Here is a 51915-nt window from a genome sequence, read left to right on the forward strand (position 1 = left end):
CAATGCACGCTAGTGACTTGTCTTAATTTATGGACATACATTAGGAAGCTTGCCAGAGCATTAATTAAAAATGACATGAAATCAAAGCAGCTTATCTAATTGCTTCTTTTGTACATGTTACAAAGCTTACAGGAGAGCCGGTCATACAACAACGGGATCAATAGTGACCCCAGATGTCAAAGCTGCATCTAATCATTGATTCAACCCAACATTTGGTCTTGCCAATGTTAACATCTACTGTTGGTGGGTTTCTCCAGGCTATACAGAGGTCACACATGATTTTTGACAGTGAACTATTGAGTTATTTCATCACGCTATGACTTTTTCCCCTGTCAAAGAGTAGATCCCGGTTTTATCCAGTATCAAGCCAAAGGGGATTCAACAGAGTAGTTAAAGCAAACAAAATAAACATCCACGCAGTAGGTCTACTGAAGTTTTTATTTATTATTGCCTCTATATTTATTTGCTTAAAATATGTATAATTCACATTCCGAGGTGCAGATAGCTTATAATGCTCTAAGACCCGAGGAAACACAATTACCATTTTGTCATCGGTTTCAACATCATTACGACCTCAAACAACGTAATGATTATTTCATTTTAAAAAGGCAGCAGCTTGTGGATTTTACAATGCAAAACAACTCAGTAAGACAAAGACAGGAAAAAAATAAATAAATCTTCAGAGGTTGTTAGAAAAAAGAAGAGGAAAAGATGCTGATGAGGCAGTGTATCTTCCTGAAGTGTACTTTTCGAAGATGTGAGGCCAACACTAAAAAATCTTGAGAGGAAGCACAAAGAGAAAGCCAGCCAGCTACTTTAATGCATGCCTAGAAGGTCTACAAGTAACCTGTTAAAAATTCTTAACTAGTACCTGTGAGCTTGCATCTCTTTCAGGTCCCCCAAAGAAGGATGTCTGGCTTTGATCTTGATGCTTGGATGGTCATGTACAGGTCTAAGTGAACCATTCGGCATGGAAAAGTCAAAGGCAGCATCTTGAGTTGGCCTTCAACATACTGTACATAGGTGGACAGTGTAACTGGTAGACGACAAGCATAATACGACGCGATCAGCTGCATTCACAAGAACCAGCACATTCTCCTAGTAGCAGCTTCTGAATTGTCTTCCAGAGCTGACCCACACACAGTGCTTTATAGTAATCTAATGCTATGGATTCCCATCTAAGCTAAGTAACATTGCTGAATCCTTTTTCCCCCTTCATAGTGTGCCTTGCAATGGAATTGTCCAGTAGATAGGTACTAAAGCAGGCCAAACATTATAGGACAGATACATGGTTATATGTAGAAGTCCACCAAACAGTTCAAGCAAGAGATCCATCTTGCCAATGGCTAGAAGATCATGTTCTCTTTTTTAAGCCCATCTCTTTGTCAATGATTTTTACTGGGGATTTTTCTATTTGTATCAGTATTTATTGTCATTATTTGTAATTGTTGCATAATGACTTAGAATTTTGTTTCTGAAGGACCATATATAAATTTTTTATAACAGGACTAACTCAGTGTCTTGGAGAAGATTTTTTTAAAAAAAGCAAATCTGAAGCTCTGGAACGTACTTCTGTTCCTTTAGAGTGTCCCCCCCCCCCCCGAGACAGTGGCTATGATTTCATGCTGTAGAAAATCCTTCTACTACAGACTTTCCACCTCTTCCTACATGTGAGCCTGTAATACAGAAGGGTTTAATTATGAATGTGAACTCCTATTCCCACAGAGTCAGCCAGAAAGGAATATTGTGTGGATATCTTTAATGTTCATTATATTTTGCAAAACATAAATCTGTGCTATTTGAAGATTTGTTTACGACTGTCTGGGAACTCAATCCCCCCTTCAAAAAAAAATAAAAGACCTTAAAAGATCTTAAAACACATCAAGTCATCTTAAATCTGCATCCTAGGTAGAGGGATGACATTATATGTGTTCACAAGAAATTCATTTCAAGTACTACAAATGAGTCCTTCAGTAATACCCAGGAGTCATAATGTCTATGACATAACGAACCCTCTTAAATTACAGCCTACGCTAATTAGATCAGCTATTGCTACATTCCAGTCCCTGAAACAATTTGCTTAAAGTGGTAGTTACCTTTAATGAAAAGACGTATAACCGAAAATGTCAGCAACCTTTTCAATTCGAGATGACTTACGGGCAGGACTCGGCCGTATAAAGTACCTACACTCTTGGGCGACCGATGGGGCCTGATCTTCTCATGAAAGAGCTGGTTTATGAGATGGAGAGAGTACATTATTCCCATGGGGAGAGGCCGCTGGCTTCCACCTGCTCTGCTCTTCTCCACCCGCCCTCTACGTTTTACTGCAGCCTAAGTGTTCCCTAAAATTTAATCTTTACTTCCTCTTTAATGCATTTTGTGTTTTTTTTTAAAGAAAAGAAAAGAAAAAGACTTTACTGATGTTGTGAATGTCCTCTTCGTCCTCTTTACGTTTTGCTCAAGTCTTCCATTTTCTCTCTTTAGCAGTTTATCAATAGCGCTCAGGTTGGCTAGGAATCAGTCACTGGAATCGCCAATTGTAAAAGACAGGCATTGGAAATATATATATAGGAGTTTTCTTGTTGAGTCCTGACCCAGGCAGGTATTGATAAAAAAATATGCTGGGTTGCTATTAATTGGCTTTAACTGTGAACTAATAACTATCTAGCCCGCTGTCTGTTTCAGAGTGAATGTCACGTTATACTCAGATGGCCGCCTTCGAGGTATCTCACTGGGAGGAAACACGATTTCCTATATTTGCATCACTTATTTCTTTATTGTTTATTTATTTTGTTTTGTCACTTTGTTATTCAAGAGGGTCTGTGAAACATTGCCCAACCAAACAGAGAGAGAGAGAGAGAGGCGGGCGGGCGGACGGACGGACGGACGGATGGATAGATAGATAGATAGATAGATAGAGAGAGAGAGAGAGAGAGAGAGAGAGAGAGAGAGAGAGAGAGGGATGGTTGGATGGTTGGATGGTTGGATGGACAGACAGACAGGCAGGCAGATAGACAGATAAGACAGACAGACAGTCAGTCACTGCTTTAAAAAGAAAGAACATTTAAAATCCATTTTAAAACAGATTGTTTAAAAATAGATGAAGAACAAGTCTAAGAGCCAACTTTACAATGTGTTTTAAAGATTGAAGGCCATATGGAAAATATGTATATCATCTCATTCTTCCTCTGCATGTTCTTAGTACTTTAAGCCTGTGAGCAGCTGCCAATCAGCTTTTAACCTGCCTGTAGGCAGCGGTAGCTGACAGCTGTCCATTGTGTGGCCTCCTGTTGGGCCCAACCTTTAAAAGTCCACCCCTTGTGAGGTATGGGAACAAGATCTATTTGAGGCTATTTTCCATCTTTCTGATCCCAGGTGGTGCTACATCTTGACAGTTTCACCAAGATTCTCCCTCTGTAATCTCTTAAACTACCTTCCCTGTTTGCTCTCTCATGTACGCGCAGAACTAAGCACTTTACAAGTCTGGTCCATCAAGAAGGTCGTATCAGACTTCCCGTGATGTTCGGTTTTTTCCCTCATGAACTTCTTCATAAAGGGTATGTAAAGAATGCTTGAATGGGCACAGTTCTGTTGCCCTTTCAGAATACAAGTGTTGCTGAATTCGGCTTGCAATTGCATCTTTTTAAAAGCATGTATGTACACCCGTACACACAAGCCCTGAAGTGCTGAAGGCAGGGATTAAAATTCTACCCAAAAAGCCTTGACATGTTTCATAACTGTTGGAGAGCGATCTTCTGGATGGAATGTTTGTTCTTCTTAAATGTACTAGATTCTGCACTGACGTTTTCAGTATTTTTCCCACCATCCATACGACGTTAATTTTGTCTTGCTTAGTACAGTGCTTTTTTTCTCTCTGCATGGCCTTCCACTCCTTCTAGGCAAATTTTGTTCCGTGGTGGGGTAGAGTTTAGTGGTATGGTGCTTTAGTGCTATGAAACTTCCCACTGAACTTGATGTCCGCATGAGAACTTCCCAGCTGGAAACAGTCAATTTCCACTAAAAACAACAGCAGCAGCAAAGAAGATGGGGTCAATTTAGAAATTATTCTATAAGGATTGTGCTAAAAAAATTCTTTAAGAGAGATGGCTTCCTTAAAAAAAAAAAAAGTGGATTTTTAAAGAGAAGTTTGAACACGGCTTCTGAGTTGACTTTTTGCTCCACCCGCTTCTTTCTATCACACCCAGTAGGCACGCTGTCCATTCACCCTTCAAACATTTTGGGTTATTTAAGAGAGAATGGCATAAAACATACCGAAGCCACAATGCCCTTTAATATCTAAAAATTAGGTACAGTATATTATTCATCAGGCTGGCTGGCGCAGTGGCGCAGTGGTTAAAACGCTGTACTGCAGCTAAACTGTGCTCACGACCTGGGGTTCAAATCCCAGGTTAGCCGGCTCAAGGTTGACTCAGCCTTCCATCCTTCCGAGGTCGGTAAAATGAGTACCCAGCTTGCTGGGGGGGGGGCAATGTGTAGCCTGTATCATTAAAAATTGTAAACCGCCCGGAGAGTGCTTGTAGCGCTATGGGGCGGTATATAAGTCCAATAAATAAATAAATAAATATATAATAAATATGTCAGTGGTTTAGGTCTCTGGCTGCTGAGCCAGAGGTTGGGAGTTCAATTCCTCCACGGGGCCTCCTGGGAGTAGAGCCAGCCTGGGTGGCCTTGGCCAAGCTGCACAGTCTCAGGACGCCCCCTAGAGGAAGGGAATAGGAAGCGACCTCTCAGAGTTCTGTACCTGAAAAACTCTAAAAAGGGCCACCGTAAATCAGAATTGACTTGATGGCACAGGATGAAACACACACACACACACACACACACACACACACACACACACACACACACACACAGAGAGAGAGAGAGAGAGAGAGAGAGAGAGAGAGAGAGAGAGAGTACCTTTAACATTTGCTTTAAGCCCGGACAGAGTCCTAGCAGAGAATTCTCACACTTTGTTTTATGTTACACAGAGAATCTACCATCTGTTAATTTCCCTGGGTCACCCTGAGTATTTTGAATGGGAAAGAAATTACACCCACAGCTTTCTCTCCTGTTTGAGGCTGCTGTGCTCTCTAGGGACATTTGGCATCCTACATCTTTCATTCCTCTCTTTCCAAATATGTTTCGGAGGTTGTGCGGATTATTTATGCAGGCCGGCATAGATTAAGTGTGGCCATTATGAGCCTGTTTGGGCATTGTTGTCAAGACATTTTATGCAGTAAAAATTAGTGCATTTACTTATATGGGGGGGGGCATTTCTCCTCCATCACTGACCCCTCTCCCACATTTATTTTAAGAAAAGCATCTCTACCTGGGCTGTTTAGCTTCAAAATAAAGCTTAATTCTGAGATGGTAATGTGGCAGAAGCCTGAGCAAGAACAGAAAGCTCGTATCTAATTGTGTTTCCATTGTAGCGAGCCGGCCAAGTGACATGCATTTCCACCAGTGCTAAAAATAATGAGGGATTCAAGCGACACCCATTGATGACTCCGAATGCCATCTCTTTCCTTGACCTAATTGATTGTAGCTATGCACCTCAAGTGCTTTGCATAAACCGTTTAGACAGCAGGAACATTTCCCGCTCAATTGATTGACATATCTTATTTCCAACTTTAAGCTTAATCATGGCAAAGAAATAATTCATTTGCACCTTCTAGACTTGTGGAACTTGACACAGAAGGCAGCCGTGCCTACGAGCGCCTTGAAGACGCAACGCAACGCTTCCCCCAGCAAAGCTGTATATAGATATATATTATACCTAATATTAACTTAGTTTATGAACCTCCAGAAAGGGCTGCGGACAAATGCAATAAAACCAATTCATTAAGTGGCAGCAGGTGGTACTTTCTGTTTGAAAGGATATGACAAACCAGAGACTTTTAAAAAATGGTTTTACGGTGAAAAATATATATAATTGCTAAACACCCAGGACTTAATTTGAGCACGGGCTCAGGATAGAATTGTTCTTTCATTTCCTTCCACATTGCTACAATTGCGCTCACAGGTGGCGGAAATGTGACACTAGGGATGCCTATGGATCCTCAGGCGGGTTGTTTTTTTTGGCCCCTCAGCCTCCTCTAGCCACCCTTCTGCCATTAAAAGAACCATGAATTCCAGATCCTAAAACCAGCCAGAAACAGATTTCATTGTTATTGTTCCATGCGGTCAAGTTGCCTCTGATCCATGGTGAAGCGATGAAGGAGCCATCTCCAAACTATCCTGTGTTCAACAGCCCCGCTCAGCTCTTGCAGACTCAAGCCCATGGCATCCTTTAGAGAGACAGTCCATCTTGTATTTAGTCTTCCTCTTTTCCTGCTGCCTCCCATCCTGCCCAGCATGATGGTCTTTTCCAGAGAATTTCGCTTTCTTGTGATGTGCCCGGAGTCGGATAGCTTCAGTCCCAACACTGGGTCCTCTTACCGGGAGAAAAGCAGTCTATAAAACAAAGAGACAAGCAAGCAAACAAACAAAAGGTTGTTTGTGTGACACTCAGATGTAACGCAAGATTTTGACCCATGACGGATCCCCAGAAATCCTGGCCAGGGCAGTTTACGGTGAAGGCTTCTAGGCGTTTTAGACCAAGAATATCTGGGGATCCAAAGTTGGGAATCACTGCAATACATGTGTGTCTGTGTGCACATATAATATAAGGATAAGTGGAATAAATATATTTATTGCCCATTTCCTCAAGAATGCTGAAAACCACCAAACAAAAACAAAACTTTCCAGTAGGGCCGAACAGATGTGCCAACATTGGTGAAAACATTCCTTTGTCCTTTGAATTTCTACCTGTCTAGGATTGGAAAGGTCTGTGTTCCAAGGTGTGACCTCCTTGCTTGTTGCAGCTCCACAATTCTCTTTTTCTTTTAAGAAATTAAAACCTGGTTGGACATCTTTCTCACTTCCTGCCCTTGCACTGAGTTGCCTGCAATATTATGGGTCTACTCTGCACCATAACCTTTTGGACCAGGCTCTCCTCATTCTAACGACGGCTGTCTGCTTTCTTGCACGCCCTCCACCCATGTTCCCTCTGATCCTCAATGAAAAGCATTGGCCTCCAGGGGTCGCTGTATCTAAGGTGGGCAAGATGCCGAAAATCCGAATTTTGCCTAGACCTTACTGAGGTTTCTGTGCAACTCAACAGGTATTATTTTTATGTGCTTTGGATACAAGGGTCTAATAAAGGGGGAGTCGGAACCGGGTGAACTGTAGATGTTGCCATCCGCATCATCAGAGCATAGATCTACTGAGATGATAATGTGTTTTGTATTTCTTCTTTTTCTTTTTCAAACTACAGAGCTGAAAGGGGCCCTACTCTGTCAAGGAGGCACAGTAGGGAATTGAACCCCCCCCCCCAAGCTCAGACTCCACAGCCAGAGACCTCAACCACTGAGATACCCAGCCATTTTCAGAACATGAGCAGTGCCTCTGTTTGCCAGAGCAGTGATCCTCAACCTTGGGCCTCCAGATGTTCTTGGACTACAGCTCCCAGAAGCCTTCACCACCACCTCTGCTGGCCAGGATTTCTGGGAGTTGAAGTCCAAGAACATCTGGAGGCCCAAGGTTGGGGACCACTGAGCCAGAGAACCAAGGTCACCTATGGCTCCTCTTGTGCTGGCAATGAGGTGATAACAAGACTTTCAAGTGCCATTACTCTCTGTGCGGGACAAGGGCGAGTAATGAGGATGATGTTGGTGACTGTACATTGTCAGTGGTATGAAAGCAAAAGGGCGGCAAGTTTAGGGTCATGTCATGTTTTATTCTGCACTCCCTCATTTTTCTCTTACCTGCCCGTCCAACCCAGTGGGGCGCCCGAGAAAGGAGAGATAAATCTTATTAGAGATTTGAACACATTGCTTATAGAGGGGGTTGAAAATTAGACCAAAGATTACTTGCAGAGGGTTGCAGGCGGCCTTAGGGAATGCCAGCTGCCGACCTCTGATATGGGAGATCAGTCCAAGGAGATCTTGAGTAGCTCTTCCATTTTCCTTGATGGGCGTTCCTCCTTAGCTCTGGCATATGAGAAATAGTGCCCCTCCAGATGTTTGGAGAATAGAATTTCCACAATCCCTCACTGTTGACTTTGTTGATGAGAGTTGTAGGCGCTCTAAACATCTGGGTTGCCACATGTTGCACCCTGTCGCCCTTGCTGGAACAGCTGGAACAGTAACATTTCTTGGGTATATTATTTGTGTCTCCATTTAAAAGTAACTGGATGCATTTCACTTTGCTGGAGGAAACCTTCAATTGAAGTGTGTTGTGCTTTTACAGGCTGAACCTCCACTGTTTGTAGTAAGCCTCCTTAAGCGCAATAGAGCTTATCTCTAAGTAATCATGATTTGATCCTCATACACCAAGTGTGGTGCTACATAATGTTTCTCATATACTTGTGTGTATATATTGATGTATACACCAAGGACAGAAAAAGTTCATGTATATGGAATTGATGGGGACATGGATATTTTCCTTTAGCTCACACACTCCTTCAACTTTCTGCCTGCCCCATGTGCCACTACTTTTTCTGTTCCATTGGATACCCAGTGTGCTCTAGTGGATAGAGTGACAGACTAGGACTCAGGAGTCCTGGGTTCAAATCAGCCATGAAAGCTCACTAGAGGAGTGGAACTGGTAAAACCAGTCCTTAAATACCTCACTTACCTTGAAAGCCCTCTTAGGGACACAATGAATTGGTTCTGACTTGGTGGCACATAACAAAAAACAGTCTACAATTATACATTTTGATCCAAACTTGGAACAGTTACATTTCCAGACAACAATACCCAGAATCCTCTGACCAACATGGTTAGGCTAACTGGGGGATCTGGTAACTGTGGTCCAAAAAAAGAGTAATGTTTCTGATTTCTGGTGTGTTTGCTGTCACAATTAGATCTCCAATATTTATCACTACGTGGCTGCGTTAAAAATGGTCAGAGAGCAGTGGAATGGAAATGATTTACTGAAAGTTTAAAAGCGGGGAGGAGTTTTAAAAAATCAGTGGTGTTTTAAAATTGCTTTTAAATCAGTTGTGGTTTTGCATTATAATGAGTGGGCCCAAATCCTGCTGCATAGCTGCGCCTGCATAACTCAAAAATGTGCAAGCGGTTGCAAAATTCGCACTAAGGTGGAAGTTGTATCCAGCAGGCAGTTCCACAGGTACAATTGCAGAACTAAGCACACAACCAAATGTGCGACCCATTGTGCAACCACGCAGAGCGCCTGAGCGTCACTCCTTGCAAACTACGGCAGGCCTAACTTTGCCGAGCACAATAGGATATTCAGCCATTGTGCTTTTCCTGGCCCTTTTTCCAGATCTTTTTGGGAACGGACTTCAGCTCCAGGTTTTGATGATGGAAATCAAAGACCTCAGGAAACAGGAATCAGGGGGGCGTAAAGATGTATTTCTCAGGGGCTGGGGCCTATGGAAGAGGCTAGGTTGTCCATCGTTCCTAGACCTCAAAGAGGTTTTCATTACAACTTCCAGGACCCCTCAACCAGTCATGTAGGGGATTTTGGAAGTTGCACTCCCCAGGGGTGTTGGCAAATCTTTGGGTGCAAGTCCCAAGTCTTGAACCCCAAGTTTGGTAAAGGTAAAGGTAAAGGTTCCCCTTGACAATTTTTGTCCAGTCGTGTTCGACTCTAGGGGGCGGTGCTCATCCCTGTTTCCAAGCCATAGAGCCAGCGTTTTTGTCCAAAAACAATCTTCTGTAGACACGGAACGCTGTTACCTTCCCACCGAGGTGGTCCCTATTTATCTACTTGCATTTATATGCTTTCGAACCGCTAGGTTGGCGGGAGCTGGGACAAGCGGCAGGCACTCACTCCGTCGCGTGGATTCGATCTTACAACTGCTTGGTCTTCTGACCCTGCAGCACAGACTTCTGCAGTTTAGCCCACAGCGCCACCACGTCCCTTTCCTTTTAAAAACAAACCAAGAAAAAAGGGGTGGGTGGGTTGTGAGTTGAGTCAGATTTGTTGGGGGGGGAAGAACCTATGCTGAGTCTAAGTCAAGTGACAGGCGTGACTTAATTCCAACTTGACAGCAACTTCCGTGAGTCAAGTCCCAATTCCTGATAATAACAATAACATTATCCAGCATCAGGTCATTTCTAATGCCAGTTTCAACACAGCCTCTCTGTGCCTTTCTTATTTTCGTTCCCCAGCTGTTGAGAATGTCCTTTAGCACTACTTTTTAACCATATTTTCTTGTGTATGTGTGTGTATAAAAGAGCTATTGAAGGTCGATCAGAGTATTTAGCATGGCTGGGAGCAAAGGAATGAAGTGGAGTCGCTGTTGCTTATTAGTCATTAGCCACCAGGACATCCACTTAACAAGTGAGTAAATGAATGGCGCTGAGTCTTAATGGGAATGGCCCCAGTGTACCTTAAAGCAAAAATGTTGTTTAATATCCCATCATTTGCTGAATAGTTAAAGAGGCCTGTTAGACATACATGGTTCACAATCATCCTCTGTGGGCCTTGCACAGCCTTTTCGGGGTTAATAAAATAGATTTTATTTTTGTCCTGGCGATCTTTACCAAAGCCTTTTTATTCACAAAAATTAAATATTCCTTTTCCACCCAGCTGCAGAATGTGATTTATGAGCGATTTTCTTTTTCTCCAAAGGAAAGGGTTAATGCCTCCGTGAATTTGAAGGTGAGGAGAAAGATTCTGAGATAAAAGGTGCACATTCAGTGAATATTCTGCTTGGCATGCAACGCGTTGGGTATAACGAACCTCTGATGCCTTTATTGGTTTTTCTGAGATGAAAAAGCAATCAGACTATAAGCCTTAATTTTCTTATAGCTGTTTGTTAACAGGGAGAGATAAGGCTTTTGAAATCGCTTGATTAGCACTTATTTCCACGCTAATATCCTTGGTATGGTTGGAGATACACACACACACCCTTTATTAGATTTATACTAGTTCCTTTGTAACATCTCTTTCTTTTGTTTTTTTTCTCTCTAAAGCTCCAAATTTAAGCAAAACAATTCGGCAGAGAAACCTGCTGTTTAAATTGAATTCAAAATTCTTTATTGATTTTGGAAACATCCATGAAATTTGGCAGGAGTTCAAAATATACTCGTCTCTCAAATGTTAATGATGAGGAAAGGGGAGGAGCAATGTTAACTAATATGGTGATCGGATGAGGCTTTATGAGCCCTTTAATTCCAGAGTCATCCCGTTAAAACGAAGGGGTCTGCTTTTGAGTAAGCCACATCGTGAGCAGCAGGAGATACTTTAATGGATGCATTACGATTCTTGCTTGCGTGACTCAACTCTGTGCAATAACTTCAGTCTTGGGAAACAGCGTTACCATATTAAGGAATGCAGGAGAAATATATTATTTTCGAACCGTCAAACAGATCCTACGGAATTCTCATTTTCACCCTGCTCTTTCCAGGAATAAAATGTTATCAGTCAACACCCAAAGAGAAAGACAGTCAGCAAAAAAATAAGTTTCAGCACATTTTTAAAAATTGCTCTTACTGGGGAACGCATCTTTAAGCACTTTTCCAGTGCAGGTTTTGCCTTAGGAGTACAAGAAATTAAAACTAAAATGTGCAGAACAGTGAAAGAGAATGAAAAGAAGAACACAACATTGCTTCTCCAAAGTGGGAATTCCTGTATAACATCTGAAAGCATCCCGTGTATATTAGGGTTTTTTTTTAAATGGAGTTTTTTTGGGGGGGAGTGCAGTTGGGGAAAAAGTGTGCAGTTGGAAGAAAAAGTGCAGTTCAAGAAAAAAAATGTGTATTTGGAAACTCATAGATAAATCCTGATGCTCACTTTTAGAGCCATCCCATTTCTTCTGAGCTGATCTCTACCACTTTCCACCTGCACTTCCCCCCCCCCAAGTTCCACATTTTGAGTCCAACTGCATGCTAAACCAACCAACCAACCAACCTGAGATCTATTAATGGGGATGTTTTCTTCTACATAGAGTTCCTCTGGTGGACAAAACTGTCTCTTGCTTGCGCACTAGGGTGTCAGGATCTGGCCCATACTGCCCTAAGCAGCTGCAGGATCGGGGCCAGCCTGACCCAGGAATGGCCTGGTGTTTGCAGGATCGGGCCCCTGGCCTGTGTAACAGCTGCTGGGCCACTCATGAGGCTCACCTGGAAACATGGAGGGAAGTCCTGTTTAAGGAGTGGTTCTCCTTCCCACAACTGGCCTCAACAACAAAGGTTTTTGGCTGTGTTGTGCTGCTCCTGAGCCCCCTGGATTCCAGTTCCTCCCTTGATCCCTGCTCTTGTCGCTACTTGTCTCCTGCATCTCTGCCTCTGGATTCCAGTGTTCCTGTCTCTGCCTTGGTCCCTGCTTGCTTCTGCTGGTCTTCTGCATCTTGGCTCCTTGTTCTGGATCTGTGCTCCCGATTCTGTGACCTGCCTCCCAGCCCGGTGCTCCCACCTCTGCTTGGTCACTACCAACTGCGCAGTGAGTATCTTTGGACTTGATACCCTGCATGGCAGACTGGGTCCCGGAGCCTGTGTCCAGGGTGAGAGCCTGCCTGAGATATCTTGGACTTTGACATAGGGGAACATGAGTAAGACTGGAGAGTCCCAAAGTTTGGTAAAGGTTCCCCTTGACATTTAGTCCAGTTGTGTCTGACTCTAGGGTGCGGTGCTCATCCCCGTTTCCAAGCCATAGAGCCAGCGTTTTGTCTGAAGACAATCTTCCGTGGTCACATGGCCAGTGCGACTTAGACACCGAACGCTGTTACCTTCCCACCGAGGTGGTCCCTATTTATCTACAGTACTTGCATTTGCATGCTTTCGAACCGCTAGGTTGGCGGGAGCTGGGACAAGCGATGGGCGCTCACTCCGGCGCGTGGATTCGATCTTACAACTGCTGGTCTTCTGACCCTGCAGCATAGGCTTCTGCGGTTTAGCCCGCAGCGCCACCATGTCCCTTTTCCCAAAGTTTGCAGAATGAGGACCCCCCCAAACAGATCAGAAACGACTAAGTGTATGCAGGGCCCCCAAAAAGCTAACATGACATAGTGGTAAGATGGTTGGGCTAGGACCTATGAGATCTGGATGCAAATCACCTCTCAGTCCTGAAGCTCATGGGACAACTTTGGTGAGTCTTTCATCCCCCACTTTCTCTCCTTGGGCTTCACAGACAATTGATAACAGGAAAGAAATTAAGGGAAAAAAATAAGAAGTTGACTTCCACCTTTGAAGAGGTAAAGGTTCCCCTTGACAATTTGTCCAGTCGTGTCTGACTCTAGGGGGCGGTGCTCATCTCCGTTTCCAAGCCATAGAGCCAGCGCTTGTCCGCAGACAATCTTCTGTGGTCACAAGGCCAGCATGACTAGACATGGAACACCTTTGAAGAACCAGGTATTAAATGGTTTGGGGACCTTTGTGACCTGTTTGAAAAGGGTGTTGTTTTTTTCACAGAAAAGAACAGACATGAGAGAGCTGGGCAGTTGCCCAAACATCATAAAGGGGTGCGTTCAGGATCAAGGTTATACTTCCCCACTTCTTCCTTTTTAATAAAACAAGCAAGCAAGCAAATTGCCCAATCCATTATGGTAGGTGGACACTCGGTATTTTGTTTGCTGGTTTCTGACACCTTCCTGAAACTCCAACTCCACTTCCCCAAACTCATATGATGGGACTGAAACTCTGCCTTCACAGATGCCTGCTTCAAAAGCCGAAGAGGATGCTGGTTTGACAACTGGCGGGTCTCAATGTCTTGCTGCTCCTGGTACTGCCACCAACTCTCATTCCGGGCCTTGTAGACGAAAGGGAGATGATTACATCAATCAGTGTCAAGGCTGGGCACCGTGATTTATGAATATGCATAATGAGTTCTCACCTTTGAGAAGGACTAGCTAGGAATATAATTGATTAGACAGGAAAAGAACAGCCAAGAAAATGAAGTTGGGGAGGGGGGGAGCGGTGGCCTAGGCTAAAAGCTTTCTTTGAAGAGCAAGGGCTCAAGACAGACCAGCGCTCATCTAAAAGAGGGGAAAATGTACAACGGGTCTGAAAAATGGAGGCATAAATCATGAGGGTTTAATTCACAGCTTCCCTTAGGGGTGCCATAGGACTTCAATTAAGGAGTATTGGCATTGAGGTTTGCAGGCTTGTATTCCCTGCAACCACCAGAAGAGGGAGTCAGAGTCGTGGCGAGAGTTGGGCATTGCTCTTGGGCACCACAGGTGGCCAGAAGGTAGTATTGCAGCCACGATACATCGGGTGCCTGCCTTGTCCATAATTCTGATTCAGCAGAATCTCAGGCAGCCCTGGGGAACAAATGATATGTCATGTGGCTCTATAAATAATCCCCAGAACATGTGCCAGCTTGCCTGCAGTGTGCCTGTCTGGCCATGGTAACGCACCTGCTAAACAAAGGTATTTCTTTGGCTTCCTCTGCCCTCTGACCTCCCTTCACCTCTTGTAAGGCAAAGAGAGGTCGAAATGCTGCCATATTCCAGGACCAATGACTTTGTAGTCAACCCACCCCCACCCCAGTCCAAGCCAGCACAGCCCAAGAAATGAAACTGGGTGTGGGCAACCTGTTTTAATCCCCCCTCCCATTTTTGCTGACATTCTGGGATGTGATATAAAGTCAGTGGGGGAAAAGAAGGGTCCATGGGCTCCTGAAACCTGCTAATTCCTGTCCTATGGATCTGACTCTCTGGCTTAGACCTCAGTGGCTGTTTCATCTCACTGGAGCTCCATCTACCACCGGAGTTGACCAGCCCTGTTGAGGGAGAAAAGCCAGGGTAGTTGCTTTTCAAGCAGGTTGGGTTAGGAGAAAAATGCATATTCAGCCTTGATGCTCATCCGTTTCAACCCTGAAGCTCTCTGGCTCCTCAATTTAACTTACCTGGCTGGGGTTGGTAGGAGGATGAAATATGTGAATAAGGAGAATGTAGTGTGTGTGTGAGATAGAGGGAGGGAGAGAGATTCATTCATTGGGTCTCCATTTGACCTCCTAAGTCAAACAGTGGGACCAGTAAATGCAAAAAGCCTTAGATTAAAATGTAAGTAATTTACAAAAGAAAAGGGGCAGGAAGAGATAAAAACAAGCAGCTTCCCCATTCTCTCTCTCTATAGGATTCTATAACCAATCTCTTTCTCTCCTGGTCTTCATCTGACCACAGAAGCAGCCAGCTTACAGGGAGGGGAAAAAATCTAAGTACATACAGACTTTCAGGTATGTTAGTTTCACACCCATCTTTAAAAGACAGAAGAGGAAGGGGAGGGTTTTGGGGGGGAGAATAAGCACCTTCCAGCATCACAAAGCTTGCAGCTTTCAAATGCGGTCTATCGGCCCTCCTGCAATCCGAGCCTATAAATAATACATTCCTATCACCGTGACCTCAAAATGTCAATACCGCACACCCTCCTGCATCTGCATAACTTGTACTGTCTCAACTTGAAGGATGTCACCCTGGTTCCGCCTCTGTTGTTGGTACTTTTAACTCGGCGTTAACTCTTCACACTCGGCTGCCGGCTCGGCGCAGCAAGAGGCGGCGTGGTGGTGCCCCGGCATTAAGGAGCGCGGCGTGGTGGAATCGGCCTCGGCTGTTGTGAGGATGCATCTCGGTGAGATGCACAGCTGGCCCCCATCCTGGCTTATTCCAGATAGGAGTTGGCTTGCAATCTATCATTCCTCCACCGGCCAGGCTGGGTCCAAACATATGCCCAGATGCATGTATACAGATACAAAGTTCCAATTGGTGTAGTGGATGGAGTGATGGACTAGGACTCAGGAGATCTGGGTTTGAATCCCGGCTCATCCATGGAAACTCACTGGGGAGGTGGTAGAATCACTCTTCTAATATATCACACCCAACAAGTCTTGCTAGGGTTGCTGTACGCTGTACTTGAATTTTGAGACTCACAGTGAAGTTGGACTTAATTCACACTAACAATTCAACTCAGGCACTCAGACTTGGTACCAAAGATGTGGGATTTAGGGTTGATGACAAAAAGCACGCATATCTGCACGCACCTGGGGATGCAATGGCTTCCTCCTTTCTAGAAGGTATTGGCTGTTTCCCCCTTGAACACATTGATCTTGTCCACTTCTGGGAGTTCAGTGATGTTTGGTCTGGCTCCTATTTGGATGGGCTAGGAAAAAAATCTTGTCCGAACCAAAAGAAGATAGACACAGAAACAGAATTGGGGGGGGGGGCATTTGGACTCCATCTCCCATTCCACAGTTGACCTTGATGTGTCTGTCCGTCATAATTTCTACATGTGTCTTAATTAACTATGCCTACATACACTGCATCAGTCAAGCCCGCCCAAGACATTTTGATCCCTGAGTCTGCAAAGCCTGCTACCCTTGTGTTGCGTCCACTTCTCTCTCTCCCCTTTCTGTTCTGTACTAGCAGGGTTCACACATGCACTCAAACAACATCGCTTGCACAGGGTTGGCTTAGGCCTTCCAAGAAAAAAAAAAGAGAGTTATTGCTGAAAATAGCCACCACACAGCTGAGCAAAAGAATATATTCTTGGACTACAACTCCCAGCAACCTTCGCCACTAGTTGGGCTGGCCAGGATTTTTGGGAGTTGTAGTGGGGAACCACTGGTCTAATGTTGAGCAAGATTAATCAACCCCTTGATGCAACATCTTGATGCAATGCATTTCTGAATCCTTCTCTGCTTACTGTTGGATGCTGGTTGTCAGGATGAGAAAATGCTCAACGGACTGTCATCGAAGAAGACTGAGAGGAGATACGATAGCACTTTTCAAATACTCGGAAGATAATCGTACAGAGGAGGGACAAGATCTCTTCTCAATTATCTTAGAGTGCATGATACATAATAATGGAACCAATTGCTTCAGGAGGTGTTGAGGGCTCCAACACAGGAGGCATTCAGGAGAAAATTGGACAGCCATCTGTTCGATCTGCTTTGATTTGAATTCCTGCATTCCTGAGCAGGGGGGTTGGGCTTCCATCATAGGCCCCTTTCAACTCCATGAGCCTAGGATTCTGTGACACTGTGGTTTTATGAAAACATAGTTAATTGTTTGTCATAGAGGTGGAGACCTGGAATGAAGATTCCATTCTGAGGAGCAGTCCGACATTTTGGATGAGACCAAAAAAAATCCATCTCGCCATAAAATGTGAAACAATCTTTATAAGACTGTCATAAAGATTTATAAGATAGTTAAACAATCTTTATACGATTGTTTCACATTTTATGCCAAGTTGGGTTTTTGTTTCATTCAAAATGTATAAATGTATATATATATATATATATATATAAAAGGGGGTCATTCCTAAGGCCATTGGTTCCATTGTCATACTGCTCGAACAGTTAAGAAGTTTTTCCTGATATTCAGCCTAAAATTGGCTTCCTGTAACTTGAGCCCTTTATATATATTCTAATCCGTCTATATATGTAAAAGCATTAGAATTATGTAAAAGCATTAGAATTGGCCATTTAGTCTTGAAGTACATGTAGTCAAATACACCAGTCCAGTTATATATATTTGACTGTGTACACTGTACAGATATATATAAAGTATTCATGAATACATAGAATGGTGTATTCATGAATAAGATGGGGATGAGTCCAGGTACTGTAGAAGGGCTCACCTGAAAATTTTAGGGGATGTCTCTCCCCCCTGCCATACATACAGATACTGTGCCTGTCTTTCCATCATTCAAACGTCACTGTTTTGCACAGTCCTTGGGCACCCCAGCAAAACATTTTTGCTTTCAGAGACAGTTCAGTCTTGATTTGATCTAGGACCCACAGGTTGAACTAAAGCTAGAAGGGAGTAAAAATTATGGGAGAAGTACAGCAAAAATCCCACTGGCTTAAAAACACACACACCCAACAAGCCCCCCTTCCCTTTGTTTTCTAAAGCCACTGTTCCTTCCAGATTAAACTCTCTCTCTTTTTCTTTAGTCTTTTCAAATGGGTTGGTAGAACTGAAATCCCTTTAAGCAGTTTGAACCCTTGCAAAGTTAGCCAGTTTTCAACACTGCCAGGTAAATTAAGCTGGTTCCGGGAGGGTTGGAATACCTTGGCTTCTGATTCATATGCAAAACTTTGCAGATTTCCCTCCAATTCATAGTCCCCCTGAGGGAGAGGGAGGGAGAAGTTTACCTTGAACTGACATACTGGTCAATTTACCTCCCTCCTGTTTACCAGCATGAATCCCAGTCACCTTTGCAGGCTGGAGTCCTATCCATCCTTGCTGGAGAGCAAGCCCATAAACACACTGCAGGGCTTACTTCTAAGGAGACCTTTGAATTTCCTTTTCACAGGGCAACCAACCCCAGTCTCTGGCATACACAGAGGGCATCTACACTGCGCAGTTAACCAATCCTGCTTAACAGACGATGTCCCTCGGAAACGGTCCTCACCCCAAATAAACCTCCTTCTCCCCAACTTCTGAACCTTGGGATTTTAACTCATTTCCTCTCACCCGGGCAGGGGGACCTGCTTCCCAAAAGATTTGATTGCCTGCCTTTCATCACCAAGGGTGCAGCTTGAGCTTCTCTCTGTACTCACAAGTCAACATGATGAGTTCACTGACACCCATTTCGATGCCATTGCGTGTACCACTTAAGTATTCTAACAACAGACACAGGACAGATGCTGCCTAACATCTAACACTGGTGTCTTATTCCCTATTTAGCATTAAGATTTACAAAGCCTTTTAGATACTTCCTACACACTTATGTCTGGATGCTTCTATGAAAGACAGTAAAATCGGACCACAAAACCTGCAGCCCTCCAGATCTGGATGGACTACAAATCCAATCATGCTTTGCCAGTAGAGTCAACAGGGAGAAGAGTGATGGATGTTGCAGGTCAATCACGCCGGGAGAGCAATCAAAAGCTCCCTGTGCTGAAAGAACCCAGCATTTGGTATCCGTCTTTCTGGGCATCATTTGTGGATACTCGTATAGCTTACAAGGGTGTTGTTTAGAGATACGACAAATAGTTTAAAACTTTCTCATTCTCAGTGGGGGTTTTTGAGTATCACCCTACTGAGTGTTCCTCCTCTAACAGGGAGATTTCCCAGCTTCTCCATCTTATTTTCTCCTTCCCTCCCCTCTATCTCAACTGTCGCTCAGCCCAAGAAATGGCCACGTTCTGCCCGACTGAATGCCCTTTCTTCTGAACCCTGCGCAGGAAGGATGCCACACTGCGCAGGACTGGCAACCGTCCTGCACAGTGTACGGTTTCTTCCAGGAAAAAAAAAAGGATTACACAATGTCTGAGAAATCCGGTGAAATTTCTCAGAGGGGAGAGAGATTATTCACTTCCCCCTTGGAGAGCAAGAAGCAGGTGTCATAAATCTCCTTCCAAATAGCAAAGAAAAACTAGGACCTTTCGCAAAACGAAACTGCTTTTCCTTGGTTTTCCCGCTGTATCATTTGAGACAATTTCCCCCCTTCTTCGAACCCTGGAAGACCTTCTGTCATCCAGGCTGAAAAACAGCTCGGGAAGTGGCCTCCTAAGCACTTTTTCCTACCAGCTCATCCTCAGGAGGAGGAAGAAGTGGAATCAATAGCTAACAGCACTAAGTAATAAGGTCCTTGGGGGTGTCACAGATCATATCTGAAGCCAAGGTAAGGTGCCGTCTTAAGCTCCACCAAGTTGCCCTTCCGTGGCTAAAACCACCCCCTCACCCCTACCTCTTATTCCAGCATTATCATTCCCTTCTCTGCTTGTTTGTTCGGCCCATGGACAGGAAAACAGAAACTCTACCAAAGGATTTTCCATAACCGAGACCAACAATACACGTTGAAGAACAGTCTAGGGATCAAGAGTAGAGAGATCCCCTTTGTATGGGCTGGATTTAAAAAAGAAGATTTTCAAAGCCATCAAGAGACCAGGAGAGGAAACGAAACCGTCCTCTTTCCTGAGAGTAAGGGATCCCCCCCTCCCCCGTCGCAGCGGGGTTTACTGGCGAGTAAACCAGGCGCTGGTCTGGAGCGCCCGCTCGGGTCTCAAGGACGGCCAAGGCGCGCAGGCGGTTCCCTCCTGCAGAGGGCGCCCGAGTTCCACACACAACGCCCTCGCTCGCTTGCAGAGTTTCTGTTTTAAAGAATAAATAAATAAAATATAAACGGTTGGACCAGGGATATAAAATAATCACAGGAGAGGGAGATTCGGATCCCTCTCTCCCTTCCGCCAAAGCGCAACCTTCCGTTTGCTGCTGGCTGCGCTCAGGACAAGCCTTTCTTTTTAATCCAGATTTTTTTTAAAAAAAGAGAAAAAGAAAACAGTGCAATAAGCGGAGTTTGTGTCGTTCGTTCTTTCTTTCCCTTTCCTTTCTCTTTCAACCTCGTGCTCCTTGAGCCCCCGAAAAGGACAGCGCGCCTGGTTTTCTCAACCCGCCTGTCTGCGGCTGGAGTCCCGATCAGCCCAGCCGCTGCCTCCTATCCAACACCGCATTCGTAAATTATTATTATTATTGATACTCTTATTATAAAGAAGCACACTTCCGAAAGGCGCACCGTTGCAGATTAGCTGCCCCCTCCCCCGGCACAAGGGGAAAAAAAATAACAGAAAAAAACCAACAAGAGTCATGCCTTAAGACGCAAGGAAATATTTCCAGCCCACCCGTTTGGGGTTGAAAGAAAACTTCTATGAACGTCCTAGAACTGAAAACATGATTTGGGCTCAGTTTTTTTTTTAAAAAAACATTAGGTGCACTTACAAAATAATAATAATAATAATAATAATAATAATAATAATAATAATAATAATAATAATAATAATAATAATAATAATAATAATAATAAAGCCACTTGTAAATATGAACCGGAATCACAATGAGAAAAAAAAATCAAGATTTTTGTCTAATGCATTCAGAAGAGTGCATTTCACAAAATCTTGAATTTTTTTTTCTCATCGATTATGATTCTTCAGTCTTTAACACTCACTCTGACACCTCTCTCTCTCACAAACACTTTTTTTATGTGGTTCACAATTGCATTATCTGCTCAGAAGTACAGGAGACCAAGTTCTAGCAATATAAAGTAGTCAGAATACCAAATCAATAAATAATAATAATAATAATAATAATAATAATAATAATAATAATAATAATAATAATAATAATAATAATAATAATAATAATAATAATAATAATAATAATAATAAATTCCACTAGATGTCAACATTTTAGTCAAAGTGGCATCAGTTTATTAGCCAAAAATATATACTTTCTTGTACAATTTGGTTCACACATATTTACATTTTTTTTTACTATATATACAAAAAGAGAAGAGATGCCTATTTCTCACTGGACTTCCAAAAAAACCTCACAAATTCAGCTAATCCAGATAATAGTACAGAAGCAGTTTTTTTCCTTTGCTTTTTTTCCATTTAATGCGGGGACATGCGTACAAGCTGTAACTATACAGAGAATTTTATTGTACAACCATCAGAATAATAATTAGAAAAAAAAATTAACTATGATGATGATAGCGCAGATAGAACCATAGCTGCATCAAGTTGGTTCTGAGGCCTAGAGGAAAAAGGACAGAGAGAGAGAGAGAGAAATATATATATATATCTATTCATTTTGAATCATGACATCTGATGTGAGATTGCATTGAAGCCAATGTGTTTTTTTAAAATTAAATTGGAACAAAAGTGAGGATTCCAATTTCCCCCCCCTAGAGTTTGACTGAAACTTATATTACATGTATTCCATGCATTCTTTTTCATGCATTCTATTACATGCATGGAAGCTTTCCTGCATTTTTGGAACCCATTTGGTCTGTTCTTGCTGATAGTCTTATAAAACCTGATTGCGCAGTATGTTTGCCAAGCCTGCAAAATATCAGAATACTGGAAGTTTTAGTTTTCCCCTCCCCACCACACTGCAACAGATTAATAAAGCAATCTTTGCCGTTTCAACATGCACCTCAGTATCTCTTGAATGGCCTCCTTTAGTTTACATTTTTATATGTGTAGGCCAGCGCACAACACAGTTTTCGGCAGCACCAAGCCGCTGTGCAATTGCTCTGCCTTGCGCGGGTGTGCGTACATGTGTATGTGGAAACACACACATAGATCATATATATATATATAAAATAGCAAAGCAATATTTCTGTTCCAGGTGCATTAAGAAGTATATACCGCAATCCAGTCCAAAAATAAAAATACACATTTACATGCATATGTATTGCACAAATACCCACACAAATACACATTTGGTTTCTAGGCAGTATAAACTTTCTATATCCATGTGTACAATGGGAATATGTGCACATTTTATTGCACGCACCTATGTGCAACAGGTAGACATACTGGCTGATGTTTGCATTGCTCTGCCCACTATTATTTCTTTCATTTACACTTTCTCTCTAACCCAGTCCTTAAATATGGCCTGTTTTGAACTGCGTGGATAAAATGGGTCAGGATGAGGGAGTAAATGGAGAATTTTCGAGAAAGTCTGCGGCATGGGTAAAGTCTTCTGCCTCTCACAATGAGCGCTCACTTTTCTCAAGTCCAAGAAAAGGGGATGGGGGAGATAAGAAGTTTGATCTTGCCCCAATAATCATTTTCAACATCATGCTGTGAGCAACAACAATTAAAAAGCCCTCCCCCCACAACTCTGCCCTGCATCGCTCATCCCCATTTCTAAAGATCTGTGCAGCTCTGATGGAAATCCCAATAACTTCCATGGCGCTTACTCCCAAGTAAGTGCACGCCTCGGCTTGTAGTTTATAAATTCTGACACAGTTTTGCCTTTTATAAAAAAAGGTTCCCACCCTCCCTTTTCCACCCCAGATCTGTCTTTCCATGTACCCCCTGAGATAGCACAATTTCTTACCGCCTCTGAACTGGCTGGAAAGCTGTCTTAATTAACTTTTTTTCTACTTCCAAGGCACTAGACCGATCTAAACAAAAAGCAAACAAAAGGAAAAAAAATCCTTGTTTTAAAACCGAAAAAGAACACCTTAGCTTTGTTGCTTCTTCTTTTTTTTTAACCCTCTTATTTAAGACACTCTGCATGAACTTAGAAGAGCACCTTTTTAAAAACTGTTAAGAAAGCTCAGTGCCCGGGGAATATAAAGTAGAAAAAAGAAATTCTGGTGTCAGTGGGAGCTGCTTAACCCCTTGAGTTACAACCCTAGGCACTTTTACCCAGGAGTAAGACCCACTGCATTCAAGGTTTAAGCATGTAAAAGATTACACTGCTTTTTATAGGGTTATACACACAGCAGTTGGATCATCAACAAACAAATTTTAGTGGTTAAAACAAATCGTGGCCCACGCTTTCATCTTAGACTTGAGACTTCTTTTCAGACAAACAGAATTAAAAACCTCTCTGTGTGTGGTGCCCACAAGGCGATTAAATGCACTTTCTTAAAAATTAGAAAAGTGAAATGACGCCCCCACCCAAAGAGGAGATTAATTCTGAACCCGGCAACTGGCGTTTCCTATTAGCTGGGGAGGATCGCACTGCATTTTCGTCCAAACCCAAGCAGTAAAGGAGATCTCCCTGCCCTTTTCTTGCCTTTTCGGGGTCTCACAGGAAAAAAAAACTTGTGCTGTACTTCTCTTTTCTTAAAGAAACGCCGGCAAATCATCTCGGAACAAGAAGGCGACTTAGGGAAAGACGCTCGACCGTTTAGAAAGTGGAGCTGATCGGCGGCGAGACAGGGGACTCAATCTGAACGGTTCCCCCCCCCCCCTTGTAATATCAATGAACTCTTCAGCCAAACCAAGCTGAGAAAGGAAAGCAGGGAGCAGAATGGCCAGCAGGAAGACGATTCAGAAGTGCACTTTCCTTACAACCTCGAGGTGGCCGCCCTCACTTTCTCCTTTTTAGGTCAAATGCACCCATTGTTTCCAGAATTATTCAGGTGCCTTGATCGCTTCTCATCTGAAACTCCAGTTTCTTCCCCTAAAATATATCAGCCTGCTCTGCAATTTCCTCAGAATTAAACCCCATGGAATTTACAGCCCGGCCTCTGAGACCCATGTCCAGAGAAGATCTCCCCTGGTAGCCTGAAGGCCTACGGAACTCCAGCAGACATGATCTGGCAAGCAAACCAGAACCCTCCGTTTCGGAGGGGCCACTTCATCAAAAGCTCTGTTGTTCCCTATTCACCTATCTGGATCTGCTCCGAAAGAAGCCTGAGGGACTGAAAGGGAGGAAGAAAACCTCGGGGGAGACCTCCGTGTCTCACAAGTTGTATTTGGCAGGAAAGTTTCGGTGGACGGTAGCCCCGTCTTCAGCTGCAAAGCTGGCTACAAACCAGGAAAAGTTTCTTCTGCCAAATGAAACGTCGTGGTCTTTAAGGCAACACAAGACTCTGCAGAAGTCCTCACAGGGCTACCCCTTGGGGGAGAGGGAGGGGGTGACCTGCTTAGTGCTGGCGAAGGGAACAAGGGTGACTCAAATGGCGGCAGGCCCTTCGCGCCTCCCCGGATCTCCTTCTTTGCCCCCTCTTCGGCCTCCTCCTCCTCCACCCAGCCCGCCACCCAGCCCCGGATCAAGTGGTTACCTGTTCCGCCGGCTGCCTCCGCGCTCTGCGCTTGGTCCGCGGGCCTGGAGAAAGCCGCCAGGGCAGCGGCGGCTGCTGCAGCCGCGGCGGCGGCGGCGGCAGCGGCGGCTCCGTTAGGGACGGCGCCGGGGCTGCCCCCCGCGAGTCCCAAGAGGTGGGGCGTGTTCAGTAGGGTCAACGGGTGGGGATGACGGTGCTGGTGGTGGTGGTGGTGATGATGGTGGTGGGCCGAGAAGGGGCGCCCGCCGGCCCATGCGGCGGCGAACTTGCCCAGCGGGCAGGCGGAGACCAGTCTGGGGGCCGAGGCGGCGGCCGGGGGTCCTCCGACCAGCTGGAGGCTCGAGGGGGCGGTGGGGCTGGGGGCGGCCGGCGGCGAAGCCCCCTCGGGGGGAGACGATCTCCGCGAAGGGTGGTCCGGGCTGGTGGCCGTCTCGGCTAAGGACCAGATCTTGGGCTTGGGAGGCGGCGGCGGAGGGGGCGGCGCGGGGGGCGGCGGCGGAGCCGGGCTGGCAGCCGTCGAGGGGGACGCGGGAGGAGAAAGGCGGCCCGGCGGCTGAGTCGGCGGCGGCGGGGGCGGCTCTGCCGAAGCCGCGGCCCGACGGCGGGCGTCCTGCACCGCCTTGAGCAGGTAGCGCTCGCGGGCGCCGTCGGGGAAGTCCGCGAAGCAAGCGCCGTCGGAAGCGTCCGAGTCGCTGGTCTTGGCGTCCGAGGGCAGGAGCGCCGCGTCTTCCTCCCGGTCCTCGTCCTCCAAGCCTTCCTCCTCGTCGTCCTCCTCCTCCTCGTCGTCCTCCTCCTCGTCCCCCCCGTCCAGGAGGAGCTGGCCTCCTCCCCCTCCCCCTCCCTCTCCCCCTCCTTGGAGGCCCGGGCCGGGCGGTGCCAAGGGGCCCTCCAGGTGCTCCGTCTCCACGTTCTCCAGGTCGATCTCCTCCTCGTCGGCCTCGCCGCGCTTGTCGCCCTCGCCGCCCTCCTCCTCGTCGTGCTCGCTGCCGTAGGGGTTGCCCTCCTCGTCGGTGCGGCTCCGCGGGGCCCAGGTCATCTTGTTCTCCTTCTTGAGCCTCCGCCGGGCGTTGGCGAACCAGGTGGAGACCTGGGTGAGGGTCATCTTGGTGATGATGGCCAGCATGATCTTCTCCCCTTTGGTCGGGTAGGGGTTCTTGCGGTGCTCGTTCAGCCAGGCCTTGAGGGTGCTGGTGCTCTCGCGGGTGGCGTTCTTGGGCCGCGAGGGGTCCCCGAACTGGTACTGCCCATAAGGGTAGAAAGCCGGGTGGGGGTGCGAGAAGGCCGGGTGCTGGACGCCGGGGCTGTCCTTCAGCTCATACTGGGCGCCCTGGACGGCGGCGGAGCGAGGAGGGAGAGGGGGAAAGAAAAAAAGGAGACGGTGAGATCGGAGTTAGGCGGAAAGGAAACCAAACCATCAGGAAGGGAATCAGTATCTTCAAGGGAACTCCGTAACCTTGCTGTACAGCCCTGACGAAGATTGCAGTGACACTCCGAAGCTTGCTCTTGACACACAGCTCTATCGACTCCCCGAATGACAAGATCGGTCTCTAAATTCTATCCCACCCACCCCACGCCACTGCTGGGAAGGTAATAAGATTGAAAAGGCCGTATCTATTATTTCCACCGAACCCGAATATCTGCATGAGCCTTCCCAGCATATTATTATTATTATTATTATTATTATTATTATTATTATTATTATTATTATTATTATTATTATTATTATTATTATTATTATTATTATTAAAGTTGAAAAGGCCTCCTTCGACTTTTAAAATTCAGCTTTTTCAGTTCCAGAATTCAGGGAACTTTTAAAAACTTTCGGGAGAGGGGGGGTCTTCAATTTTAGAAAGAGTCTAAATGCAAATAAAGAGGTCTTTTAGGTAGAAGAGAAGTGGGCCTGTATATATTCAAGGCTATATATGTATATATATATATATAGTGGAGAGAGAGAGAAGTTGTGGAGGAATCGACTTTTACGTGTAGGTGAATTAAGATCGCATTCTCACAGCGTTTGGTTTCCTTTATAGTTGAAGGGGGAAAGATCAGTAAAAGAGATTCCCCGGTTTTTCAAGTTCATCTTTTGCAACTTAAAAAGCACACTCCCCCCCCTCCAAATTCTGAAGTGAGCAGAATCCTTGCTCTGATTTCCACCTCCCCCTGTAGATGTCCTTTTTCCTCTCCCTCCTGCGTGCGTAACGGAGGTGCTGTTGATAAACATTTTTTAAAACGGCCTTATGCTTCCGCGACTCACCGGGAAAGGAGCTGTCAATCAAACCCTGGCGGGGGCGGAATCCAGCACCGAGGCCCGCTCCCTCTGTGTGTGTGTGTGTGTGTGTGTGTCTCCGTGGAAGTAAAATAGTGCCGGGATTTGGGGTGTTTGCGTGCGTGAATCGGGGGGGGGGGGGACACCTTTCCCCGTTTTTGATCTGAATACAATCCGCACGCGAATCTAAGAAAGGCCCCTTTTTCCATCGGCCTTTCAAACTCCTGAAGAATATTCCAACACACCCAGCCGGAAAACTTTTTACAGCTCTGTTAAAAAAACAGATTTTTCGCTCCCACCTGCACGTTACATTATCTGCACTGCCAGCTTTGTATTATACTGAATTTTTTGGGTGCCTAAGCCAAGAAATACCAGACAACGCTTTCTAAAGTTAATTCATATTTATGAGTAGTGGGAATCTCTCTCTCTCTCCCCCCCCCCCCACAAAGCTGGGTGCCGGCTCTCCCCCCCCCAATGCGTACGAAAGGAAAAGACCGTCAAATGCGCGTCCCAATCCGGCTTCCCACAAAAACGGGCTCGTAAGAAGCGCAAAGCGCCCCAGAATCAGAAAATAAACACGACAGGTTTTCCTTTAAGGATCCGGCCCGTCTCTCTTGGAAAAAAAGTTGGCCCGGAGTTTTTAAAAATCCTTCTCCTCGCCCCCAAGCAATCCAAGCCCCGGAATCGCGGGTCGGGACTTCCTTGTAAACCCCCGATCAAAAGACAGGCAGTGGGAACAGAGCGATCCGGGCTGGTCAATTTCACGTGGAAAGCTCGTCAATTTCACCCGCCTCGCTTTTCGCCCTGCGAGGCTGGAGAAAGTCTGCCGGTTCGCCGGCCGCGGAGGGAAGCGAAAGGGGAGGTAAAGCCCGACCCAAAGGGAGAAGGAGAAAACGGGAGTTGGAAGCGGGGGAATAAAAGAAGGGGATCGGTGGGTTGGTTTTTTTCGCCCCCTTACCAGCTGCGGGAAGATGGGGAGCTCGGCGGCGTAGGGCAGGAAAGCCCCGTATCCTTGGGCAGCCGCGGCGGCGGCGTAAGGCGCTCCGTACATGGAGGAGAGGACGTTGGAGAGGGCCCCCGACGGACTCAGCTCGGCCCCTTGCCGGGAGCCGCTGTTCCCCAGGCGATCGGAGGACTGGTAGATCGGCCGGATGTACTGGTATCCCAGCTGGGAAAATGCCATCGCGGGCTGGCGGCGGCGTGAAGTTCGCGCGGAGGGGGGGGGAAGGAAGGAGGGAGGGAGGGAGGAGGAAGAAAGGGGGTGGGAGGGGGTGGGGGAGGGAAGGGAGGGAGGGGGAAGGGGAGAGGAGGAGGAAAGAGAGAGAAAGCGAGAGACCCCCAAAGGGGGAGGGAGGGATTCGATCCTTCGTCCTTGGCGCGCCTCGCCCGCACTTTTTAGTATCTCTCGGAAACTCTGCCAGACATTGGTGGTGGCTGGTGGTTAGGGGGGTGAGGGAGGGAGGGAGAGGGGGGAGGGAGGGAAGGAGGGGGGGAGGCCAGGCCAGGCCGGAGGCTGCCTCCTTCTCTTCTTCCTCTTCCTCCTCCTCCTCCTCCTCCTCCTTCTCCCCTTCCTCCTCCTCCTCCTCCTCCTCTTCTTCTTCCTTCTCCGGCAGCTGCCTCTTGAAGGCTCGGGCGCTTCTCTCTGCCTTCCCTTCTCCTATTGATCTGCCCGCAGCTCGCTCAGGTCAGGTCCGAACAGATTGCGGGCGGTTATTGGGGCGCTCGCTTTGGATTGACAGCCGGAGGCTCCCTCGCAAGCCCCGCCTCTTTCTTTCAAGTCTCTCTCTCTCTCTCCCTGGATTTCTCACTCCGGCCCTTTTTCCCTCTCTCCCCTCCTCTTTCTCTCCTCCCCTCCTGCCTTTCCCTGCACTGACGTCGCTGTCTTTTTATTTGCCGGCTGGTTTTTTTTTCTCTCTCTCTCTCCAAGCGGGTGGGGAAGCCTCTTCGCCAATCGCTTGGGCCGTTTTGCTGAGATTTAACCCTGCCCCGGAGTTGGTGGCATTAAAAAAAAACCATAGAAAGAAAGAAAGACTTCTCGCCAGTACGGTCATAAATAATGCGGGCGTCGTCGTCGTTATACGTATTATTCTTTCTCCTTTCATTGGCAATTAAATTAAAATATGCTCCTGGAGCGGGCAGGAATTATAAGACCCTTGCTCTGCATTGGATTTTATTCTGGGTGGGAGGAAGAAAGCCGCTTTCCCGGGGGGGGGGGGAATGCGTCCTGAACGATTTTGGACGAAACCGACGTCAGTGATAAACGTTATTAAGCTTAAGAAGGCCACCAGACTCTTTTATTATTCCGAATTCTGGCCTGAAATTAATAACAACAGCAACGTTTTCGGTTAAAAAAAACACTTGTATCTGTGATAACAGTCAATGCTTTTATAACTTTGACTGCCTGTGCCTAGGGTTTTTGGAATAACAATAAAGGACATGTTTTGGATTAGAGAAAACTTGTATCTGTTATATCCCACCAGTCAAAGGATGTGGTTTGAACTTTATTATAACCAACTAGTTTGTTGGCCAAAGAGTCGGAGCTGGTTGCTTGCGGATTCTTTTTGCTTTCTTGAGATCATCTGGACACGCCACCTCCCCCGGATAAAATCCGGTTTATCCGTCCCTACAGTGGTTGGCGTTCCTTCCTACGGACTTTAAAAGCGAGAAATAAACTCTGATTCTCTTCTTGAACCCCCACCCGGCCCCTCCAGTTTTGAGTGTGAATGGCTCTCTTTGCTTCGAATTTGGAGGCTCTTTCCCTAACACAACAGAGATTCGGATACGTTCGAGATCCACAGAGTCTGGTGGATTTCCTCCCCTTCCCCCACGTAATCAGGAACTTCAAAGATCTATAGGTCCGATCTTGGACATCAAAGGCGGGATAAGAAGGCGAATTAAAATATTCACAAAAGCCAACCCCGAGCAGCCCCGTGGGCCGTTGGAAAATAAATGGTTTGGGGCGGTGGGGGGGGAGAAAGAAGACAAGAGAGGGGGATGTTACTGGGGTACTGACCATGGACTCACAATGGCCGGGATTTGAATGAAACTCATTAAGGGTTTTTTTGTCTCGGTGCGAAATCTCTAATTAGGAAATTTACGGCACGTTTGGCCCTTGCCTGCCTGCTCTCGCGGTGCACGGAAATCAGAGGTGAGGCGCCGCTCTCTTACCTGGACAGAAATATCGGAATGATAAACAGGTCTGACTCCGAAAAAAAAATCAACGTGCGCTTTCAAGGCACTGGATTCCCGATCTGGAGGTCGGTTTTGCCTTTTAAAAATAAAGAAGTTACTGTATTCCTCTCTGTCTCTTTCCTTTATTTATTTATTTTACCGCCTGGCATTTTATCCACTCTTGAGATACAATTATTCGCGTTTTTTTGTGTGTGATGTCCCAGAGACGGGAGCGTAACTTTTCTCCCGGAACTCGCGCATCCCCGGCCCGAATAATTTTGGGAACTTACCTCCTGGGGGCTGAGCTTTGGGTGATTTATTTATTTATTTATTTATTTATTTATTTATTTATTTATTTATTTATTTATTTATTTATTTATTTATTTATGCGCGCTTTATCCTTCACACCCTTTTAGACTTCGTGTAGGGCCGATCGGCGGGTGCTCCCGGTCCTATCCAGCCTTCTGGAAAGCTGGATTTATATTCCCACGCCTTTCGGAGAGGCAGAAGGACCAGGGAGCGGAGCGGAGAGCGGCGAAATTCCTTTCCCCTGAAGACAGAGATTTAAATCGATCTGTTCAGGAGCGATTCCTGGATTTCTCTCCTCGCTCCGGGGAGACTTCGTGCGGAAGGGAGTGCCGGACGAAAAATTCAGGGGGGGGGGCGCAGAATACGAGCTTTTCTCCCTTGGAAATCTTCTGTCACCCCCTCCTCAAGTTTTCAGCCTCAAAAGTTCGCCTCTCCCTGTCTCCAAAGCTGCAGGATTTATGGCCTTCCCCGACACCCCAACTCATGTCTGGAGCGCTTGGGGATGATCGTGACCCCCCCCCTCTTTTTCTCCACCTCAAAATCCCAGTCTGTATACCTTTCTACAGACACACATATATATATGTATACACATGCACACCTATATATAGAGACACACGCAGAGAGACACACACACATATGTATATGATTTCTCGAATTGTTTACTCTGACGTGCGTTTATCTGGGCAAGAGGTGGAGGAGGGAGTGACATATAGATTAAACCGTTCGAGAAATCGACCTTGATCGCTTCCCCTCATCACCCAATCTCCTCTTGTAATAAATACGGATTATGTCAAACAGCAAGACCCAGAATTAAAATTCTCTGAATCAATATAGAGGGATTGGGAAGAAACATCTCTAAGCGTATTACTCTGGTCCTGATCGCTTCGTCTATCTGCTAATCTTCTGCCTCTTCCTCCTCCTCCTCTTCTTCCTCCTCGGTCTTCCCTCTTCCCGGTTGGTCCAGATCCCATCTAACTACTCCCATCCTCACCTCCGGCTTCGGGAGGGAGCGATTCCTTCTGGACTCTCCTGCCGCAAATGAGACTTTGCGGTAAGGGAGCGATTCCTTCTGGACCCGTCCGCAAACAGCTGGATTGTGCATTTGCATCCCTCACCAAGATGCTTCTCATGGCGGTTTTCACTTGTAATTGGTGTCCTGGGGCAAAACAACAACAACAACAACAACAAACAAATCATATCAACAACAACAAACAAATCACATGAAAAGCAATCCTCCAAGGACGGGAGGGCAGGAAAGATTTGACTGTTCTGACTGCCCAGCCTAGGTTGCGATTAGGTCCCATGGGCGCCCAGATGAATTTAGGGCTTTCTTGTCGGAGGCTTTCCCTGGTTGTCTGAGTGACTCGTTCTCAAATTTTCAGCGGGCCTTGCTGGAAGTTGTCTTCTCTAAACGTGTCAGAACGCACGTGTGAAGCGGGGGAGGGGGAAAGAGAGACGGGCTGGTGATGCCATGCCTCTCTAGATCCCAAGGTCCTCAGACAGCATGGCCGTGAAATTTTAGGCAAGCCTCTTCTGGGGGGGGGGCTAAGGCTGAGAAAGGCTGGTCCCGAGGCAGGAGGGGAACATGGGACTCCGTCCTGTCACTTTTCAAGAGAAGCAAAAGAGAGGAAGAGAAACGGTGGCCAAAGGGGGTGAATTCAGGCAGGGAGCAGCTTGTTTTAGTGTGCGAAAATCGCTTCGGATTTATGGCGACCCTCACTCTTAATGCCCTCCCCAAAAGGTCTGATGATTAACAGCCCTGCAAACCTGCAAAACCTACGCCGTGGTTTCCTTGACTGGGTCCATCTATCTCATGTTCGGCTTTCCTCTTCCCCGGCTTTTCTTGTGGGTCTCGCTTTCCCGTCCTCTCTCCGAAGACCCTTAGCTTACAAGGCCCATCAGCCCGGCTCAGCGCAGGTAGGAGCGAGGAATGCTGGGCTTTGTCGCCCACTAGCATCCGGAAAGCCACCTTTCACGACCCATGTGGCCTTTATGGGTCCAGCTCCCTTTTGCTCGAAGTTTGGCGAACAGGGGAAGAAGGGAGAGAAGGCAAGGCCGCCTTGTCGCTCCCAGAAGACAGTTACGCGCCCGGCAGTGCGGGTGGGGATTTATACGCCCAAGAGAACGTGGCCGTCTTCAGGGTCTCACAAGGTTCTCCGTCGCCTTTGCTGCAAGACTCTGCCAAGGTGATCGCCTCTTCCGAAAGAGGGGAGGAAAGGTCCGATGCTATCTGATGAAGATTTCACTCCCCGCCCCCCTGCCCCGTCTACCCGTCCCCGCCTCCCACATTTCTCGCTTCTTGTTCCGTCTGAATAGCTCAGTGGTTTAGTTGGAGGTTGGGAGTTCGAGTCTCCGCAGTGCCTCCTGGACAGGGGCTGGATTGGATGACCCACAGGGTCCCTGCCAGCTCTGCAGTTCTAAGAGGATGATTAATGATCCAACTCCTGGCAGCGAAGTCAAAGAAGGGACGAGTTTGGGTGGAATCCTGAGGGGTAGGAGCGGCGGGGTCCCACAGTGGTGGAGGGGAAGAGGCCTGAAGGGAATAAATGGGCAATCCAGCGGTGCAAGTCACCTACCCTTCTGTGCATGTGCTGTTGTCCTCCTTGGGATGGGGAGGACCAGAGAAGATTGATGGGGGCTGGCAGGGACTGGGCCTGTGTGTGTGTGTTTGTTTGTGTGTGAGAGAGGGGGTGTGAAGCAGAAAAGATGTGTGAGGGAAAGGTTGGAACCCCTCTAAGCCCAGTGATTCCCAGACTTGGGCCCCCAGATGTTCTTGGACTACAACTCCCAGAAATCCTGGGCAGCACAGCAAGTGGTGAAGGCTTCAGGGAGTTGTAGTCCAAGAATATATGGGGGGGCCAAGGTTGGAAACCACTGCTCTAGCACCTCGAGATGCAAGACCCCCCCATGGAAGGTGTGAAAAAAAGGGTGGAAGACAATAAGAGCTGTGGTTGGTTGGTTGGTTGGTTGGTTGGTAGGTAGGTAGGTAGGTAGGTAGGTAGGTAGGTAGGTAGGTAGGTAGGTAGGTAGGTAGGTAGGTAGGTTGGTTGGTTGGTTGGTTGGTTGGTTGGTTGGTTGGTTGGTTGGTTGGTTGGTTGGTTGGTTGGTTTGGTTGGTTTGGTTGGTTGGTTGGTTTGGTTGGTTGGTTGGTTTGGTTGGTTGGTTGGTTGGTTGGTTGGTTGGTTGGTTGGTTGGTTGGTTGGTTGGTTGGTTGGTTGGTTGGTTGGTTGGTTGGTTGGTTGGTTGGTTGGCTAGCTTTCTCCCAACAAGGCAGTTCAAGGTGGCTCACGGTATTAAAAAGAACAGACTTTAAACCACAACAGGTTATACACTAAAATGTAACACTGATTAAAACACATTGCCTGTACGTTGGGTGGAGGGTGGGACTTTTCTTGATGAGAAAAGCTGATGTCCAGAAGAAATGGAGGAGGGGAATGGGCTACAGATACAGCTCTGTGTTTGCCCAGACATGGTGCACAGCTCTTACACTATTTAACAATGTTCAACAATGCTTTCCTAACCATGAAGAACTTGGTGACCCACAGAAGCCTATAAGGTTTTATTTGTGTGAACTGCGGGCCACTTTTCCAGATGGCATCAAAGAAGCGGATTTCGAAGCTTAATGTCAAATAACACTTGTTGAAGTATCTCAAAGCTCTTTGTGGCTTTTGCGACTAGTTCTCTAATCATCTGATCAATATCAGAACCGGACCAATGCTTTCTCTTGCAGTCTAAGAGGGTGTTCACACCTCACCTGGGCACCAACCACCTCTGGATCTTCTCCTTTATCTGTCATCCTCACATCTCTCACCCTTCTGAGCCTTCTCAGGGTTTGAGACAACCCTTCCCAGAATCCTTGACCGTGGGCTATGGGTGCTGGAATGGATGGGACACGTAGTCCAAAATATCTCAAAGAGACCACGTAAGAAAAGGCAGATCTTATACAATTCATCCATATTGTGCCCCTTACAGTTCATTAAGGATGAAAGCCAGCATTTCTTCCTTAGGGCTAAAATTTCTAGTTCTGATGATCCAGGAATATATACCTTGCACAGAAAGTTGACGAGTTTGCCCCGTTGATTCACAGCTGTCTGATGAGCTCAGCCAGAACCTGTAACCATTGATGGGGAAGACTGCACGGTGTGTGCCTGTATGTTTGCGCATGTGATCAGATGCTCTTTTCTGGGCATCTACATTCTCTTTCTTTGTCAATATTAGCTTGTTGATCTTGGCTTGAGCAGAGTTCCTTGGGTTTTATTAGGTCTCTTAAATCCGATTATTCTCTCTGTGCTTTTTCCCCCTCCTCCTCGGGGCCCCCCATCGCAGTATTTACCCTTCTGTGTCCCCAATGATCTCTAATGCTTGCACTACATTCAACATGATGGTGTGTGTGTGTCTCTCTCTGTGTGTGTGCACAGGAAGGTCTCTTTCACATATCTTTTTTCTCATCCCCCATTGCTCTTCAGGGCCAGATCTAGCCAAACAGGGCAGGCCCTTGTTAATTGATCAATGTAAACAGCATTGTTTGGGGTGGGTGGAAGTGGAGAGGCTTAGGGCTACTCGTGGTTCCATTAAGGCTTCATCTGGAGAAGCTCGAATAATCAGCTCCTTTTCTAAGATGATTTCGAGGGTGATCCTGGAGACCAAGGACCAGAGGAAGAGAGGAGAGGTTTACAAAGCATCAAACTTGCTCTCTTCTCCCTTTCTCTCCCTCCCTCCTCTCCTCTCTATCATTGAGGCGGGATGCTTGCTTGTTTGCCTGTATCTATTGTCTGGTTTATCTCTGTGTGTTCCTCCCTTAGGGAGCCCATCATCCAGCTCATCTTGCAACCTGTCTACCACGGGTCCCACAATGGACCTCTCAGCCCAAGGGGAGGAGGGAACTTCCTGTGTGATCGTTATGATATGCACAGTTGTTTTTTCTTTTCCTCTAATAGGATTCTGGCCTAAGACCTAAATCCGATTTGGGTAGAACTGAGTAGAATGGATGGGTGGAGTACACTGACGAACAGTGAGTCTGCATATGGAAAATCTCCTTGATTCAATGGATCTAGTTTTATTGGTACCAAAGATGGGCACGAACCACGATGGGTGGTTCGGTAGTTCGGTGTGTTTGGTTTACTGGTCCAGCAGTTGATCCGTGGTTCGGTGTCCTGCCTCCTCCAGTGGGCAACTCCTCGGAGGCAGGCATCCTGGCTTCCTTGCCCAGCCTCCTCTTGGCACGGCCTCTGAATGGGCACCTACCAGAGAGGGGAAGGGCACCGCATTGCAGATCAGCTGTTGGGCTGGCAAACGAACTGCGCAAAACCGCAGATTCTTGCCTGTCTTTCATTGGGACTAACCATTGGATTGAGGCTTATAAGGGTGCGATCAAATGAGGGAGGGGGGAGATCTAGCCAATTAGGGCTGGCCCTTGTTAATTGGTCCAGTGTGATCTGTTTCCTGGTGATCACATGACAGACGGAGAAATGCCCACCCCGAACCTGGACCTTTTTTGGTCCAGCTGCAGGGCATCTTACATTTAGTGGTGTGCACTGGAGCAATTCCCCTGGAAGACAGAGGGAGATTTTTTTGAGCATCATGACCTTTCTCGAACACGTGGCTTCCTTCATCAGGAAAACCATTCTGGAAAAGCACGTATCAAATGAAACGTGTTAATCTTTGAAGTGGCACAATTGTCTCTGATGCTTCCTACTGCAGTGAAAGTGGGTCTCACCCCTGTGCCGTTGTTTAAAAATAATGAAAAGAGAGACTTCTGAATTCTTTTGTATTTGGGAAGGGGGGCTTCTTTCCTTCCTTCCTTCCTCTTCCCCTCTCTGCAAACTTTTTTCCCCTAAAGGAAAGCTTTTATTGACACCTCTCCTGAGTTTCAAAGAAAGAAAGGCAAGGGATAGGAAGTGAAGGAAGACCACCTTCTAACCTTTAGACATTGTTATCCTAAGATTACAATCGCCGTTGCGGGGAGGGCAACCCTCTGGTGAAGCAACCCGGAGAAAGGGCCTCTTCCTATGCTTTAACCCCTGGAAGGCCAAAAAGGAAAAGGAAAAGTTCTCTAGGCCAGCTCCCCGATATGCCAAGAGGACCCCTGCACTCCTCATCCGCCTCTCTGGCCATTGCCTGTGCTGAGTTCATGGGAAAGTTGGTCCAGCACATCTGTAGGGCAAGCGAGAAGGCCTCCTCTGGTGCCGCTCCTGGTCGCTGGGACTCCCTTCCACAGGCTGGCCCCATAGCTCAAGGGTTTAGGTCTCTGTCTCTGCCGAGCACAGGGTTGGAGGTTCGATCCCCCAAGGTGCATCCTTGACAGGAGCTTGAGTGGATGATCTATAGCAGTGGTCCCCAACCTTGGGCCTCCAGGTGTTCTTGGACTTCAACTCCCAGAAATCCTGGCCAACAGAGGTGGTGGTGAAGGCTTCTGGGAGGTGTAGTCCAAGAACATCTGGAGGCCCAAGGTTGGGGACCACTGATCTATAGGGTCCCTTCCAGCTCTGCATTTCTGAGATGATGATGATGATGATGATCTTTGCTGTCCTGCTGCAAGCCGACAGGCAGGCTGTCTCAGTGTGTTTGTTTATTAATTTTTTAATGGATCGTTGTGCCGTGTTGCTTGCTTTGAATGTGTTCTGGTGATGCTTTTGTTTACCGTTTTTAGTGTGGCATTTATCCAATGCTTGCTTGCTTGCTTATTTATTTATTTATTTATTTATTTATTTATTTATTTATTTATTTATTTATTTATTTATTTATTTATTTATTTATTTATTTATTTATTTATTTATTTATTTATTTATTTATTTATTTTTATTTTATTTTATTTTATTTTATTTTATTTTATTTTATTTTATTTTATTTATTTATTTATTTATTTATTTAATATGCTGCCCATCTAGAATGTGTCTGCGGCAATCCGCTCCGAAGCCCCTATCCCCCCCAGGCCTTCACGAGGTTCTCGCTCTTCATCCTTCTTCGCTGCCACCAGGTATTACTGCTTTAATACCACTTAATCAAGGAGACATGTGTGCTTTCGAAACCTAAGTCATTTATTTGATCAGGGAAGTTAACATCTGATTAATATTCAATTGGTTGCTAATCACTTGTATTTGTATCAGTTCTACTTTGACTTTAAATCTCTGATAACTCTCTGTTCCATTCAGTGTTCTTACAGGCCTCTAACTCACTCTAAGTTCACTTTTAAGTTTCACACTGTCTCTCACTCACAGAATCTCTCTCCATGCTCCATACACCAGCCTTTATATCCAGCCCCCTTCCCCCTTGGCTCCGCCTTCCATCCTCTCATTGGCTCCTACTCCACTGCTCAGCTGTGACGGACAGGTGAGGGCAGGGCTGTTCACTACAGTGTCTACTTACCGTTTTTGGCTTCAAATGTCATCTGTTCGTGATGAAAACCACCCTGAGTCCTTTTAAAGGAGAAAGGCAGGGTAAAAATGTTTTCAATAAATGAATGTACATTGACCTTTCTATGTCGACTTCTTGGAGGGCATCCAGTCAAAGCTCATGCCTGGAAGAGAGATATCTCAAGGTACTACATACTGATGTTTACTGGTTTACAATGCCTACACATATCAAAATAAATATACAGGCAGGCAAGCAGGCAGGCAGGCAGGCAGGCAGGCAGGCAGGCAGGCAGGCAGGCAGGCAGGCAGGCAGGCAGGCAGGCAGGCAGGCAGGCAGGCAGGCAGGCAGGCAGGCAGGCAGGCAGGCAGGCAGGCAGGCAGATAGATAGATAGATAGATAGATAGATAGATAGATAGATAGATAGATAGATAGATAGATAGATAGATAGATAGATAGATAGATAGATAGATAGATAGATAGATAGATAGATAGATAGATAGATAGATAGATAGATAGATAGATAGATAGATAGATAGATAGATAGATAGATATCCTGAGATGTGAATTGTCCATATATCCACCCTGAGTGCATGGGTTTAGTCACTTATCAATATCCAAAGTCAGGAAAAGGAGCTGCTTCATATTGTTTCCTTAAATGGCTTAGAAAGCACTTAAGGCTCCTAAAGCTGTCGCTCGCCAGCGTTTTCCGATTAACTAATTTCACTTCCATCCTATTAAAACAGAGGCTTTATCACCTTGCATTGAACTCCCTGCCTCCAAAAAGGGTACCTTTTGCCTTTATATTTAATGACCAGGAGAAGCTCGCTCTCCTTCCAGGAGGCTCTGATGTCATCTGGATCCAGCCTCTGCTCCCCTTCTGTCTAAAGCCCGCTCATGAAAATAGAACAGTAAATGGTTTTGCAAGATGATACTACTACTACTACTACTACACCAGCACCAGCACCAGCACCAGCACCAGTACTTTTTAAAATAATAATAATAATAATAATAATAATAATAATAATAATAATAATAATAATAATAATAATAATAATAATAATAATAATAATAATAATAATAATAATAATAATAATAATAATAATAATAATAATAATTATTATTATTATTATTATTATTATTATTATTATTATTATTACTGGGAAAATTACCTTTTTGGATGACAATTTTTAAAATTAACTTTATAAAGATATTCGATAGGTTTTCTCCAACATGAATGGAATTAATTTCATGTTCACATAATGTAACAGTACTCTTATGTAATATACTCTTATAGAATAAATAGTATTTGTTTCATATCTGCCCTGGCCAAATTCAGTAGGTATAAAAAAACGCAATTCAAAGACGAGGAAACTTGCTTTCTTTTCCTCCAAAGCTGGGACAGCATCATGTTCCAAAGAAATATGGGAGAGAGAAACCGATCGCTCCTCTTTCCAGCCAACTGAAAATCTGGTGCCTGACGATGCCAGTTCTGATGTCAATCAGCGGCTGTTTGTGGATCCAGGCTGTTGAGAGGGTTTGTGGCCAGATCCTCTTTTTCTGTCTCCATATCCAGATTTGCACTTCGTTCTGTAGATGCTGCCCCTTTATATCAGTAACAAACAAGCATTGATTTTATGGTAAAGTCACTTTGGGAGGGGAATGAGTAACTCCGGGCTGTGCTATCACTGTATTACATGGAAATGGCCCAGGTAACAAGATGAACATTGATTCAGCATTATGTTTGATCAATAATGAAATAAGTAACTTCAGGGCCAAATTAAAATGCAAGCTGGCTTAACGCTGCCAGCTTCTGGGCTAAGTGACAAGGCTAATTCAGCAGGGAAAGGACAATATTTGCATTAGAGGCTGCATCTGTTGTCTAGCAGCAAAGGAGGTTGAAGGAGTGTGTGTGTATGCTGGAGAGGGACATGAATGCATATCAAGGCTACACAAAATAGCTTCAAAGCATCGAAGCCTGCATGCAGGGCGAGATGCACCAAATGCAATCAGTGTATAAACAGACACAGGGTACCAGCACCCTTCATTCATTTAATGACCTTATACCCATCTCACTGCATATATTCACTGCAGATGGTGACAGCAGCCACGAAATTAAAAGACGCCTGCTTCTTGGGAGGAAAGCAATGATAAACCTTGACAACATTTTAAAAAGCAGAGACATCACCTTGCCGACAAAAAAGTCAGCAAAGCCAAAGATATGGTCTTTCTAGTAGCGATGTATGGAAGTGAGAGCTGGGCAATAAAGAAGTCTGACCACCGAAGAATGGATGCTTTTGAATTGTGGTGCTGGAGGAGGCTCTTGAGAGTCTCCTGGACTGCAAGGAGAACAAACCTATCCATTTTGAAGGAAATCAACACTGAGTGCTCACTGGAAGGACAGATCCTGAAGCAGAGGCTCCAATATTTTGGCCATCACATGGGAAGAGAAGACTCCCTGGAAAAGACCCTGATGTTGGGAAAGTGTGAAGGCAAGAGGAGAAGGGGACGACTGAGGATGAGATGGCTGGACAGTGTCACTGAAGCTACCAACATGAATTTGACCAAACTCTGGGAGGCCGTGGAAGACAAGGAGGGCCTGGCGTGCTCTAGTCCATGGGTTCATGAAGAGTCGGACATGACTAAACAACAAAACAACAACAACATACCCATCTTATAATGCTCAAAGCAGCTTACAAATCTTCCAAGAAAACATGAAGTCCCATCATAATTATACAAGAACTGTAAGTCATTACCATTCCATGGAGCTCAGGTTTCTGGAATAAAAGGGATATACCTACGCATTTAGATTTTTTACCAATGGATTTGTACTCCTTCTGCAAGGTTTCTGTTGTGTTGCTGCTCCCCCACCCCCACACTGTTTTATCAACTGTTTTTGATAAGGTTTTGAAATGTTTTGTTTCATTTTTAAAAAAAAAAAATCTGTTAGATGGTTTTAAATATCTGGTGCTCCCTGGGAACTTATCATGTAAGGCAGGAAGAGGGGAAAATCAACCAAACAACCAAAACAACATCACAGAAATGTCTGCCATGTTTGAGTGCAACAGATTGATAATAAGGTGAGCAATATGTGGACAATACTTCTAAAGAAACATTGAAGGTAAAACTGCACCTCTAAGACACTATGGATCTCTGCCTCTTACAGAGGATGATGGTGATGATAACGGTGGTGATGGTGGTGGAAAAGGTAACTGGAGTCAAAGCCTGCTTTGAATGCCTATAGGAAGAGAAAAAGCCTTCACCCCATTTTGCTTGCTGTTTTCTGTACAGTTTATTTTTACATCACTGGGGCTGCATAGCCCAGTGGCTTAAGTATCTGGCTGCGGATCCAGAGGTTGGGAGTTCGATTCCCCACTGTGCTTTCTGGGAATACGGCCAGTCTGTGTAGCCTTGGGCAAGCTGCACAGTCCCAAAAGAAGGGAATGGGAAACCATTTCTGAGTATCCTCAACCTGGAAAGCCCTGAAAAGGGTCACCGTAAGTCAGAATTGATTTGACAGCGCATAGTTGAACCAGTTTTTACATGCTCCCCATCATTATCTGAACTATGATCCACCCTTGACTTTGAAAATAAGTTTTTGCTTCCCAACCCCGGGGGTGAGGTGGGGTGAAGAGATAAACAATGAGAGATGGAATTACCTACTATTTGTACTCTATTTGTCTATTGTAAAGTATTTATCTGGCTATGAGACCAGAGGTTAGAAGTTCGATTCCCCACTATGCCTCCTGCAGGTAGAGCCAGCCTAGGTGGCCTTGGGCAAGCTGCATAGTCCCTGGGTGCCCCCTTGAGGAAGGGAAGGGTAAACCACTTCTGAGTATTATCTCCCTAGGAAACCTTGGAAAGGGTCCCCACAAGTCAAAATTGTCTTGAAGGCACACAATGTGAAGGATGATTAAAGTTTGGTTATTTTCCCAAATGTTGCTCTTTTATTTTCCCCTAGCATATCCATCCATCCATCCATCCATCCATCCATCCATCCATCCATCCATCCATCCATCCATCCATCTATCTATCTATCTATCTATCTATCTATCTATCTATCTATCTATCTATCTATCTATCTATCTATCTATCTATCGATCTATCGATCTATCGATCTATCGATCTGTCGATCTGTCTATCTGTCTATCTGTCTATCTGTCTATCTGTCTATCTATCTGTGTATGCTTATCCTTCCTATGTCTATCTACCATAAAATCTTTATTTTCCAAACTTTGTCTTTGCTTGTGTTCCATTTCTCTCCTTCACTATGGGGGAGGGGCTGCTTCCCTGTCTGTCTGTCTGTCTGTCTGTCTAGCCATCCACTTCTCAACCCGCTTCCCCTGGTAGAGAATATTATTTACCAGTCAGCGGCTACTAACCCTTGAACTCACCTTACCTCCTTAAGACAGTCTCAGTGTAAGGCTCTAGAGAAAAAGATTAATTTTCCAGACTCTTATTGATTGGTGGCTTGCTTGCGTTCAAGGCTGGGGAAGGGTTTTCTCGGCTCTCTCTCGCCCAAAGAGCCTCTCCTGACACCCACACAAACACACACCCCTCTCCAGCCGGCTGGAAGGCCTAGGAGGCTCCCTTCTTGTGGTCTGCCCTGACCATGAGCAATATCTTCGTCTTGGAAAAAAAATTATATAAATATGAACAAGAAAGGAAGAAAATTATATATATCGGGTATTCTCTACAGCTTCACATCTCTGCAGCTTATAGATAGATATACATACACAAACAAAGCCGATGGGGGCGATGGTTGGAGGAAAAGGTGGTTGATAACAATTATGTCTGTTTTCCTAAGCAGGTCAAACCGGATCGTTCAGAGCCATCGATCCTGCTTCCTAAGTCTGGTGGTTAGCGAGGGGTTGGAAGCAAGTGAGAAAGGGGGGGGGAGAGGGATGAGGGTGGGAGACACTGTGCTGTGTGTCTGTTGGGCGAAGCCTAATAGTCGATTTAATGGGACATGGAGGGGTTTTTTTGGGGGGAAAGGGGGAACAGGGATTTTTGGAAATACCTGGCCAACCTCAGAACCCACCCTTTTCGCACAGGTCCCATCATCCCCCGCTAAGCCGGAGAAGGGTAGCCTTCCAACCGCAGCCCCGCACCTGGGCTCGGCATCTCAAGCGGCCTCCAACTGTTCTGCAAGCGGACGCTTCCCGGAGGGCAGTCCCGACGTTCAGGCTTCGTTGACGCGGGTCAGCCTTAGAACACTCTCGTGTTTGGTCCCGGTTATGGGTGAGCGGGTGGGTGGGGGGAGGCAGGAGACGAAGGAAAACCGATTGCCTGTAAACGCGCAACCATTCACGAAAAGGGGAAAGCGACACGTGTCTTCTCAAGCACTCTCCGCTCCCTTCGTGGCCGTTTTGAAGGCTGAGGTGTAAGGCTGAAATGGGCACGGGTATTTTAAGGTCTGTGCTTGTCCTCTTGGATGATGCGTTGGAATGACTGGTGGATTAAAAATGTGTTTCAAAAAGAAAGAGGAAAGGACCCATCGGCTTCAATGGGACGAGATACGCGTGTACAAATTTATATCCCTAAAATCGGTAGCAAATGTAAATATAGCCATATCGAAAATGATCTGGTTGTCCTTTAAACTCTAATGCTTTTTGTTTTCCGCCCTAGGAGCAAAGGAGGGCTTCCTTCGTTCAATCAATCAATCAATCCATCCATCCATCCATCCTTCCTTCCTTCCTTCCTTTCAATGCTCCTGCATCTTTGACAGGGACAAGAAGATTCTTATTTGCCGAGAGGAGTTCTCGGTTGAAATCGGACAGGTTTTCTTTTCTGTGCCATTTCCCCCAGGAGATCGTCCTGCTGCGATTTACGACACCGATTTGGTGCCCAAAGCGGCTTACAAAGCATAGACCTCTTTGTATCCCGCTTGTCCCAGAAAGCTGTGCCCAAGACGGCTTACACCATGAAGCTCTCCTAACCCTTTCCTTTCCTTTCTTCTGAGAATAGTGGACTCGCTAGTTCTGAGGGTCGTCAGAAGAGACCCGCAGTTTTTTTGGGGGGGAGGGGTCTCAGAGACACCTGGGCGCCCCCCCCCCCCAGGCAGGCAAGCGGGCCAGTATACCAGAAGTTAATAAAGTCCGCAGAGCTATTTTTCAGCGCTAATGGAATGACTCCTGGACAGAAGGGATTATTTAAAGTGCCGCGCGAGTCTATAATCATGTACATACACAACTTATTATATATTGGAGAGCTGTCTCTTCCTGGCCTCCCTTGTCTCTTCTAATCCTTCGCCCAGGCGCCCGGCATGGTCCCCGTGTGGAAATTTAGCAAAGCAAAGTCAGCCGAGCTCTTAGCCGTCAAGACGATAAATCCCGGAGTTATTTGCTACCGCATTTAATTAAATATCTCGGGGAGAAAAAAGAAAAAGAAAACGCGTGTGATTGATTGGCCTCCCGTATCGACCCGGGATCGATTCCTCTCGTAGGCAGAAGCGCTAAGGAGGGGAGGGGGGCCAGCAAGCCTCTGGATTTTGGGGAGGGGGGGAAAGAGAGAAACCCGTTTCAGGGATGCTGGCTGTGACCCCATGCCCGCGGAACAATGGGTGCTCGGGGCGTCCTCTCACTAACAGACAGCGCTGCGGCGGCGGCGGAGCCCGAATAGTTTCACCATGCCGTACTACAACAACCCCGCGAGGTAGACCGGTCGCATGGCGATCCCTCTTCTCCTCGTGCGCCTGGCTTCGGAGTGGGGAGGGCATTCACTGGGAAGGTGGAAAGATGACTTATCTAGGTTGCAGGCCACTTACTGAGGGCCGGGGATCAACCAGCACTGAGTTTTGGGGCGACCCCCCTAAAAATAGGCTAAAGACGTTATGGGATTGTACATGTCTGTCTGTCTCGTAGGGGGTACGTCTCTCTCTCTCTCTCCTATAGTGTGTTGAATGTACCCAGATTCGCACTCAGAGCAGGGCACATGCAAAGCAAGGGCTCAAGATAATCATGATGACCAGTTCAAGCGCCCCCCCCTCGCCCCCGATTTCATGGGCTTTTGCTTGCTTTTCTGAAACCAGGCCATCCATCTGTCTGTAGATCTATCTATACATGAGCCCATATGTGTCCGTGCCTTCCTACGTGTGTGTGTGCGCGCGTGTACACACGCACACAGACACAGCATAGCTTGATAGAGAAAAATAATCCACGTTCGATGCCTCCGATGGCAAAAAGAGGAGGGCAGGTTAGCAAAATCCGGGAAACAGCCTTTGTTTTTAAGGCTCCCGACACGGAAGCGCTAAACATAAAGCTGCGTTCACGTGTTCGGGAATCAAGCCCAGGCAAATCCACACGTGGCACCAATTTCTCCTGGTGCCTACCAGAGGGAAAGGAGTCTTCCCCCATTTTTACTTGGAGGAAAAATCCTCTCTCTTCCACAAGGAGGAGAAACCGGATCCTCGGGTGTCTTGGTTGGCAGGGGCGGCACTGAGCGCCCGATCCTATGCAGTTTTTTTTTCAGAAGGAAATCCCAGTCGGTGGAGGGAAAACGACTCCCCAGCACGTGTACAGTGGAAAAGAGCCATCCTCATCTTTGTTCTCCTCGTGGTGTTTAATTAACTGTGAGCCGCCTTGAGTCCCTCTCTTGAGACTAAGGCGGCATACAAAACCACTAAATAAATACATAAACAATGGAGGACAGGGTAGCCGCTCTTGACTACGGGGTTGATCCTCGCCTAATATTCATCTCTAAATTATGTTGATATTTAAAACAAGGGATATGTTGTAGATAGACAGCCAGCCAACGCGCCTATCGCTCGTGATAGAATTTTCAGGATTGGTTGTGTGAACGGACCCGATCCCAAACGGGCCTCTTGTGGGGGGGAGGGGCGGGCGGGCGACGAACCCCCTCTTCATCTTTACTCAGATGTCGGTATGAGGGACCTAACGTGTTATTTTGATTAAACAAATCGTAATTGAGCTGTTGGCACCCATCCCAGGCTGTTTAGACGTACATAGTAATTGCGTGCCGTCAAGTCAATTCTGAGTTATGGTGACCCCTTTCAGCGTTTTCTAGGTAGGGAATACTCAGAAGTGTTTTACTCTTCCCTTCTTCTGGGGGCGCCCTGGGACTACTGTGCAGCTTGCCCAAGGCTACCCAGGCTGGCTCTACTCCCAGGAGGCCCAGTGGGGAATCGAACTCATAACCTCTGGAGACACCTAACTGAGCTATCCAGCTAGCATTCTATACATACATCAACAAGGGAGTATTTTGGTTCATGGACACTTATCTACTCACTCATACACGCAAATGTTAGGCACGATTTAATGACCTTTAATTTTTTTTTTAAACAGGCGACCGGGTTTCACGGGAAATAAGTTAACTTGGAGTTGGATTTTAAAATGCGTAACTAGGTACGAATGGTGTTAGTTCCTGAGGAATTTATAGGTCTGAATGTGACTTGTACCATGAGGGTGTAACCTGAAAGAGAGATAAGAGAGTCAAATGAAAATGTCGGTGTAAGAATGAGAGAGAGAGAGGGGCTGGTTCACAAGTGCCTTTACACGTGTTCACTCAGAAATGAACAGATTGTTGCTTATCATCAGCTGATGAGGTCCTCTTGTGATGTCCAACAAGCGTGAGTACACGTCCAGACGTTTTAAGGCCACCGGGCGGGACGTTCGCATCCCAAATGGGATGCGTTTCAACCGTTCACACGTTCAGCTGCTCGTTTCCACGCGTAGGACGGCCAGGTCGGCTGCTAGGAAACGCTGGAGCTGGCTTGTGTGTTGTACCTTGGGATATATGTGGCGACCTCATGAATGAGTGACCTCCCTCACGTCCTGTCCTCAACAGCCCAGCTCAGGTCTTCTAGGTCAACTTCAGATCTTCTAAACTTAATCCCATGGATTCCCTGGCTGAGTGGATCCATCTTACATTTGGCCTTCCTCCTTTCCTGCTTCCCTCAACTTTTCCAAGCATTAAGGGGTTTCTGTTCCCCCCTCCCCCCCAAGAAATCTTGCCTTCTTGCGGGCTTGTAGAGGGGCAAGTTTTAGGGTTAAAATGATGCTGGAAACGGAATGAAATCTGTCCATGCTCAGGGGCAACCCTGGACAGTTCGTCTGTTTGGAGAGGAAAGAGGCTCACCTTGCCTGCTTCTTAAAAATCTATGAACCGAGCTGGATGCTGGCCATTGGTCATGATCCAGACTAAATCCTAATTTTTCGCTGTTTAGTGGGGAAAATACAGACAGAACATAAGCCTCCGTCTGCTTTGAGCAGCGCCTGGGGCACATTGCTTGTCTGGACTACATCTCCCAGAATCCGCGAGCCACAAAGCCCTGAAGCCTCTGATCTCTAGCACGAGTTTGTCCGAGCATGTACAGAGCAGAGCGCCCAGGCAGGACTACCCACGGGATGTCCGCACGGGCACAGCTCCGGGAGAGGAAGCCCCGTGGAAACAAAGAGGGTTGACATCTGTGTAGGAAAAGGTGCAAAGGATGGGGTCCTTCGCCCCCCCCCAATCCGAAGCCAGTCGTCTCCTCGGGGTTCAGCTCCCTTTTCTCTCGCGGCTCGCTCCGCGGTCGGGGGTCTGCCGGTGCTTACTCGCGAGGAAGCCCCACGGGGCCGCAGAAGGGCTGGCGCTGAGCGCGACCGGATCCCGGGCACGGCTTAACCGCCCCTCTTTACTTCGTTGGATCGGCTCTCCGGAACGGGGGCACCCGCGCCCTCTGAGAACGCACGGTTGACTTCGGAAAATTCCGGGGTTTTTTTTTGGGGGGGGAAGAGGGACTACATCCCCCATCATCCTCCCACCGGACATCGCGGTGGTAACAAGGGACTTCTCCAAGCCCCGAGGTGGGGGAGTCCAAGCAAAGCCCTATATGTGGCCATTTCAAAGGAAGCCCGCACCCCCTTTCAGGGACCCCCCCACCCACCCCCGATATTTCTCATCCCCCCCCCAGCGCCTGCCCTCCCTGCCCTCCCCTCTTCCTCGTCCGCCTGCGCGCCTCCTCGCTTCGCCCGGCCTGTAAAACGCCAGGGCAACCCGGCCAGGCTCGAGGGCTTCAGATTCCTATCAAGGGTTTATCAATCCTATTTTAGAAGCGCATTGATCTTTGCCGAGGATCTAATCCGAACTATGAAGTTCAATAACAACTCCATTATCTGCCCGCCTGCGATTGGCGCCTCGTAATGCCAAGATTAGTGGCAGGCGGGCCGGGCTGCCAACATTGATTTGCGCGGTGGAATCACTTGTTTAAATTGGGGGGGGGGTGGAAGAAAGAAGGGGGAGGGAGAGGAAGGGAGGGAGGGGGGAACAGAGAGAGAAAAAAACGCGTTTGCCTGAGAATTGAGCCTCTTTTTTTTTTTAAACACCTTCTTTTCTCTCCACCTCTGCGACTTCACATCTACTGATGCACTGATTTGGATTCCTGCAATATGTTACAAGTTGGGAACCCGACACAGGGCAGAGGGGAAAGACTGAAGGCTGGCCTATTATTATTATTATTATTATTATTATTATTATTATTATTATTATTATTATTATTATTATTATTATTATTATTATTATTATTATTATTATTATTATTAGTATTAGTATTAGTATTAGTATTAGTATTAGTATTAGTATTAGCACTAGCATTAGCATTAGCATTATTAGTATTAGCATTAGCATTAGCATTAGTATTAGTAGTATTAGTATTAGTATTAGTAGTATTAGCAGTATTAGCAGTATTAGCAGTATTAGTATTAGTAGTATTAGTATTAGTATTATTACTATTAGTAGTAGTAGTAGACATGGTCTAGAGGGGCGGGGTAAAAATCAAATAAATAAATAAATAAATAAATAAATAAATAAATAAATAAATAAATAAATAAATAAATAAATAAATAGTAGTATCATAATACTGATACTACTATTTATTTATTTATTTATTAGTATTAGTATTAGTATCATTAGCAGCAGCAGCAGCAGCAGCAGTAGTAGTGTTATTGTTGTTCTTCAGAAACAACAGGCACAATCAGAATGATAAAAACATTGACCGGTATTATATAACACAGTGGTCCCCAACCTTGGGCCTCCAGATGTTCTTGGACTTCAACTCCCAGAAATCCTGGTGATGGTGAAGGCTTCTGGGAGTTGTAGTCTAAGAACATCTGGAGGCCCAAGGTTGGGGACCACTTATAACAGATACAAGTTTTAACAAAACACCTAAGTACCTGTTAAATATCGGCGCAGTATGTACGCTGTTCCTAATATTGCCTTTTTTTGTGGCTCTGATGGTGTGATTTCTGAGATCTGCAACTGCTTATGGTGAAATTTCTTGATATTATTCCCAAAGCCCCGATGACTACGGGGACCACTGAAGTATATTTCATCCACAAGAGAGATGTTTTGATTGCCAGGTCTCTGTACGTTGTTAGTTTTTCCAGTTCTTTAGCATCAACTCTGGCATCCCCTGGACATTTCTTCATCCTGTTACTACTGTGTCTGGTGTGTTATGTTCAAGGTGTCTATCAGTTTGGATCCAGAAATCCCACAAGGATTTCCTCATTTTCTGACACTTTCTCTACCGGACATTCTTATGGGTTTTTGGAGTTATATATTTTTTTGCATAATGACCAGTGCACTAATTTTGCTATTCTATTATGTCTAATTTTGTAATCTGTGCAATCTTTGGATATGCACAGGTGAGGTGTGACACAGTTTCATCTTTTTCTTGGCAGAATCGACATTTGCTGTTAGCACAAATTTCTTGGAACTTTGCTTTCATCACATTGGTTTGGAGTGCTTTTTTTGTGCAGCAAAAATCAAGTCTTTGGTTTCTTTTTTAATGGTTCCCAGTTTAGCCATGGTCATGTTGGATTATTATCATGCTTTCCATCAATATTTCTCAGGTGTTGTCTATATAGTGGTTCATTTTTCAAACTGTTTAATTTATTTTCCATTTGTTGTTTCTTACATTGAGCCTTTGTTTCTGTTGTTTTCAAAATATTCTCTATTTTCTCCGCCTTAAGTAATTTTTCTCTGCTTGTACTGATATGATCATTTAGGCTTCTTTTTTCCTTCTCTACTACGTGCTGTATTTCCAGTAATCCATGGCTTCCAATTTTTCGTGGTAAAGGCAATCTGTCTACATCACTTTTTGTACATAGTGTGTGATGCACATTCATTAGTTTCCATATTTTTGATCCAATTTTTCTAATTCATTTTGAGTCCAATCGATGATAATGATGATGATTAAAAGCAGTGCATCATCATCATCATTGTCGTCATCGTCGTCATTATCATTGTCATCACCATGACTCTTTTAAATAACTGTTTTTCATTCCAAGGATTGAATCTGCAGATACCATATTGAGAGACTGAGTGATACCTATGTGGAATTTATGTTGTGAGTGGATGCATTATGTGGGGCTGAAAGTAAGGGTTGCCCATAATCTTAATAAATGATCTGCTTTAAAGGAATAGTAGACCACAACCATGACAACAATAAAGTATTGAACGGATACTTAAGTTTTTGCTTAAAACTTGTATCTGTTATCTTATGCCGGTCAAATATTGTGTCTTGTATTTTCAAATGATCATCATCATCATCTTAGATCTACAGAACGAGGAGGCATAGTGGGGAATCAAACTCTGATCAAAATCCACTGAAGTATCCACCAGAGCGCACACTGAAATATTCATAGCAGCTAATTTGTAAGGTGCAACATTTTCATCTTTTTTTGCTTTATCTGAATAACTGATATACTGTAAAGAACGTTTTAATGATTTGCCTTTTGATCAACTTGTCAATTAAGCGAGTGAATTCAAATTAATTTGCAATGTACCCCACATTTTCCAAGATTAATGTGTTTTTTTTGAGAACATTGAAGAAGAAAAGGAATTGAGTACCTTATACTATAGGTAAAGAACTCTTGCGTTCTTTAACTATAGTAACCTATAGGTAAAGTTATCTACTTTTGTTCCTTTAGAGGTTCTTGAGAGTCCCCTGGACTGCACGGAGAACAAATCTATCCATTCTAAAGGAAATCAACCCTGAGTGCTCCCTGGAAGGACAGATCCTGAAGCTGAGGCTCCAAGACTTTGGCCATCTCTTGAGAAGAGAAGACTCCTTGGAAAAGACCCTGATGTTGGGAAAGTGTGAAGGCAAGAAGAGGAGAAGGGGACAACAGAGGGCGAGATGGTTGGACAGGGTCACTGAAGCGACCAACATGAATTTGACCCAACTCCGGGAGGCAGTGGAAGACAGGAGGGCCTGGCGTGCTCTGATCCATGGGGTCACGAAGAGTCAGACACGACTAAATGACTAAACAACAGCAACAACAAAGAACTCTTGAGAGATCCACCAGTAAAATTGTGCCCCAACAACACTAATAACACACACAGACTAACATGTAGACATGAAATGAATGGCTCTCATCCTGCCACTCCCAACAACCTCCACCAATTGAATCAACTAAAATTGTGGTCCACACCCATGGGGGTGCTAAGTCCATGGATCAGTAAAGGGGCATGACGTCTGAGTAAAATCAGAGCCCATCGAGCCAAAGGATAAGTATGTTATGGAAACTCAAGTCCAAATCAAACACTATGTACAACTCGCTAGGAGCCATCTTTGCATGGGATTGCTTTCAATCTTCCTATGCCTTCTGGTGTCTCCCTCCGTTCTCTTCATACCTGCCCCAGATGGATTTCCAAGATTCTACAATAGGTTTTGAAGATGCATGGGGAGGTTACCTGGATTGGCCTTCATGTCCAATGTGTCTTGATTAGAGACCTCATCTACTTTTGTTCCTTCACAAAGCAGAGTTTGTAAAGTTGCTGCTATCTGTCTTCCTGACTATCTCATACAGGGACCAACCCTTGACAGCCCCTGGTAGCTCCTGGATTTTTTCAGGATGTGTGCCTTGTAGATCACAGACAACACTTATTTGGGAGTCTAGCCATCAGCTTATTTCTGAGCAAAATTCAAGGTTCTGACTTCAGGAGCCCTAAACAGCTCAGGGGCAGGATATCTAAATGATCGTTTCTTCCTGAGCAGCAAGCCGCCTGTAATTTATGATCTTCGATGAAGGCCATGAAATACATTGCAATACCCAGAACACGTAGGTTATATCTATTTGAAACAGGTCCTTCTCTGTTGAGAACCCTCAATACGAAACTTTTGTTGAGAGTGCAAGAGCGCTATTCACTCAATTTTAATGCAGTTCGGCAATGGGAATCAAATACAACAGAATCTGAATGCCGATTAATGCTTTGTGTTGCCCTTTATTGTCATGTTCTAGTTTAATGTTATAAAATGTTTTTAATCCTTTTCCAGGAAATGACATGGAAGTTTTACAGAGTTCAATTTTGCTTTCATCTTAGATGCCTGGT

General features: G+C 45.7%; 1 protein-coding gene across 2 annotated transcripts; it reads right to left on the bottom strand.

The window, feature by feature from the left end:
- Nucleotides 1-21142: 21142 nt before the first annotated feature.
- On the bottom strand, nucleotides 21143-29576 carry IRX3 (iroquois homeobox 3). Of its 2 annotated transcripts, XM_072980586.2 has the most exons (4): nucleotides 27710-29576; nucleotides 24486-25812; nucleotides 22805-22871; nucleotides 21143-21490 (listed from the first exon to the last, which is right to left on the bottom strand). In XM_072980586.2, the coding sequence occupies exons 1-4, from the start codon at nucleotides 27932-27934 to the stop codon at nucleotides 21436-21438; spliced, it is 1674 nt and encodes a 557-aa protein (XP_072836687.2). In that variant the 5' UTR covers nucleotides 27935-29576; the 3' UTR covers nucleotides 21143-21435. The 2 variants fall into 2 exon arrangements, with proteins under 2 accessions (XP_072836687.2, XP_072836688.2); XM_072980587.2 differs by lacking the exon at nucleotides 22805-22871.
- Between the last annotated feature and the right edge of the window lie 22339 nt (nucleotides 29577-51915).

Source organism: Pogona vitticeps, chromosome 10 (assembly GCF_051106095.1).
Source record: "Pogona vitticeps strain Pit_001003342236 chromosome 10, PviZW2.1, whole genome shotgun sequence".
Classification (NCBI taxonomy): Eukaryota; Metazoa; Chordata; class Lepidosauria; order Squamata; family Agamidae; genus Pogona; species Pogona vitticeps.

Bases quoted from the DNA above. Each gene is read 5' to 3' on its own strand.
- IRX3 (XM_072980586.2), bottom strand. From the start codon at position 27,934: ATGGCATTTTCCCAGCTGGGATACCAGTACATCCGGCCGATCTACCAG. The intron at 25,813-27,709 runs GTAAGGGGGCGA...GCCGCCGTCCAG, and splicing joins TCCCCATCTTCCCGCAGCTG to GGCGCCCAGTATGAGCTGAA. The intron at 22,872-24,485 runs GTAACCACTTGA...CTTTTTGTTTAG, and splicing joins GGAGGCAGCCGGCGGAACAG to ATCGGTCTAGTGCCTTGGAA.